General features: G+C 40.3%; 3 protein-coding genes across 7 annotated transcripts; 2 read left to right on the forward strand and 1 right to left on the reverse strand.

Annotated features, from left to right (window-relative positions):
- The first annotated feature begins 4344 nt into the window (after nt 1-4344).
- CASS4 (Cas scaffold protein family member 4) lies at nt 4345-19557 on the forward strand. The gene is made up of 7 exons (XM_030462938.1): nt 4345-4450; nt 10920-11348; nt 13141-13245; nt 14220-14369; nt 15849-17183; nt 18004-18063; nt 18748-19557. The coding sequence occupies exons 1-7, from the start codon at nt 4439-4441 to the stop codon at nt 19159-19161; spliced, it is 2505 nt and encodes an 834-aa protein (XP_030318798.1). The 5' UTR covers nt 4345-4438; the 3' UTR covers nt 19162-19557.
- A 1084-nt stretch (nt 19558-20641) lies between these two features.
- On the forward strand, nt 20642-45742 carry RTF2 (replication termination factor 2). Of its 2 annotated transcripts, none has more exons than XM_030462813.1 (9): nt 20642-20767; nt 21505-21599; nt 21689-21782; nt 22471-22610; nt 23492-23570; nt 39503-39616; nt 42667-42721; nt 42800-42892; nt 44605-45742. In XM_030462813.1, exons 1-9 carry the CDS (start codon nt 20699-20701, stop codon nt 44796-44798), a joined length of 933 nt encoding a protein of 310 aa, XP_030318673.1. In that variant the 5' UTR covers nt 20642-20698; the 3' UTR covers nt 44799-45742. The 2 variants fall into 2 exon arrangements, with proteins under 2 accessions (XP_030318673.1, XP_030318672.1); XM_030462812.1 differs by having other exon boundaries at nt 20653-20767; nt 44602-45742.
- LOC103532125 (beta-1,3-galactosyl-O-glycosyl-glycoprotein beta-1,6-N-acetylglucosaminyltransferase 7) lies at nt 27951-35557 on the reverse strand. Of its 4 annotated transcripts, XM_030462810.1 has the most exons (7): nt 35490-35531; nt 35113-35228; nt 32848-32975; nt 31604-31687; nt 30468-31498; nt 29910-30005; nt 28912-29138 (listed from the first exon to the last, which is right to left on the reverse strand). In XM_030462810.1, the coding sequence occupies exons 5-7, from the start codon at nt 31441-31443 to the stop codon at nt 28912-28914; spliced, it is 1299 nt and encodes a 432-aa protein (XP_030318670.1). In that variant the 5' UTR covers nt 31444-31498; nt 31604-31687; nt 32848-32975; nt 35113-35228; nt 35490-35531. The 4 variants fall into 4 exon arrangements, with proteins under 4 accessions (XP_030318669.1, XP_030318671.1, XP_030318670.1 ...); XM_030462809.1 differs by having other exon boundaries at nt 27951-29138; nt 35113-35513; XM_030462811.1 differs by having other exon boundaries at nt 28474-29138; nt 32839-32975; nt 35113-35557.
- Nucleotides 45743-56750: the final 11008 nt, after the last annotated feature.

Genomic DNA, 56750 nt, shown 5'->3' on the forward strand with positions numbered 1-56750 from the left:
GTCCTAATGTTTTGTATCTTTCAGTCTTTAGCACTCCTTGGCAGTTAGCAACTGGCACATGGCTCAAGAAAAAAATCTTTCCTAAAAGGCCATTTCTGAGATCCAGCGTGTTTGCCACTCATTGAAACAGTTTTCAAACTTTCAACTGAAGAGGGGGTACAACTCTGGGATCAATATTAATTGTCAGGATTCAGGGGCACCTCTTTCCACCAGAGCTGTCCCATGAGACTGAATCCCAGAGACCACTGAAGTGGAATAACAGAGAAGTAATTAAGATAATTGTAGTTCAGGTTAGGAAGTTTGTGTGGCTGTCAAGGACCCTTCAAACGTGGTACAGGAAAACTGCTCTCCTCACTGTGCAGAACAGGAGCCAAAACCTTGGCTTGTGTGTGTGTTTAAGCCTTGGTGCAGCCAGGAGGGGTCTCGCACACAGCATTCACCCTCAGGTATGAATGGTAACACAGGGTATTACCTCTCACAAACAAAGCCCCTTTATAACAAAAATTGTATTGATGCTGTAACAGTTGAGACCACTTTGGAAGTTGTGAAAAAATGTTGGTTTCAAAATCCTGGACTGTTACGTTCTGGTGGTCTTATTTCTATCCAGTGTTGTGCAGCCCCATGTGGTGTGTAGTATTCTTGTAGCTGTTACGTTTCTAAAAGAGGAAATAGAGGAACGTGTAGCAAAACAGAAGGGTTGGACTTGTGAGTGTGGTTAATTGCGACAAGCTGGTGACAGAGATCAAGGAAAATTCCACATGCAGACAGAGTATTTTCTCACTGTTAGATGCTAATGTTTTATTTTGCACTCTGTTCTTTTTAGTCTTACCTGTTGCCACAGAAATTATTTGCCAGGATAATCTTTTTTACAAATTCCTGAATGCTTCTAGGGGTAGATTTGTCAGATGTGCTTTCTTGTGATGCAGTTCTTAACACACAGTGACTGCAAAGCTGAAATTTTCATCATGCTGTAATTATCTTGTTGCTCAAAGTGACACCGCAGGTGAATGACAACAATATGACAACAATGGATAAAAACATAGGAATTGACAGAGCTGCAAAGGTATGTCTTTTTTTTTTATTTAATACAGCATATAAACAAAAGGGTTCTAGAGTAGGGTTTGGTGTTTGAATTCAGGATGATGCTTGGTGGTGTTGGAAATGTTCAGTATTCTCATGGACAGAGAGCTCTTTACAGTGTTCACATGTACCTGCTGTCTCCTGGCTCTTTTGGTTGTTACAAAACTATAAACTGAAAGAAATATCTTCTTTGGGAGGACTGTGAGTAAAGTAGGATTTTCAAATAGCAAATACCTGTGAATAAACACATTGGTGAAATAATAAATGGAAAAATTCAAAGTTAAACCTGTCTTACTGCTCTGCTAACATTTGAGACATGGTGATGTCAACAGAGACTTTCAGTGACAATTCAAGTGACCTGTTGCATGATAGAAAATTACCCTACATTATACACAGAACAGAAAACATTTTGAAACACTATTTGTTACTTTCAAAGACTGGAATTAGTTTATTAGGGGTTTTACATTTATTTATGTATTCATATTGCATTCGGAATTTTTTTATTCGTGTGCACAGATAAAGCCTCAGCTGTAAGGGTCTTGATTCAAAGTCAGTATCTTGATTTTGCTACTGTCTGCAAGGCTAATAAGCAGCTTAATGGAATTTTTCTTTATGATTATGATCTCAGTGTTTACTGTAAATAAACTGCTTCCTGGAAAATTGATAAAAAATATGGTGGGGGGAAAAAAGCTTAGTACTAGCTTGATGAGTCCTTTTTTAATTCATAATCTTCCAAGAAGGCATGCAAATAGAAGAGGACTAGTTTCATTGTAAGTCATCAGGAACTGATGCAGGACATGAGTCACTTCTATACAAAGAAGAGAGTCTCTATTTCTAGGAATGATATTTTCAGTTTTCTTAAATGGATTGCCAGTAGCTAAATAAATGTAATAGTTCTGTTCTGCTGTGAAATCTTAAGACAAAGTCACAGCATGACCAGACAAATTCAGCAGAGTAACAACTGAAAATGTCAAATTTATTTCTGCTATCTATTTTACAAACTGTTTATAAGGTTCCTACTACCCTTGCAGTACTGTTTGTTTTAATGTTTGAATGCTGTACTTGGTACAGAAATACTATTGCTGCCTCAACTATTCTACGTTCACAAGGAAAACCATTTCTGAAAATTAATTCAGTATATAAATACTGAATACAGAAGAGAATACAGATAAATTATGTTATTTCTTTCCTGTTGCATCTACATCTGTGACACAGTCTGCACAGGAAACGTTGCAGCTCTTGATGCAATTTAAAACACAGCCTGACGGGCTGCGCTTGGGAAATACTTCTTGTACTGTTTGACAACATTGTGCTGTTGCCAAGGGAAAATTAGGAGTGTTTTTTAAACACGTTAAGTTTATCTGAAATTTGTCTCCCCTTCCACAATGCCCAGTTGTCCACAAACAACTGTGTGAGGAACCTGAGATGTGTTTCTGGAAGCTCCTCTGCACCCACAGCCCTGTGACTCCGGGGTGTCTGCTGTCACCCCCATCACAAACACCTGGGAGAAAATAGGATTTGCCAGAGCTAATATAATGAGCAAGGGGTTACTTACAGCCAAGAGGCAATACTGGAGAGAATGGTGAAGTCTCCATTTTCCTGGGCTTCACACAGTAAATTTGGGGCTGTTCTCAGGGATGCAGTCAGGTGGCAGTGCCTCGATGCCCAGCTTTCCTAGGGAAGTAGCTCAGCAATGGACAGAGCAGTCTCAACCCAAGGAATTATCTCCTCGTTTATTGCCAGTTAACACAAGCTTCTAATCCCTGATTTGAGTGATGGAGAAAGAATAAATGAACAACTAAGCAAGCACTTAAATTAACGCCTTTACCCCCCCTCTCCTACTTTCAACTTGACAGATTTTTGAGCAGGGTACACCTTGCCCACTCTGGTTCCTTCAAGGAGGTGATGGTGGCACAAGAGGTTGGGGCTGAGGGAAGAGGTCTCTGGCTGCTGCTCTGGGGTTATTGCCCTTTCCACTCCCCTGTGCCTCTGTCCCTCCCCTGGTGTGGGACACACATGTCCTGGGGGGAACCCTGCCCTGGAGTGGGAGACCCACGGTCTGCAGAGGGTTTCCCTGCCCCAGTGTGGGAGTGATTCCATGTGGGATGAATTCAAGGGAACATATAATTGCATTTGAAAGTAGATTTGTGGCCACAAGTTGTGGCTTTGTTACTTTTAGATCATTTCAAGTGCTGGTAGCACCTGAAAAATCCCAGGGTAGTAAGTTGTCTCTGTGTGGACTGTCAAACTAGTAAAACTGCTGCTTGTAATAGTGGGGGAAAAACCAACAGTGTCAAAGGAATTAAAATGAGCTGCTCCATGCCAGAATTCTTTCTCATTTGGTCCATTAGCTGCTTGTCTGCTCCTTGTACCAGCCCAGAGGTTTAGATTTTGTTAAGAAAGAATTTTCTATTCAAAATGCATCACTTTCCCAGTTACACAATTACACAAGTGGGCTTGGGAATGATTATCTATTTTCATCTTGAAGTTATCATGGAAAGAGGAAGGAAGAGACCAGAGAAAAGGCACCAAGTACAGAGACAAAACCAGTAAGGTTGCGAACCCCACTCTTCAGGAGCACAAAGCTGGGAAAGCAGTGTGTGTGTAAGCATAACCTGGGCAGCTGTTGCTGAGCAAATAGCAACTATGAATATTTTAAAATAACAGTATTATTTAATAATATTAAAGATTTAAAAAAAAATTAACAAGGAAACAAACTCCTTCATCTGCAGCTAATGCTCAGCTTTCCTACTCAGGTTTTCTGCCTCTGAACAGTGAGATCCTTGCAGGGATTTTTGTAACTAAAAAAGAGATCTGTCCAGTTACCTAGAAACCTGACTGTAAACATTTCTAAGAATATCAAACTCCTTTCAAGTATAAAAAAAAATTAAAAAATAAAGAAAAAACAAATCAGTAGTGAAAAATGATACTTCAAGATAGACAAAAATGCTTCAAAATCCAACCCTCCCTTTCTGGTTCATCCCCACTGACCCTTGTTGTCCTGTTTAGATGCAGTTGCAAAGCAGAAAAAGCTTTTCCTTGGGGTCTCTTCAGGAGGGACATCTGTGTGTCCTGCACCAGGCCCTCATTAGCATCAGCAGCTGCAGCCCAATTGCACCCTGCAGATAATTTTGCTACGTAATGAGCTCCCTTCCTTTGCAATAGCTGCTTTCCTCTGGGGCTCCCAGCAAATGCAGCAGGAGGGGGAAGGAGGTTGGGCATTTGCTCTTCAGGCTTCCAGCCAGAGCCAGGAATCCTCCTGCCTTATCCACCCACCCAAACTTGGAGAGAAAGGGCTGGGGGAGATTGTGTCCTCCTCTTTAGGTGATGGAGTAACAGGGAACTAGGAGACAACAAAATGAAGGTCAATGTAAGTACTGGATTGTTTTATTTCTGCTGCAGTTAATTTATTTGCCTATCTAGTTTGCAGGGGAAGTGTGTAGAGTGTCTGCATCTGTCAGGATTGCTTTTCAGAGGGTGCTGTTGATCTTGTTTGCATGTTACTAACAGAGGATGTGGTCTTAATTTTTGAAATACAATCTAGGTTGAGCTGAAAAACTGCTTTATCAAAACCAGCAGGATGGTTAAAAAGGAGTAAGGGTTTGTATTGTGTGTATTCAGTAATTATTTGCCTTTTTAGATAGGTTGCTATGAATGACTGTCTGGCCCTTTTTTTCTGTATTTTCTTGGAAATAATGAGCTTAAATGATTAATGTTTGCATTATGCCTTATCTCAAAATAGATTACCCACTAGTTTTTTTTAACAGTGGTTACTAGGAAATGAGTAATGCAAATGTTGTACTACTTGAGCCACCTTTGATGAAGAAAATGTCAAGTAGTTGTAATATGTGTTGCATGGGCCAGGGAAAGTCTGCACTCTGGGATAACAATTGACTGTCCTGCAGTGCTCTGTGCAGGGATACCTCATGCTCAGAAGGGGGAAGGAGTGGTGGCAATGTTCATTTTTAGGAAATGCTGCCCTTCTGGGAGGAGGGAGGAATAAGTGGATGGAACAAATCCATTTCATAGCTAATGTTTTTTCCCAGACTTCCAGCACAGCACAGACACTTAGCATTACCTTGCTTTGTGCTAACCAGGGTTTCTTTGGCTGTGAAATGAAGTTAATCTTTCAGCTTGACATTACAGCTGAGCCCTGGCAGCTGAGACCCAGGGCAGGGTCTGTGTGGTCACCATGTGCCCAGTGCTAATGATAGGGAAGGGGCAACCCACAGCAGCTGCTCTGTGGGAGCAGTGATGCGTGGCTCTGCTCAGAGAAATCCATCCCCTTCTTTTCACAGAGAAAAGTTAACATTTCAGCTTTGCCCAAAAGGGTGGTCTTAAAGAATTAATACTTTGGGGCAGGTAACTGTGATGAGAGAGGAGGAAGTGAGAGCCTTTGGGAGTTGTGGTGTTGCTGCTGATTCATTATGAATCAGAGCACACCCACCCTGAGTCTCTCTGTCTCCTGGGTGCTGTCACTGCTGCCATGTCCAGGGAACAGACAGGGACTCTCCCCAGGCCAGATGGGATGGCTGCAGGGGTGGCATCCTGTCATGCCACAAGGAAGGGTATCCCATGGTCCCTGTGTATGAAAAATTTGCAGTTTTCTTCTGATGACCCATCCTAGGAGTATCTTGCCCATTTCCTGGGCAAGCAGAGGGAGGAGAGCAAGGATCCTGCTCTATAGCATCACTGTGAAGCAACTATTGCATCAAGGCAGGAGGAGAAAACTCCTGCTCATCAGAACTTTCTGTATCTTTAAAGCCATGCTTAGAAATAAGTGTTGTGGTAAAATGTAACTAAGATGCTAAAAGCTTTATAAATACCAAAAAAAAAAAAAAAAAAAAAAGGCAATTTGGATCACATGGGCATAGTGGATAGTAGGAGCAACCAAAACCCAGACATCCAGACATACACAGGTTTTTAAATATCAGGAAGTGACAGTTTATTTTTTCTTTAACTTGGCCATAAAACCACATATGCAAAAATGCTATGAATGGGAATGAAATCCTGATCACCCTGGAAGCAGCAGAGATTTTCTGTTGGTTTTAACCCAGTTAGAATTTTGTTAACTACCTCTGGGAAAAATTAACAGGACTGGCCTGGAATTCCCACCCCTGCAGCACTGGGAAATGAAGCTGCACAATTTCTAAGTGGTTCTGCCTGAAGCTGAAAAACTGGTTGTTATTTATTTTATCAAAAACTGGCTTGATAGTTCAGAATTCAAAACCTGATGGATTAACACCTGGTACCCCTCTCTAAAAATCAGTTAACCCTTTGCATAGGCAATGAAAGCAAGTCCTGACATCCATTGCTCGTGTATGCTTGCAGAAGATCTGAAACTTCTGTATCACCAAAACATGTATTTTTCAAAATATGCACACAAAACCAATAAATACAGCAGAAGAACCTTCTGCAAGTCACAGAACACATTGCACATCAAGTGGGGTGAGCAAACCCCAGAGCTAGAAGGAATGCACATGCACACAGGTGAAAGATGTGAGTGTTTAACTCTTTTTCCTTCTGTGTATGTTGACCATGTAAACTCTTTACAATGAACTGAACTGGGCAAAGAATAAACTGACTCAACTTGATCTACCATTTAAAAGGGAATTCTCTGGGAAGTGTGTTCCCAGCTAAGCAGGCGATGGAGAATGTTTATTTCTTCAGCTTTATTAGAAGGTGAAGAGATTAACTGGAAACAGTTCTGTAAACATGGCAGAGGTGTCACTGATGCCTGGACATAACTGTTTAGCAAACACAGCCCACTGCCTTTCCTTCTATTTTTTCCTTCTCCTCATTCTAAATCCCATTCTCCTGCAGTAAATGTGCTTAGAGATTTTTTTTTTTTAATCTGTAAATGAAGTTGAGAAATAGTTGTCTTCATCCACAAAGACTCACATGATTAAAACAGTTTTTCTAAGATTATTTAAATACAGTTTTAAGAAGCAAATTTTAAACAACATCATTATAATGCTGTGAAGTACAAGAATACCTACATATCATATGGAATGATATGTAAGGAGTAAGGAACTGGAGTTTCCAAATAGAAACTGAGTGGGAAGAGTAGAGTACAGAAATTATTTTGGCATGCTTGCAGACAAGATAATTTTGTAATTGTGAAGCATTTTTCTAGCAATACTTGCATTTAGGAGGGTGGGCTTTTTCTGTTGCATAGCAGTATAGATTGAGCATGGGGATTGGAATAGGAGGGGGATCGGGAGACTTTAGTTATAGTGGGCTTTTTGCCTTGGCACACGTGTATATTGGATCTATCACAGAGCACAGATAACAGTCTGAGCACTCCCATCTTAAGGTTATAGAATTTCATATTATAGAATTGTACTATTATCAGCTTTCCTGAGCTGAAATTCAAATTTTCCCTCTCTCCACTAATAACCATGAATTTAACAGCTTTCATGCTGAAGGCTCCCAAGGGCTGTTAGGTTTGGTAATGGAAGTATTGTTGGATAAGGTTCCACAGGCTATAAAGATGTAAAAAGTCTGATTTATCTTAACAATCCTGTGAAAGGAGACACATGTCCAGCTATAAGAGAACTTTCTTTACACACCCAAGTTAACTGAAACTCTGTTACCAGAGGTCTTGTACTCTAAATCCATTCCCTGCGGCTGGCTCAAGCTATGTGAGTAATTTGCATTGCTCTAAGGAGGTCATGGACTCTGAGGAGGGAGAACAGCATCTCAGGAAGTGGTTACAGAGGATGTAACCTCTGTTTTCTAGGTCTGTGCTTTGTCATTATCCTGGTCAAATCTGCTCGGTGAAAGAAGAGTAACAGCACTGACTGCAGAGGTGTTCTCTCATGGGTGATAAACTGGCTTTTAAGATGTTCTTTGTCTGGGGAGACTTTTTTTTCCAGGACTGCTGACAGGGAAGAAGCAACAAATGTCAAAGAAGGAAAAAAACCTTCTCTCCTCTGTGTTGCTTTAGTGTTTATTACATGTTGGTTATTGTAAGGATACATTAATGAGATTGTATAAAAACTCTGCACAGCTGGCCCTAGATGGCATCTTGTGGCTGACAGTGTTGGACAGCCAGCTTCCTCTCCTCTGCTAAGACAGAAAAAATGTAGATCCCTTTGGCCCCAAAGCACAGCATCCTCCTAGCCAGGCAGCCCCTAAGGTCTCTGCGATCCTGGGAATGCAGTCCTTGTTTATAGCTAATGGCAGGTCAGAGATGCTTCTGCTTACATGAGAGAGAGAGAGGCTGCCACAGTGATCCCTTACATATGTCCCAGGCAGCTGAAAGTGTAGATAGTGCCTCATTTCTGACAAATAACTCCATGTTAGATGAGCCAGAGCCTGTACTGCAAATAACCTGACTCCAAGGAACTGGAGATAGACTTGGTATCTCTGCTGGGGGATCAAACACTCGACTGCCATAAACCTCCTGCTCGAGTGATGTTGCTGTGCACTGATGCAAGATTGGAACTAAGAGTGGGTGGAATTGTTCTCCAGCTCTGTTGTACAAACCATGTGTCCTGAAACTTGACACTTAATTTAGCACTGCCTTAGAGGGAAGAACCTTTGCTCTTTTTCTTTCTTTTTCCTCTTTTTTTTCTGCCTCTGCTGTTTGAGAGCTCCACTGACCTGCAGAGGTCTGACAGTCTTTCAGTTCATTCATGTTCAGTAGTCTGGAGCTTGGGGCCTGTCCCTAACTCTTCTCTATTTAAAGTTTTAATTTATTTTTTTTTCTGTTCCAGCCCTACAGATCACATATGATATAATCTATAAACAGATTTGTTGTTCTAGCTGGGTCAAGTTTTCTAGTGTCCTATATTTTTTTTTAATACCCTACTTGGCCTGTAGGTGAAATTATTTCGAAGTTTTCAGGATATTTGTGTTGCCTAGAGATGTCAGCCCACGTGTCCTAGTTTGAGCTCCACAAATTGAAGATCAGCTTTCAGAATCTGAACCACTTTGCAGACCAGCTCTACCAATATCTAGGAAAAGAGATGAGAGAAGAGCTGGAATTATTTCTCCTGCTAATACCTACTCCAGTCACGTTTTATTGAAGTATCACTGGTGGGAAGAGGATCTCCTCACTCCACATAACTTAGGTTGCAGAAACTTTTACTCATCAAATTCTGACCTAGTGAAAACCAATATATTCATTCTAAACCAAACGAGATTTGAAATTGTACTTACATAGTTTTGTACATTAACTAAGGAAATAGGTACAATAATGTGTTTAGTATGCTGTTTCCATAAGAAAGAATTAGCTGGGGAAATGTCAGCATTTGGATGCTTTTTAAAACCACACTCTGAACTAATTTTTCCTGTTATTTGCATTGGTGCAAACTGGGAAGGACAGTCTTGTTGTGTAAGGCAGTAGGCAGGGGATTAGATTCTGAGTTCAGGCTTCCTGGCTCTGCCACCCGGTCCCTGCATCCGCCTGGATAAGGCTCTTCACATCTCAATTGCCACTGTGCAAAAGAGGGAGAGTATCCCTCTGCCCATCCTCTGAAGCAGAGGGTTTGTCTTTCAGTGCAGCACCCAGCAAGGAGTCAAGTGTTAAGCCAAATCTGGAAGTGTTATTCAATAGTGGGAAAACTTGGTTGCTTTTATTTATTTTTTTTTACAATGGCAACACCCCGTGAAGCCCAAGTCCTCCCTGGGATGTACCCTGTGGTGGGATTCCTGGAGGTCTGACTTCAGCACAGGTGGTTCAGAGCATTTGGCATTGTTTAAATAGAATGTGGACTCCCATGTTCAAAGCAAGATGACTGTTTTAACCAGGCTAGGACATAAGGTAAATGGGACTGTTGTCCATCCCTGGCAGCTGCTGAGGGACAAGCCCACATATCATAAAGAGGCTTTTGTTCACGGCCACCCTGAGGAAGAACTGAGTGCTCTAACAGTGAGCTACTTTCATCAGCTGAGCTGACAAATTGGTTTTCTTCTGCTGCAACTTCAAGCCAGCTGTTGTTTTACAGCAAATGCTCTGGACAAAAATACAAGGCATCACATTTCCTATTTGGGTGCTATCTCTGTGGACATTACTTGCACTTTCTGATAAGAAACTAAAGCTGAAACATAGCTCATGCCCCACTGTTGGAGAAGCAGTTGGTCTCGTTTTAAAGCTGAAGGCAAATGGTATCTTATACTGAAAAATATTCTGTCCAGAGCTCTACCTTCTGCACAAATGCCTCAGGTGAATATAGCTACCTGCTTCTACTATTTGGCATGCTTTTAGCTGTCATCTTCTAATGAGTAAGCAGATACCCAAAATAAATCCACTAAAAATAAAGTGTGGTGATCTACAGACTTATGATTGCCAGAAATTTATGGGCTTCAGCTGAGACAGGGCTGCCCTGTGGTAAAGAACTTGTGAAATATGAATTTTTGCTAACTCACAAATTCTCTGTGACCTTAGGAAAGTCACTTTCTTCCTTGGTTTCCAGTCTGAAAAAAAAAAATACATTAAGAGCACTTTATGAAGGTGCTGTAAGATATTCTGGAGACAGAAGTATTCAGATGCAGGTGATGTCTGTGTGATGGAGAGAAACACAGACACTGTTTGGGGTGTGCTTATCTGAAGATAAGCTCACGAATGCACTGACCTGCCATGAGGAGTTACCAGCCAGCAGGGCTGTTTGTCTGGTGTCACTCTGTGCATCAGATTTTTCCCTGAGTTAATGTGGCACAGAAGTAATGAGCCTGGGGTGCTCTGGATCAGCAGACTCCAGCTTTGCACTCTAGGGTGGAACTGATGACCTTGAGTAAGGTTGAAATGAGAGTGAGTATAAACATCAGGCTGGAAACTGATCATCACTTTTGTTGGCGTAGCTGCATTCTGGGTGTGTTTTTTCTCTCTCCAGAACACCTTGGCCAAGGCTCTGTACGACAACAAGGCTGAGTGCTCGGATGAGCTGGCATTCCGTAAAGGAGACATCCTGACAGTCCTGGACCAAAATGTCATTGGCAGTGAGGGGTGGTGGAAATGTTCCCTGCATGGCAGGCAGGGTCTGGCCCCTGCAAACCGCCTCCAGCTCCTCACCACCTCTCAGGCTGCCCCTCTGCCTCCTTCCACCCGTGGGGACTCTGGAGGGTCACCAGCAGGCCAACAAAACATCTACCAGGTTCCCTCCATCCCCAAGCCTACGGTGTCATCATCTACCTATGAGAAGATGGAGGGGTGGGTTAAATCCCCAGCAAGGATCTGTACCCTACCTGCCCAAGGAATATACCAAGTACCAGCCTTGGCTGCACAGCTGCTCAGTGAAAGGACCCAAAGCTCCACGCACCAGGTAAGAATATAAAAGCTGTAACAGTTAACAAATGTTGTTAAAGTAATCATTAGGAGTGGGAAAATAATCAAGGCTATTGGCCTGAGTATTTCAATGAGATTGGCAGCAAAGCCATTCAAAGAAATGGTGTTCAGGAAACTCCCATCAATTCTGCTACAGTTCATGTGAGAAGTGCTCATCTAGGCAACCAGTCAGGGTCTCTATATTCTGTATTCCCTCACTCTTTTTGACAGTTTAAAGCAGCAGTAAAATAGGGCAGGAAGTAAAGAATATGCCATTTGTTTGGAAAATTCTGTAAATTGTTTGCAAACCTACCCCAAAGTTAAACTACAGGACGCAGAACTTCCTTCTCTGATGGTCTAGAGCACGTGTCCATGCAGAGTTCTGTGGGCATCTGCTGTTTCTGGTACCTCAGCAAACTCAGAGTGCTGCTGCCTCCCTCTTCTGCTGCTCAGGGATGTCACCACACTAGCACAAAGTGGCAGCACCTCCTTTAGACATGCTGCAGGACATGGACTTTGGCTATTCCTGTCTGTCATTTCATGAGTGAACGTATCTAAGCCTTTTTTACTCTAACAGACAAGAGAAAGGGGGAGGGGGAAAAAAAAATGGGGCAAAAATGTGAAAATGTTCTAGCCTGCTTTTATTGTTTACTTATCATTAGAAGTTCAGATTTGCCTGAGCTGCTTCTTGCCCAACATCACAGCTGCTGCCACAGCAACTGCCCAGAGCCACACACAGATGCAGGGGGTGAGCAGTCTGAGGGCAGAACAGTCCCCAGTGCTCCCCACTGCCCCGTGCAGATCCCGTGAGACAACTGGCAAAGTTCCTGGCATACTCAGCTGTCAGCTGAGCAGGTGGGTAAAGCCACTGTAAGTCTTTGAGGGAGCTGATTTAAAGCAACAAACCAAAACAAAATCCCTCAAAGCCTGTGTGCTTTCACCCTATGGAAAAGCCTTATCACTTCTTTATTTGTTGCCCAATACACAGAGCACCTTCTGGCTTTACTGCTACTGAAAGTACTTGGAAATAATTTTTCCTCAAAGAGGCAGTAAAATATGATATTCAACATAATTTCTTTTTGCTCTGTAATAAGATCTGTCCAGCTGAAAACAGACATGGGTTAAGGATGACTTTCTTGGTATCACTTATTTATCCAGGCTAAACCCATGCTGAATGAACAAAACTCTTGTTTTAAGAGTTGATTTTTAAAAAGTCCTTTCCTAACATTGAGATTCTGGCATCCTAACTAGTTGCTTAACCAGCTGCTTTTAAAATTATGTTTATTCCTTCCACGTGAGTCAGTTGTTCATAACTACAGAATAATGTATCTCAGCCTGTACCTTTTTGCTGCTCTTCCTCCTGCTAAATATGGCTTGACCTAATGGCTGTGTGAGTCTGAAGAAGCAGAAATTCCCCCACTTTCTTTTCTTAGTGGTTCTGCTTTTGAGTAGTCTAAAGATTGAAGTGATAACTGAAGCTGGATTTTCTCCAAATCTTTTCCACCCCTTGTTAGTAAGACAAATCATTTTGATTTGCACGTGCCAATACTTATCTGAAATTAAGCAGAAATGCTGTCAAAGGAGAATTATGGGGAAATTGCACCATGTCAGCTTGTAAGGTCAGCTCTTGTCTATCTTGTCTAACTGTGAAAAGCTGAAAGGTTTTTGATCACTTAAGAGTGATTTCTCTGATGGTGACCTATTCAGCTGAGTTTTCAACGATGTCCTGAACTTACAGCTCACTGCAGCTTTCTCATTGAATGTTTCTTTGTTTTGTTTTCCCCTAAAAGCACCTGCTCACTCTCCCAAGAGCATGTCGAGCTTCAGTCCCAAATATCAGGAGTGAAGTGTATGATGTTCCATCCACCCAGCACCTGGAATCCTTCCTCACACAGGTGAGTTCTGCCTCAGTCCCTCCCAGTGCAGCTGGGACACTGTGGGACCTTAAAGTAGCTATTAAGGTAAACTCCAATGTTTCCTTGCTTGCTTTTTGTAAAATTGGGAAGAAAATGATGTATTTTAGGGAAGTTCAAAACCTAAAATGGTTATTTTTTTTACTTTGGTAGACATTTAGATAAATCTGTCTTAAATTTGGTGTGTTTCTAATAAACACTTTCAGTTTTGCCATTACTGAGCTCTAGGGCACAAGTGAACTCTCAGCTGCAGTGTCAGCCTTTCTGCCTTGGCTCATCCGTCAAGAAATGTGCTTTGTCTTTGTGTCATTTGGTTGGGAAGGTCTCTGTGCTTACAGAAGAGTCACCAGTGCATGTATGAAAAGGAACTAAATGTCACCCACACAACCAGCCTCCTGGGCAAGCAAATGCAAGGGATTAGATCACGTAACCACGATGCACTCAGAGGAAGGGCAGCATGTTGGTTTCATCTGCCTCTGAAATGTCCTGTTATATGATCTTGCTGATACTGTGCTTGGGGACAGTGAATGTCACCACATTTCCACTACATGTCACTGCAGGCTGTGTGGATCACCAGGATGGGGCAGACACCAGGCCCCAGCCCCAACCCATCACCTGCCACCCAAAGGTCTGTGTAGGATCTGGGCATGTCCATGGACTCTCCTCATGTACCTTGTGCCTCCCTGGCAGTGCAGGATGGAGCCTGCTCTAATTAGTTTATAATGAAGTGATCTTGGTTTATAAATTAACCTCTTATCCACTTGTTCTCAATGGGATGATCCCTCCGCAGACCCAAAGCCAGATGTGTTGGTGGTGCCCACCACCCTCCCAGTGGGTTGAGTTTGACCCTCACTGTCCAAGTGAGGAGCTACACAGTGTCTGAGCTTTGATTCCACTGAAGTCTTCAAGGACCTCTAAAAAAAGATTCAAGTAAACTTTTTTTCCTCTTTGACCAGAGTGGTGCCACCCCACCCACTGCACGGAAGGGCTCTGTGCTGGCCGAATCCACCGAGTGTTTCCAGGAGGATCAGAAGCAGCTTTACAACATTCCATCCAGCCCAGAAAAGGCAGGAGGTGTCACTCAGAAAGACACAGCAGGGAGCAATGTAAGAATCCTTGGACACAAGAATAATCACTTCTTACTATGGTGCTGAACCTCCCTTGATGTTGGGGGGGATAAGATCACATCTTCAGCTGGGGGGGTGGTCAGACTTCCTACCTCTTCCCCACTGTTTGACAAATACCAGGCTTGAAGAAAGGGCTGAACTGAAATTTTGTAACCAAAAAAAAAAAAAAAAAAAAAAAGCCTTCATGAATATTCTTATTTGTTGAGTACTGAATATTTGGGGTTTCTTAAACCATTTTAGGACCCAAGAGAATTTTGACAAGTTCCTTAGCACATATACCCAGGGCTGAGGTGTGGGATCTCAGGGCAAAGCATCCCAGCACACAAAATCTGAGGCGTCCTGGTTTTTTGGATTTAAAGAGAATTGTTATAGGCTGACAGCTACCCCACATCTGGACAAGGCAGCCTTGCACAGAGCCTGTTCAGCAGGGACAGTAGGACCAGTGCTCCGTGAAGCATTCCTGACATCCTCATGTCTGACAGCAATCATACCCACCAGCTGGGAGCAGATCTCTGCTCAGAGACACAGTTTATCAGTGCTTCCAAAATCAAATTTTCTTAGAATCTTTTGTTCTTGGGAATTCTGGTAGATTCTGGCTTTGGTCTGCAACACCTCTGTCTGGGCTCCCCTTCTCATACACATTTTTCTGCAGATGGGGAAGCCTGACCTGGCCAGTTCTTCTGAACATTTTATGACATGGTGATACCTCCAGTTGTTTCTTGTTGCTGCACACTCCTGTAGCTCCTTGCACTCCCTCAAGCTTGTGCTTTGTGATTTTTGAGGCATTCAGTACAATATATCTCCAAGTGCCTGTTAATATCAGTCTGGATTTTCATACACAAGAAGTGGTCTTGCATTAGCTTTTTCCAGTGTGTAGACAACAGCTGCGTTTTCAAGGCATTGGGAAAGATCTGCATCTGTCTTAGCAAACCTGAATCATGTAAAAAATTGAACACTTGCAATTAGCTGAGAGTGGTCAGTTGAGTCTGTTTATGGTTTGGGTTTTTTTGTTTGGTTTTTTTGTCAGGGTATGCATACAAATGTGGGTAGTAATACTGGAAAATCAGTGCTTTCTTACACAGAAACTAATAAAATCTTAAACTCCTCCATTCTTTAAAACTCTTTAGTGTTATCTACTACTAAACTGGCATTTCACTTGGTTTGTAGGCATTTCAGAAAGCTACCCACCCTCATGAAATTTCCCACCCTAAAGGAGTCAGGGGAGTGCTCACAGATATCACTAGCTGGGGACATTGCTGTATTATTTAATCACCCGTGCTCAAAATATTTTAATTTTCATATGTGCAGCTCTTTGCATTTTAGAAAATAGAATTTCTGGGCTTTTTTTGTGGTGCAGTTCCATTGACATTACATTTCTCAGTCACTCTGAGAAATCAGTTTTGGTTCTTATTTCTTGCATAAACCACTGCTTATTAAATCCCGTGTGCTCTGTTGCAGTTATATGATGTTCCTCCCAAAAGAGAAACTGATGCTTCAGAAAATGAATCTCAGAAAAAGTTCTGGAGCCATTACAAAACCTTGCCAAATCCTCGGAAGTCAGATTGGATTTATGATGTTCCGGTGTCACCTGAAAAAACAGGATTAAAACAAAAACCTTCTGGCCGTACCCGGGAGAACCAGGCACTGTATGATATACCCCCAGCCAGGTACAAGCCACTAATAACAAATACTGAACCCAAAGCTGTAAATCCACCATTATATGATATTCCACCAACCCAAAGGAAATTAACACTCCCAGATATCCGCCTTTATGATGTTCCATCCTCACGGGACGTGCTCCTTTTGCCCCAAAATGGTAGCAGTGATGTAACCCCAAATCTCCTGGCTCCAAAGGCTGAGAATCAGATCTCTGAAGAGAATGTTTATGATATTCCAAAAGGTTTGCCCACCCCCTGGCAGTCCAAGAAAGAGATGGAAAAAGCCAGTGAAAGTTCTGGGGACCAAGGATACATCACTCCTCCACAGCTCTTGAGAGATGCCAAACTAGAACAAGACAGATTATCTGTGTCCAGTGTGGATAGCAGAGGCAGCACGCTCTCTACATCTTTAAACTCTTCTGCTGACTCTACTTCTATGTCATCAGCAGAAGAGCCTGCCAAAGAAATTAAATTGGACCTGGATGTGGCAATAGAGACACTGACCAGTCTGCAGCACAGTGTATCCAGCTCGGTTGCAAGTTTAATGATCTTTGTGAGCAGTAAATGGAGATTACAGGAGCACCTTGAGAAAAGCATTGAAGAAATCCGGAGAGCAGTTGATCACATAAAAGTATCCCTGGGAGAATTCTTGGCCTTTGCTCAAGTTGTGAAGGTAAATGCTTCTTACCTGACTGATAACAACCTTCAGACCAGAATTAAAAAACAGCTTGAAATTCTTATGAACTCGTTCAAAATCTTAACAGAAACAAGAGAAGCTCTGAACAGCTGCAGCTGGGCACTAGAGGCTTTGGTCCTGAAGAAACCTCAGAACAACCCAGATGATCTCGACCGCTTTGTCATGGTAGCCCGCACAGTTCCAGATGATATCAAGAGGTTTGTGTCCATTATCATTGCTAATGGAAAGCTGCTCTTCAGGAAAAATGAGAAGGAACAAGACATAAAGCCATCAAAAGTCAGCCCAGAATACAAAATAGCAAAACAATCCACAGCACCGAGAAGGATAGAGACAGATTCACTTCAAAGAAATACTCCTGATAAACTCAGCCAAATTTGGGTCTCCTCTGAGAAATCAAATGAAAATCCCACTGATGACTGTGAATATGTGCAGCTCCAGGTGAGTATAACTGCATTTTGCTACCTGTGTTTTTGAACACTTGCAGATATTAAGCTATTACCATTATTTTATCTTTGCAATAGGACCCAATTCAGCACGCACTAAGTTTCCAAACTTTATGTGATTTCAAGATTTTGTTGGAGTGCTGGATGGCACATGTAGGATGATCAGTAATTGTATCTAATAAAGAGAACTGGCATTTCAGAACTTACCTAGCAGGCAGCCAGCATTGAGAAAAAAAAATTATAGCTTGCCAGTTCAAATTCATTTGAGAGACTTCTTCTAGCTGGGGGCTAGCAATCTGTTTCCTCTCTTTGGAGCTGTACTTCTCTTCTTGTCAGTACATTTTTGTTTGTTTGACAAACAAAATCAAACAAAATTTCTTGTATAATCATACAAGAAATGTTAACTTTCTAACTGGAGGTGTAGGGGAAAGCATTGATTTCATAGAAGATTTGAGTAACAAATTAAACCCTGTGAATTATCAGATTTATTAGAGTAGTTTCAGGAGTTTGCTAGAATCATTCTCCTTAGAATTACTGAAATGTCTCCTAAGAATATCAGTCTTTTGGTTTCCCAAAGAAATTCTGGCTTGTCTTTAGAATTTAGAAAATGTTGTATTTTGGTGGTGGTTTTGATCTCAAATTTTTAGTAGGAAAAGAATTATAGTTACTTATAATAAATGTATCATTGTTCTCCTTAACATGAAAGCTTCAGAGCATGGAGTTATTTCCCCCTGAAATAAGAGAAAACCACACTTCTATTTAAATATATTTTATGTAAGCCTTTTCAACTTTGCTTTTATTTTGATTTGTGACAGGCACAGAAAATCAGTTCAGTTAAAGAAGTAGCAAAGAAGAGTGCAGATTCAAAACCAAAGGTATTTCTGATTTTGAAAATTATTACTGATGAAGACTTCTAGTCCCTGAGTACTGTGCTGGCTAAAATTCAAAATAATTTGCATTGGACACACATCTATATATAGATATTTATTTTCTCATAGTTCATTTTTCCAGAATTTCTTAGAATTAATGCTGAAAACCCATGCAAAACACTTCTTTTTCTCAAGTCAAATAAACCACTCTAGTTTCAAGACATACTATTAATTTGCTTGCCTTTGTGTATCATTTGGGATAAGGCAGTCAGAGTCAGTATTTCAGATATCATGCACTGACAAGGACTCTCTTGTTATTGTACATTTTAAATCAGTCATAACCCTCATGAAGTCAGCATCATTAAAGATAAAGTCTGAATGTTTTGTGTTGAAATGATTGATGTTTAGCTACAGCACTTTGTGTTATTCATTATTAAAACCATAGTTCAGTGAATTTAGTTTAGAGAAAAGAGGCAGCTGGGAGAAAGTACCACTTTGAAGTCCAGTCCTTTGTGGAAAGAGAAATGGTGTAAAGGACTCCTGGGCTTGGGCAATTTGGTGATTATTAACTATTAACTAACCAAATCTCCCTGTAAGTGGAGAATGGTGGAGAATATACAGTAGAGCAAATAAAGAAACAATCAGTGTGCCCCCAAACTGAGTCTATTTATTTTTTTAACCCATTTCCAGGTTTTTCCACCTGCAAAAAAGACTGTCATTCCAAGCCAGCAGGACTCTGCCAAGAAAATTGCTCTGCCAGAACACTGCAAGCTGTGTTTCAGTGCACTTCACAAGGCAATCAGTGTGTTCACCAGCAGCCTGAGCAGCAACCAGCCACCTGAAATCTTCATATCCCACAGCAAATTGATCATTATGGTGGGACAAAAGTTAGTGGATTCCCTCTGCCAGGAAACTCAGGAAAGAGATGCTCGGAATGATGTTCTGCACAGCAGCAGCCGCTTCTGCAGCCTCTTGAAGAACCTGGCACTTGCCACCAAAAATGCTGCAATACAATATCCAAACCCAGACGCCTTAAGGGAGCTGCAGGATCAAACTGAGGAGCTGTCCAAGTACACGCAGCAGTTTAGAGGAATGATGGAATGAAAACACAAATTCTTCATTATTGTTTCTCCTGCAGAACGTGGTAGCCGAGGGGGTAAACACAGCTCAGTGACACCAACCCTGTCACCTCCCAAAACCCCTGCCAGGTAGCTCCCTGGCTTTAGCAGGTGAGGATCCATGCAACAGCAGATGCAGAAAAAGATCTGAAAATTGGATTTGAACTTTCTTCTTCGTTTTTCAGATTCTGCCTAGGAATGTTGTAACCTTAGTAGCTGGGCAAGGAATGTTCAGTGTGTATTAGAGCAAAATTATTTTGTTATCTGGCTGGTTTCTTATTTTTTAATTTCTACATAGGTCAGATAATAGAGATAATATTATTTTTTTCCTATCTGGGTATGTAAAGTCTCTCTTTAAATGTAGCTGCACAATGTTCTGTACCATCATCAGGTCTTTCTTGAGGACTTCACTCAAAATTTGTTATTACAATTTTATTTTTTTAAACAGCTGCAAAGCTGATCTTTTGTTTTCAGTATGTGAATGTGATAAAATGTATTACAGGGCAAAATCTGCCAGGTACTACAGATATGAGTGGGAAACCTTCCAGCCTGTGTGTGAACACAGAGGCAAAAACTGACTTGGAGTTCATGGCTCCTGATGGACCTGGGGAGAGCACTCCTGGGTCACCCTCTGTCACAACCTGAGACTTTTCAGGACATTTCTCCAACAGAATCAGAATATATCTGAGTTTCTAAAGATGCAGAAGCTCTGGCCAGCTCTTGCTCCAAAAGGTGATGCTGGATACCCACAGAGGGGCCATGGACATCCCGAGCTGAGCTCCTCAGCTTGGTCCCTTCACCTGATCTGAAATGCAACGCTGGAGCCATTGTAACCCGGGGTATCCCCTCTGTATGCCTTGTCTGACTTGTGGTTTTACCTAATTAATTTATTTTAAAGTTTTTTTTTAACCGAAACTTCCAAGCCTGGCCTCTCTCAGCACCATCACCCCCGTGTCTCTGAGCCCGGACAGGACCAGCGGTGCCGGTGCTGGGGGTGCGGCCGTGGGACCCCGCACCCTCTCCCGCTTCATTATCCCTGGGCGCTCCGCATCTTCCAGACCGTTCTATGAACGTCCACGCGTGTCAATAAGTAATATTCCAATATTCCCCCGCTCGGGCTGGGGCTGTGCGGGCGCTATGAAACGCACGCCGGGAGCCTCCGTGCCCTCCCGCCGCAGCAGCCCCGGACATAACGCGGGTGGTTTGGGGTTTGGTTTTTTTGGGGGGGGAGGGGCACAGTTTTTACACAAAAAAGAGGGAAATCGGCTCCGCGGCTGCGGGTCGCGCTGCGGGACAGAGGCGGCCGCCGGGCGGGGTCGCTGCGGAGCCTCCTCCCGTCCCGTCCCGTCCCGCGGCCCCCGCCCCATGGAGTCACCCGCCCCGCCCCTCCAGGTAGCTCCGCCCCCAGCGGGGCGGTTGCTATGGAAACGTGACGATGTTATCAGTGCGCGCCGGAAGTCATTCTCTCTCCCGGAAGAAGTGTGCGGGGAGCGGACCCGGAAGCGCAGCGGTGTGGGGGGAAGATGGGGTGCGATGGCGGCACCATCCCCAAGCGGCACGAACTGGTCAAGGGGCCCCGCAAAGTCGAGAAGGTTGGAGGGGAAGGGGCGAGGGAGGGGGGTAGCGCGGCCGGGGGCTGCCGGGCTGTCGGTGTCAGCCCAGGCCGCTGGCCGGGAGGGGAGAGGCTCCGAAGAGGCCTGGGCAGCTCTGCCCGTCCGGGGAGCGGCTGTGGCGGGGCCTGGGGCTGGCAGGGGCAGGGGAGCGCAGCGCTGGGCCGGGCTGAGGGTGCCGCCTCGGGGTGGTTGGGGCTGTGGCGCTGGTGGTGCGGGTCCCTTTGTCTTCTGGAGGCGTTTTGGACAATAAAGCGGTGTGTGGAACGCGGGGGGGTTAGAAGCCTCCTTCAGCCGGGGGTGTGGTGTCTGCAGAAACGCCTTTGGGAGGTGAATAGTGAGACCATTGGTGGCACTGTGTGTGGCCGTGTCTGCATTCTGTGTGCTTACATTAGGAACTCTCACGGGCTTTCTTTTTAGGATGTTTTAAAATTCAATTAACAGCCTGACGTCCCCAGGCTTGCTGGTTTGCTTGTTTCTCACAGGGAGAGGAATGGGTACACGTTCAGTAGAGGCAGAGCCTTGAATCTGTCCATAAAATGTTTTAATTAAGTTTTTTTGTGAAGTTGCTTTCAGTGTGGAAAGTAGGTTTGGTGTGGTAAGGTACCTGGGGATCTGATTATTCAAGCTTCCAGTATTACTTGATTTCATGTTTAAGTTACTTGCAAACTTTAAAGCTGTTTTAAAATCACAATATATGTTTTTTATTTTTTCTTAAGGTTGACAAAAACGCTGAGCTGGTGGCAAGGTGGCACTACTGTGCTCTGAGCCAGGAGAAGCTTCGTCGGCCAATTGTAGCCTGTGAGCTAGGCAGGTAGGGAGGTGTCTGTAAAACTGCTGCATTAAAAGTCACTGGCTTACAAATAAAAGAATGTTATGACTGCTAAAAATTGTGTGTTGCAGGTTGTACAATAAAGATGCTGTCATTGAGTTTTTGCTGGACAAGTCAGCTGATAAAACTCCCATGGAAGCTGCAGCCCATATCAAGAGCATTAAGGTAAAAAGGTTGTGTCTGGTGAGGCCACACCTTGAGTCCTGTGTCCAGTTCTGGGCCCCTCAGTTCAGGAAGGAGATTGAGGTGCTGGAGCAGGTCCAAAGGAGGCAACTAGGCTGGTGAAGGGACTCGAGCACAGACCCTATGAGGAGAGGCTGAGGGAGCTGGGGGTGTTGAGGCTGGAGAAGAGGAGGCTCAGGGGAGACCTCATCACTCTCTACAACTCCCTGAAAGGAGGTTGGAGCCAGGGGGGGGTTGGGCTCTTTTGCCAAACGACTTTCAACAAGACAAGAGGGCAGGGTCTTAAGTTGTGCCAGGGGAAGTTTAGGTTGGAGATTAGAAAGAATTTCTTTACGGAGAGAGTGATCAAGCATTGGAATGGGCTGCCCAGGGAAGTAGTGGATTCTCCATCCCTGGAGATATTTAAAAAGAGACTGGATGTGGCACTCAGTGCCATGGTCTAGCAACCGCAACGGTGGTTCAAGGGTTGGACTCGATGATCTCTGAGGTCCCTTCCAACCCAGCCAATTCTATGATTCTATGATCTTAAAGTGTGCTACAGAACTTCCATGTGTTTATGTTCTCACTGCATACTGAAAGTCTTAAAAATAGTAAAGCATAATGAAAAAACTCTTTGGGGAATGTGGTCATGGTCATCAAACTGCTTCAGGCTCCCATTTTTATTTTGCAGAATGTAACAGAACTAAACCTGACGGATAACCCAGCTTGGAGTGGTGATAAAGAGAGCATAAAAGGTGACAAGTATGATGACATCCAGTCTGCATGCTTTATATGCCCTGTTGTGGGACTGGAAATGAATGGAAGACACAGGTCAGTAAATTTCTGGATTTTGGTTTTATAAGCAAGCAGTGAGTGTGCTAAAGTGGTTATAGAGCAGGAAAAAATGTTTGAATTGATGGTGTTGTGACTCAGGTGCTTGCTCAAACCTTTGTGGGGAAGATTTGTCCTGTCAGAAGGGAGGAAGGGAGGGTGTTGTTTATGCAACTACTAAGTATCCTTTTGTATCACCTTCTAGAGGAAAGATAAAAACCCTTTCCAAATCAATTTATTTGTATATTAAAGGATTAGAGGTCAATGTTTGGAGAGAAAAAGTGAGTAGAAGTTGTTTGGGGAATAATTCTTGAGAGATTGGTAATGGCTCCACAAAGTCAGGCAGGAATCTCCTGTGTGGGCAGGAGAGATGTGAGAGGACAGACCCTGTGTGGGGTCACTCACAGCAGCTTGGTGGAGAACTGGAGTCAGAGTGAGTAGAACCAGTGAGCTTGGTGGAAGGGGGAACCATTCAAGCAGTGTAGCTGTGTAGTAAAATAGACTGTGGTGATGATTCCAGACAAGCCCATCTATATAAACATCCTGAGAGCATCTGGTTAGCTAAGATCCCTTGGAGAGAGTGTCAGAAACCCACAGTGAGCTGTACCCAGAATGAAAAAAAAAAAAAAAAAAAAAAGTGTGTTTTGGTTTAATGTACCAAATATTTTTTGAGTCCTAGACTGTGTAAATTGATAAGTACCTACTCAAAGGTAGTGATGCCTTGATTAGCTGAAAGGATATGTAAACAGAAAGTTAGCTGTGTCCTGCTTGCCTGTTGAAGTATTGCTGCTGAAGTATTGTTTCTGTGTTAAATCAGCACTGCAGGTGTGTCTTTTAGACTCAGGGTTTCTTAAAAATGGTTGTATGGCTTTTCTTTGAAGGTTTTGCTTCCTGAGAAACTGTGGCTGTGTGTTCTCTGAACGTGCTCTCAGAGAAGTCAAAACAGAAGTTTGTCACAAGGTGAGTTTTTCTTCAGCTCCAGTAGCAGTGGTGTTGCACACAACCTCTGCAGGCCAATATATAGATACAGGTACATACATAGCTTAAAAAATGAGTATTTTTGTTCTCAAAGTTTGGTTTTACAGCAGCTGCTTTAGAAATATTTTTTTTATCAAATGTTTGGTTTTCATTTTGGTTTGAAAAAGGATGATTAGTTTTGGTTTGAGGTTTTGTTTGGTTGGATTTTTACTGGAAATCATGTAGCTTGTATTTTATCAGCTCCCTCTCTTTAAATTAATGACATTTTGTGGCTGTGATTGGTCTCTGTATTTTTAAAGCACACTTGCTGTTGTCTTTTTTTGGGGGGGTGATTTTTAGCTCTTCATAGAATTTTCAGCAATTACATGAATTATTGTGGAAAATATTGTCTGCATTTCATGGTTTGAGCTGGTTTGAGCTGGTTTGATCTCTTTATATTGGTTTCTTTGTAGTTAGGGGCAATGATAGAAGTTGCAAATGCTCTTTTTGTATCACTGCTTTTATTAGTGAGATCTGTGGTGATGGTTACCAGGTTTAGGCATAATAATTTTCAGAAAACACCCTGTTATTTGATAAAGCATCCAATGTATCTGTGCTAAACAAGACCTGTGAATGAAAAACTTTCAGTAAGTTGTTGCAGGTGTTGTGGAATATTAAGTTTAGCATCATATTGCAGCTTTCAGTGCTGATTTTGTTCTAGAATGCTTTCCTGTTAGCAGAAGCTAATTTTTTAATCAAGTTTTTTGTTTGCATGGAAATTTTTGTTGATAGATGGATTTAACTTAATTAGTATATGCAGGAATGAGATATTTTGTCCATGGTTTGGCCAGTCTGATAATCTTATGAAACCTAAATGGATCCCACAGGTTTTCTGGATTTTTTAAATCATCAGTATTTATTATACTTGCATGCAACTGTTTCTGCATATATGTAAACTCTTCACAGTGTTCAGAAGGATACTGCTAGAAATTATGAAGTGAATATAGTGTAATCTAGGCTGCCATCTTTTCATTACTGGATTTTGGTGCATGAAGATAAAGGCAGTAACCATCTGGGAGAACATTGTAATCCATGTTTCCTTGGTTATTGTAGTCTACTTTTTCCTGGTTTGAAATCAGAGGTAAATTTTGGGTATATACTGATAATGTTCTGTATTTAGAATCAAGAAGGGAGCCAGAACTTTTCTAAATAGGATGATGAAGGACTGGTTGCCATGCTTTCTGGTAGCTAACAGTTTGTTTACATCCAGAGCAGTAATTAGGAGTATTCCCCCAGCACTTTCTGTCTGTATGCAGTAATGGGGCACACAGTAACATGAACTAGACCTAACAAAGAAGGAAAGAAAATGAAGTGTTTTGTATTGTACGTATGCTAGGATTAGAACTTTTTAATAAGTAGAATTTCATTAATTTTATTAATAAGTAAAATCCTGATACATGAGGTGCTCTTTCAGAACACAAAATTGTGCCCTACAGAATGTTTGAATGATGTGGATTGTCATACATGTGCTTTTTCTGCTGCTAACTGCTCTGTTTTAAGAATTCTAATATGTTTTTTCAAGTGAAATCCAACCTATGGATTCATGTGGGCCATTGCATTTCTTTTCATGGCCTTGTCACCTTCTGTCTGCCAGCGTGTGCCTGCATGCTGGTCCCTGTGCAGAGACATTGGTACATGACTCCAGAGAGTGGCATGATGAGAGCAGCTCAGAAAGAATAATCCTGTATTTGCTTTTTTATGCTGCATATCCAGTCTCTCTTCTAAGCTGTCAGAACCTCTGTCTGCACTTATTTTGGGATAAGGTTTCTAATACTGATACAAACTGGAGATGTGTCAGTGTGGGAGCTGGGTAATGGTTCACTTGCCCACTGCTGTGAAATTCAAGAGAACTCTTTCAAAACGTGCTGTTCTTGTCTATTAGTTTTGCTTCTGAGCCTACAGAGCAGTCTTGGTAGTCTGCTAAATTGTAAACAGCAACAATTTCCCAAAGGATTTTGGCAAACAGGTTCTGTAATGAAACAATGAAAACATTCATCAGAGAATACCAATATCCAGCAGCCCAAGCAGCAGTCCTCACCTTCATGCTTATGTGCATTAAATTAGATTATCTGAGCTAGATAATGAACGTGTGTTTACGTGTGCCATGATGCACATCCCAAACCATTGTGCTTCATGAAACATTGGGAAATTGCTTTCATGTGCACAGAGCAGAGGTTGGCTTTGGTGCCTTGTTTCAAAGTCTGCTGTTTGACTAAAATGATGCTTTTAGAAATGATGGAATGAAAGAATTACCTAGCAGCGTATGGTATCTATTTAAACTCTCTTTAGAGGAGTTAAAGGAACCATTTCCAATCTTTGATCTTGACTTTCTGGTCTGAAAAGTTACTGTTGGTATGGCAGTATGCTGGAGGTGGTTTGGAGTCAGGGTGTTGGCTACTGAAGCTGTGGTGGGATTTCTGGGAGTCTCAGTAGTCACTCTGGAAGTGAAGGACAAAATTACAATTGAAAATGTAATTTCTTGTTTCACTTGAGAACTTATTTTGCAATTGTTTTCAGAGTAAACAGACTGTAATACACACTTGAAATAGTACCCTAACTATTACAGTCTGTGCCATATGAAACACTTAATCAAATGTTTAACTTAGATAGAGGTGTTTAATGTGTGCCTCAGGCTTTTGGAAACAGAATTTCTGCACACATCTTTCTGATATGGAGTTAATGGATGTGCAGTGTGTTAGCACAGAGTTTCCTTGAGCAAGGACACAGTGACACTAAATGCTCTTGGATCAACAGGCACCAAAAGTTATTAAGCCTTTGTTGCTGAGGTGTAAACATTGTGATGATCTGTTCATCACACAATAACACATACAGAACTTACTGAGGGCTTTTTATGTATGGTTAAAGGTACTCAGCTTTCACTATTTAGTTGCTTAAATTTATACTATTAATGTAAAAAAATCTTCCAAGAATATAATGTGATCATGGTCATTCAGAATAATGAGTAGAGTACTGTTTCTTGATGATTGAGAATGGAGTAGTTTACTTAGGAATTTTCTGAGGGTCTTGTATGTGTAGAACTTTGTTTAAAATACAAAATTCTTCAAGGAAGGAGGATCTTGCTCCAGTGCTTTTCTTGGATTGACATGGGTAAAGTCATGCCTACATTATATTTTAAGAGGAGATCTTTTCTTTCCCCTGTTTGACTGGTTCAGTTTCTGCAAAACAAGCCCAAGTTAAAACCACCTTGCTGTTGAACTGATCCTTTTAATGCAATTCAGAAGTCAGACACAGTTGTTGTGTGATGGTGACAGAAGGTGAAAGGCAGGTAGATGAGATGCAATGAGGGTAACAAGGAATGTCCCATTCATGTTTTAAAAGACAACAAGGAGTGGATAAGTGCTGCCAGTGTCCTGCAGGGGACTGGCTGTGGTTTCAAGGTAAATTAATTATGAATATTCTTATGATTAATATATGCCAGAGAGCCATTAGCTCCAGTAATGGTTTTGAGAGGGACTCTCAACAAGCTCTGTGTGAAGATACTGCATGGCACTTTTTTCCTCTTAATTTTGCCTCCATGAAAAAGCATCTCCAGCAATATTTAGCCACATGTCCTGGATTATAAATGAAACTGAGCACAGGCCTTTGGGTTGAGTTTGTAAGTTTCTGTAAATAAATAGGGACCAGATGGTCTTCCTTTAGGTTAAAGTTCATTGGAAATAAATTATGTTTCCAAGAAACTTGTGTGGGAAAATAAGCAATACAGTTCCTGGAACCAGGGAATAAGTTTGTAATAAGAAACTTTCATGTTCTATTGTTGAGTCATTTGTTGATTCATTTGATGTTTTGGTTTTGGTTTGGTTTTTTGGGTTTTTTTTTTTTTTGGAAAAAAATGCCACTTAATCTGTCATCTTTTTTTGTAAAAACTTGCACATATTGAGGCTTGTATCAAAATTGCTCCTAGATATTTATTTATAATTTTTAGTTTCTGAGCAAGTGAGCTTGTAAGTAACAATGTATTTTATTAGTTCCCATTGGAGTTCATGCAAAATAATTGGGAGTTTATTTGGATTTACTGGAATGAAACCTTCATCTGCATTCTTGCCAAAATATTTCTAAAGGAGGACAAAGAGTTTGAGATTAATTCTCACAATTCATGTTTTTCCTAAAGATCTTTTGAGACAGGGTGTAGTGTTTTAATCCCATGGTAGAGCTATTGAATCCAGGACCATCAACTTTATCCTTTCTGTTTCCTCATATTCCCCCCAGCCTTTAGTTGGCACAAGCAGAAGGATTAATTTTTCCCCCCGAAGAGGAAAGAAAACTCTTGTCTAGAAAGCTCCTTGTGGGTTTTTTTTTTGTTTGTTTGTTTGGTTGGGTTTTTTTTAATTCCTATTCCCTGGTTTTGCCTGTATTGTGTGTTGAAAGCCATTTCCTTACCATAGAACAGCAAGTACTGCATTTGCTCTGCAGAGGGTTTGGGAAATGAGATGCTTGCCCTGGTTGCTGCTAGGAATTATCTCCAATTGCTTCCCATTAGTGTAAGGTTCAGGGAATCTGTTTCCTTCCATCAGATACACTGAGATTGAAAGATGGATTTTACCTCCTTTTCCCTTTGTTCCCTGGCCTCAAATTTCTCATGTCTCCTTGCCCTGAACTCCTGCAGAGACTCAGAAAAAAGCAATTTAAAGGTAAACTCCACTGCTGTTATTGGCACATGGAGCCTTTTCATTAGGAACAAAGGCTGAGTAGTGCAGGAGTGATGTTGCCATGCTACACAATGAAATTAGAGATGTGTCTGGCAGTGGAGAGAGGAGGGGGGAAAAAAGTGAAATGGACTGTGTATGAAACTGGTTGTCACTTGCTTATCTGCAATCTCTGTATTTTCAGCATTGAATTCATTAGTCAAAATAATCTGTTACAGAATTGACAATACAATAGATGTGACTTTAACTCATGCTCTTCATATTTAGTCTTTGTTCAGTTATTGTAGCAATTTTATTATTTTCATGCCAGTTAGTCCTTTTTTTTTGGCTGCAGACACGAGGACTATATATATATTTTTTTCCAGTTAAATAATTCACTCACAAGTGTTATGATCTCCCCCCTTGAATCAGGAAATTATAGATTTAGATACATCGTTTTCCTGGAGGATTAACCCATTAGCAAACGTTGCCCTATACTGTAATAAATAAAAAGTTGTTTATTTCACTATTACAGTATTGTGCTTACCCCTTAAGCTGCAACGCACAGAGTGAAGTCTACAGCTAAAAATGTTAATAGTTTCTGCCAGTGTTCTGAGCACTTGTTTTGATGTTTGTTAAGCTCAAACATTCAGCTTCATGTTGAAATAGCTCTCCTCCTGAAAACGCCAGTGATCTTCGATTGGGACTTGTGCCTGGTGCAATACTTGGAGCCTGTAACGTCTCTCTAGGCAATCCATGACCAGTGGATATGTTGCAGGCTCAAATTTGTTGGCAAACAAATGAGGTGACTCAATAATCCACTGCAAATCCCCCAGTCCGTAAACACAAATGTCTCTGATGTAATGACCTGCAAAGACAAATTGAAGGTAGCTGAGGGCAGCAGAAAGCTGAACAGAATGATTAAAAAAAAGTGTTGAGCTCTGTAGTGTTAGGAACAAAAATACCTTTTGATTTCATGTTGAGCATCACTGAAATATATCTGGAGGATAATGCTAGATTTTAAACATAGAGGCAAGGGTTTTGTTTTGTATTTTGCAGAAATGGATATGTGTTAACCTCCAGCTGCTCACTGACATGTTGCTCAGCTTAATATTTGTCTTCTAGTTGGGGAGGCTGAAGTTCTGATCTGCTTCTCTTTAGTACCTCTTAATCATACAGCACTTCACTGTGCTCAGTTTATACAGCTAAATATTTCAAATTTTTCTGTATTCTTTCCACATGGTCAGCACTAACCTCCTTTCTTATTACTGTTCAGATTGAAGAGATGTAACAGGATTTAATGAAAATATGTGACAAACACACTTGTTGTCAAGTAAAACCCCTACTCTTTCTTTACTGAAAACTGATCAGTCAAGTTAATGCGTTTGCAGCTGGAGGTTAAAAGAAAGTTGTCAGTACATGGATACTGTGACCACCTTTGCAACAGAACAGAGGCTACTGAGATTGAATGCAGTGGAGTAATTTGGTAGGACAGCTTGCTGTTTTATTTAATACTTTCAAAACAAAGTATATATGACCATTATGCACACTTCTTAGCTATTTTAAAGTGTAATACACAGTCTGCAGTGAATGCTAGTCAGCCAGTCATGTTTGAGTTCATGATCAAACATCACATTACCTTTGCAGCCTTTGTGTATGGTTCCTTCTTGATCCTTCCACTTAATGGCTCTAATGTTTCCTTCCCAGTCTGCGTTGGGTGTAGCCCCTGGAGCATCTTTAAAAACATAAAGCTCTGATAAGTTTACTTTCTATTTATTGCAGAGAAAAATTTCACTGCCAAATGCTTTTTAAATGTAGACACATTAAGTATTTATTTACAGGTATTTGCATCGTAAAAGCAGACAACATTCTTGGCTTTATTGCGTTTTTGTTCCTTGAGAGCATGAACTTCTACGTAGCAAAAAAATTTACTTTTTTAATCAACTTTTTCCTAGCCTTGCAGCTCATGCCCTGCACCATCAGTAGTGCTTTCCTGGAAATAAGCTTTGCCAGGAGATGTGACTGGCTACAGAAAAGGGCTACATCATGGCTGAAGTAATGGCCACATTTATGCAATGTAACTCCAGTAAGTGGTGGTGTTAAGCTCTGAACTGGAGCTCACTAGCTCTCTGTGTTGGACACCTCAGAATGCTGTTGGTCCAGGAGTTATTCCCAGTAGAAATAACATACATCTTACCAGTCAAACGATTCAGTGTGACCCAGTAGTGTTCATCCGGGCTGTACGTGTCTCTTGACCATTCAAGTAAATCTTTTGCACGTGCATCAGTCAATGTAAACTCTACAAATTCTTTAGTGAGTATGTAATAGGCACTACCAAAATATATTGTCAAATTATGTGGAGGTTTAGCTTTTATATTCTTGGTTGGATACACATACGACACTCCAGAACGTACATATTCTCTGTAACTAACCTGTGTTCTGTGTTTCATGTGAAGTGGCTGGACTATCCCAGGGGTCATATTTTTACCATTCCATTTACTTTTGATGTATCTTATAATGTCTCTGTTTGTTTTAATGGGATAATCTTGACCACATAAATTAATAACGTAATTCCACTGAATTTTGGAATTAACTAGATCTCTCATGCAATTAATATCAGCTTGTAATCTTGAAAATCCTGCATAAACAACATTTTCTCTTTTTGAGGAAATGAAAATATTTTCAAAGCAATTGACAATGTTTTGTACAGCAGCCTTATAATCTTTTGGTGACTTTTCATCCACATGTATGCAGTAAATATTCTGAGGCATATATATAGCTCTTAGGAGCTTTACAAACATTTCCAGCTCCTTGTGAATTGTGATAATGTATGCCAATGAGAAATTTCCTTCTTCATCTGACAGTGGTTTTGTAATAAAATGCAAGGTCTTCAAAAGCATGGAGCAGTTGCATGAAGTCTGAATGCAGCTGAGTGTTTTAGGTTGGTGGATATTCTGACAGAAGCTTCCAATTTTAAAGGCAGCATTTTTCCCCACAAAAAGAGCTGAACAAAGTTCATCTGGGTAAAACCCACACTCTGCTATATTTGCATTAAATTTTTGTGCATTTGGCTCTTCAGAAAGTGTATCTTTTAGGTAGATGAAAGTGTAGATGAACATGCAGACAGCAATGCACACTAAAAATCCTGATTTTGTTGCATCAAGCGGGTTCATCTTTTATTTTCCAGACACTGTCTTCTCATTGTAGTGTGATAAAGCTTCAGACTATCTGAAAGGAGAAGTGAGATAAAGAGATGGAGAGAACCTTTCTGACTTCAATAGATGACATGATAGTAAAGCATTTCTAAGTGTTGAGATTACTCCTTCCACTTACCAGGAGGGACTGTGTGTGCCCATGATCATGCTGCAATGTACTCAGCCATGGAAATGGTACTTGCAGAGCCATGAAACAGTCTGCCTAGAACAAAGAAAATTATCCAAAGAACCCCAAAAGTGCATTATTATTTGAGCAAGGGTGTGCCTAACCCAGCAGATAAAAGTTTCTTCTACTTTGAGGCACTGTGTGCCAGTGGGTGAATCCAGTGCTCCCAGTAGGTTGGTCAAGGTCTAGCTTTGGAATAAGGAAGATGCATGAGCACTGTGATCTGAAAAAAAGCTGCTACTGAGATTTCCTTAGAGCCTGGGAAACTAAGTCCTGCTGGAGGACCAGAATTCAGTAAATTAAATAAGCAGAAAATTTATTAAATAAACAAAGGAAGAAACAAAAACATAAGCCACAAAATACACGCACTGGGTTTTATCCTTATAAAGTCAGCTAAAGTTTCTGACTCTGATATTTTTTATTTTTTTTCCCCTCCTCTTTGACATCTTTGTATTAGTGCTTTGGAAAATAAAGCATGAGGACAACACTCACTTCTTATTTTTAGCATGTGTGCATATCCTGAGATAAGCACACATATTGCCAGCATTAGTATTTGGAGACAGCTGTGTTACTTAACATTGGCAGAGGAGTTTTTAGTTTAATTTTTTTTCATATGTATACCTTGTTGAAATGCCAGAAGAATAAGAGTGCAGCAGTCTTACAGCAATTACATAAAGTCTTTGAAGCATTTGTCATAGAACTTCCTAGAGAAAATTCCAGGTTTGGGGGAAGGGTCCTACTGACATTAAGGTTAATAGTTAAGAAAGATTAATTTCAAAGAGAATTACTTTTGTCTTCATTCAATTAATTTGTTTTAACACTGTTGATATTTCACCTGTAAATATTTCATGCTTTGTAGCTGTCACCACCACAATGTATTTGTTACAATGTAGTATCAGAGAACAAGCATATTTTTATAAAGGCAGTTTCTTTATAGAAATGCTGTTGTGGTTAAACAGCTCTGCACTACCATTAGAAAAGTGAAAAATCCTTATTTTTAATGAAAACACAGTAAATATCTGTCTTAGAAGCTCAAAAATAAAGACAACATTGTAGTTCAAGCAGAAACAAGGCATAAAATTCAAAAAGCATTAAAAATACCGAATTTGTCCAAGAGAATGAATCCTCTGTAATGTTGCAATTTTACAGTCTCATTAGGCTGTTGGGAAAGAATGTATTTATCTTACTGTCCTTACTGGTATGCACTGGATTTCATGCTGGAAGAATGCCTCTGTTCTGCTCAGCATTCCAGAAAGTGGAGTTGTGTGTTAGGTGGAGCGTTCATCCATTTTGCTTCTCTGTTCTGTCAGCAGCGCTCTTCCCTCTGCAGTGAGTTGCACAGCCCAAAGAAAAACATTAGGAAGTGGAGTCCCAGAAGATAATTTTATCTTCATAACTCCTGAGTGATAAGTGTACTGGGTAAACAAGCATGATGTGAGCCTGTCATCCATTTGAACAAAAAACTTCAGCAAATTGAATCTACGCCAGCTTCTCAATATTGCGTGGAAAGCAGGAGAAGAGAACAGCACTGAGAGGTGAAAGGCAGGATTTTCACAGTAAAACTGAAACACCACTGCTGGGCTGTGCTACCAGCTGACTCCAGAGCTGAGAATAGATTTGCATAAGGGCCATTATGTCCCCAAGAGCAGAAGTTAGGGAGAGGATGGAGTGTCTGTTAGGGAAGCATTGATTTTTGTGGACTTGAAGTTGGAAAAACTGTTTTTATTTGAAGTGAATAATTACAGGAGGAGCATTGAGGTTGCTCAAAAATAATAAATGTGTGGTACAGTCTCTATAGTATATCACAGGAAAGGTTCATTCTGGACATGCAAATTGCTCAGAAAACACTGGGCATTATAGAAAGATTTGGGACTGTGTACAGTGTAGAACATCTGTGCAGAATGAGTGTGCTTGTCAGTTGTTCTTTTTTTCATTGATGCATCTTTGTGGACAGGTTGCAAAGGATAGTTCCCTAGAGAACCTGTTTGTTACATACACTTAAATTTTTATTACCCTTCTAATAACAACAGCCTGAAACATCCCTGGGAGCAAAGTGTTTACTATGGATTTTTCCTATTGAACTGTGTGGAATCTAGAGGCTGTATTTTATATGGCAGCATAAAAGTAAGAAAAGATAATTCATTCTTCAGCATTAATGTGTTTCTGGGGAATGATTAAATGATGAAGCTGTGCCTATGATAACAGAATTTGACATTCAGCCTCAAGTTGTATTATGGAATAAAAGCATTGTCTTTCTGCTAGTGCTTTACCAGATTTAGAGCTACAATTGCAGCTGTTCCATTGCATATCAAATTTGCCACTGATGAGAATCCTCTCACCCCTATCCTCTTGTTTGCTGTCAAGGACTATGCTACCATATTTCTCTCTACCCTTGAAGAGCAAGGTGTCCTACTGCTGAGAAGGTTCACTGTTCCAGCATAACCCAGTCTATGTCTGTCTTGCCTTTTACTTTTATTATGCAAGAGTGCTATTATTGTTATTTATTGTTACCAGAATGTCTTTCTGAAACAGCCTATTCTGTGTTATAACTCCTCTAAATCTGAAGGATAAGCCACCTTTATTTTTAAATGTGCAGAGAGTAGTGTTTGACATTCTTAAAAAAAAAAAAAAGGCAATACAGTCTGTGGGGGGTTGGGGTTTTCAAGCACCTTTGTAGCTGCTTTTATGAATATTGCTTAGCAGAAATTAGTTGTGGTAAGCCTAAGCTCCTCCATTTCAATTAAAAAGGTGAACTCAAGAGAAAAATGGAATTATGTTTTTGCCTGAAAATAAGCCTGTGAAATACCATCTCAGTTCATCAAGACTCCATCACTGGAGTGCACTTCATAGTAACAAATCATTGTACAGTTCACTGTTCATTCTTACCACAGGATTTTAGGTGGCATCGTTCTGTGTGACGCATCGAGTAAAAGAAAATGTATTTTCATCAAACCCAGCTAATACTGCCTTAGAAATTTTAAATCAGTTCTTACTTAAAAATACTGTCTGTATTTACTGATAAATATTGAACTGTTTTATGAAGGTTTGCCTGTTTATATCTGCTCGTTTTATTCTGTTTTCCTGTTTGCTTTTCTCTTTACATGGTGTATTTGACCTCATAACAAGTTAAATACTATGAAAGCTATTTAAACCATTAAGTTATAGGGCTCTAAACAATTAAGCTGCTTGCAACAAAGCATAACAGTATTCATAAGTAATGAGTTTTTTATGATACAAACAACACTAGCAGTGACCTCTGCTCTATTCTGCATCTATGACAAAGTAAAAACCAAACCAAAACAAGAATTGTTATTCTAAATGCAGACTTGAGCATTTTTTAAAGTGAAATGGTCTTTCAGAAGGGAAAATATTTATCGCTTTACAAAAATTAAAACATGTTGTGTTCTAATAAAGGAAAAGCAAAAACCTGAAGTCCTACAATCAAATTTATTCAGCCTTACCTTGTACAAAATTAGCCAGGAGACGGCAGCATAATAAAAATAAATTGAGAGTCCCATTGTCCTTCAGCAGAATTCAGACAGCATTCTTCATTCTGTCGCAGGGGCAGAGAGCTCCCCTAAGTGAAAGGGGTTAAACATTAACATGAATGTTTTCATTTAAGGCTTCATCTGGTTTCCCGCATTGCTTAACATATTTATTCTGCAGTAATGCTCTTTAGCTTCAGCAATGTCCTCTGCTTCACAGTAACGAGAGAAAACGTCAGCTTCTCCTCATTTCTAGGGCTACCCTTTTTTTTTGAGATGGCCTTTAAAGGGCTGAAATCAGACTTTGAAATCTGTCAGTACATTGCTGGAGATTATAAATAGTATTGCTGTACCTCTGAGGCTTTAACCTCTGCACTGCTAACGGAGCATGCTGGATGATGAGAACTGGAAAGGAAACCAGCCCTCTCCTCCTCCTCCTCCTCCCCCTCCTCCCGCTGGGTTTAACTGTTTGCCTCCTGAAACTTTCCAGCTTCCAGCAAATAGGTACAGCAGAGAATCACCCCTGGGCATTTCTAGTAGCTGGAAGGTTAAAAGATAATAAATATATCCTTCTGAAGCTGAATGTTTGCCTCGTTTCAACTTCTTTAAAGGTTTTAAAAATTGAAACGTGAGCAGCTTCACTTTAGTGGAGTTGGGAAGCTTTGGGGTTCTGGGAGCGAGGAAGGAGGTTGGTGTATTTTGGACATATTCAACTAAAAATAGCCTGTTGGTCAGAAATAAACAGAAAACCTCAAAGTAAATTAAGGCAGGGCTGCAGGTACAGCAGATACAAAATTATCATTGACTTTAAGGGAAGCTCTGAAAATAGAAGCTTCTGCTTGGACAGTAATTTTGTAGTAGGTGCTACAGCTCCTGAGTGAAAGTTACATTTTATGAATCAGGATGTAGAATTCCCCCTCTTCCCAGGTTATCCCTCTGTGCCCTGTTCTATGTCCAAGTAGGGTGGTGATTTCAGAAATCGAGTTCATCAAACCCAGCACTGCTGGACTTCTAATGAATAAACCTTCAGAAAAGTATCTCTTAAAACGTGGTTTTAGTGAACTGTTGCAAGAGTCAGGAGATACAGGAGCTTGTGTGGTTGGTGAATGAACCATGGTCTGGTCCTTGGTTACCAGGGTGTCTGCTCAGTCCTCTTTCTGAATACTGCCCTGTTTAAAGAGGGACAGTCAAATCCTGGCCATAAATATTCATTAATCTGATGAGATTTTTTTTTGGAAAATATTCCTCTCTATGCATTTTCCTGTAATTGTCATATTTGGGAAGACTGCAGGAGTTAGCTTACTATTTTTAATTTGAGAAAGAGGTTTTGGGTTTCTTATAAGACATTAAAACTGTAAGGTTGATACAAGCATTTCTATGAAAACATATTTGTACTATATTAAGACTTGTCAAGGATGGAAATATATCTTAGACGCTGTTAAAAAATAATATCACTCTCTCAGAAGTGGTTTACAGCAAGAATTCAGCACAATTATTGCTTTATGTAGCTGAAACTTAAGAAACTCTAAACTTCAGAATTCATAAAATCATCTTAGACAAACATTTCATTATTGCTACAAAACCTCCTGTATTCTGTAAGAAAGATAAGAAGCTATTCTACTATAAATGGAAAGTTAAAGTGTCTTCATTATTTGAAAATGTAATTTAACTATTTCTTTTACTAGTTTAAGTAAGTTTTACTTAAGTTTTAAGTTTTACATTTATGCCAAAGCTAGTTTGTGTTTTTACAGCCCATAATACCATCACAGTTCTGGGTTGTTTTTTGTGGTGAGCTTTTGTAAAGTTGATTTTTTGTGTGTATATTTATGCTTGTATATACACATGGGATAAATAGGGTACATAAGATTAAAAGTATCAGATTTTGAAGATTTGTTGATTGTATCTGCACACAATTTTAATAACTCTTTGAGTTCCGTGTTTTCCAGATGAGAATGTGGATTTGCTTTCTTTTCCAAAATGCAACATTTACAGAAATTAGAAGAAACTTTTACTTGGAGGAAATTTCCACTTTTTTTTGCATACTTATCCGAATTTTTTTTTTTAATTTATTGCATAAATTGCTTGTTAAATCAGTGGCCAGTAGGAGGATGCTGGCCTTGATTTTCCAGACTTCTCAGTCTCAAGTGTATGAGATCATACCAAGCTGGTATTTCTAACAGTAACTCATTGAGAAGCAATGGAAAAATTTGGGCTACTCACCCATTTCTTGTGTGTAACTTACTATTCTCCTTGACTTATTTAATATGCATCTCTATAACCCTTGCTTCTCCTTAATAATCTCTCTGACCACTTGTGTGTAGATTCTTTTTTTTGAACTATGTTCAACCAGCTGAGCAGACTGGAGTCCAAGTACTGTCCATACGTTCTTTCATGTGTTTGATTCCTGCCACAAATACATGAGTAACCTTTATAACCTTTGTTATAAAGGTTTGTAACCTTTATAAACCTTTGTTTAGAAATCAGAAAAATAATGGCAGAGGGTAGATTATAAACTAATATTGCAGACTAACAGAAAGCTTCTAGATTTAACAAAATTTTAAAAATAATAATAAAAATAATAAATTAAAATTTAAAAAAAAAAAAAAAGAAAATTGAGATCTTAAAAAATAAAACATCATAGTCAATGTGCTGGCTTCATCAAATTATTGGAAATGTGTGCAATGAAATGTGTGTCTTCACAGAAAAGAAATAAGGAATTCCAGGAAGCCCATTATGTGCATTATCCAGATTAAATTATGAATGTTCTTTGAAATTTGGTAGCCTTTAAGAAATCAGATGAAGTACAATGAGATGGCAGGTCTGGGCTAATGAGTGATGCTGCTTTTATACACTCTTTTCATCCCCAAAGTAATTTATAAAATAATAATAATTAGAAACAAACAAACAGAACAGGGTTTCCTGTCTAGCTGTTGGGAAGAAAAATTCCTGGTGCTGTCTGTTGTACTGTTCCTATCAGCTGCAGTTTCTTTTATTACAAAGACAAATTGTAGAACTGTTAAGGTCCACTTTGGTCCCCTGTACAACTGAGGACTGCTAGACTCCTTTGAGGTGAAATTAAGACACAAATGAGGTCAAATGTCACTTTTCATCCAGAAAGGCTCTTTATTCATCCACCAAGTGGGGGGGTAGAGGGGAAGAAGAGAGAGCAGGAAAACAAAGTAGGAAAGAAAGAGGGGAATAGATAGCAAATCACCCCCACGATCCAGCAGTGTCCTGTTGGTCAGATCCATGGTGAGGAAGCTTCCAAGTATGGTGGTGAATGTCCATCATTTATAGTCCATGTCTCCTCCTTTTCCAGGAAAGCTTCTGCAGAGTCATTTAATTTCTGGGAACTGTTCTGCATTGCTCAGCCCCCTGTGCTGTGTGTGCCCAGTGCTGTCACTGAGGGGTCTTGGTGGTAAAGACCCCATGGCCAGGCTGGTGGTTGGGCACAGTCTAACCAAGTTCCTGCCATCCTGGTGCTTTGGAGATGTTTTTGCAGCAAGCAGTGCTTTGCAAGGAAGAAAGTGCTCCCCAGGGGCTGGGTCAGAGCAGAGTAAAGGTCTCAGTGTTTCTTTGTGGTTACCAATGTTCTGGCACACAACCCATACACAGATTTTTACAAAAATCCCCTATACTGGTGATGTTTGAGACAAATTAATTAATGGCCACTCAGGAGAGCAGAATGGCATAATGGTTAGGTGTCAATCAAATGGGTTTATAACTCAATAATTAGAAAGTACATTAAGTGTTTTGGGGTTTAGCTGTGGGGTTCAGAAAATTGAGTAGTTTCCAGATTCTAGTCACTGTACATTTTATACCAGTAAAACAAGGAACTCATGAAAAGAAAATATGCAGTGGGATCTTTTCTTTAAAGAAAAACCAGAATTAATTAAGAGTTCTATTCAGAATGGACTGATAGGGGAATAAACATGCCATTTCCATAGCCCTACAATATGGAATAGGTTTGTGAAGAAGACCAAAATATTTTCATATTTCTAAAATTCTTTTATAATTTGCTGTGCAGATTAGTACATAAGCTGCTTTTTAAGTACAATTATCAGAAGTTCACAACTCCCTAGTAAGATGAGTATTTATTCTCCTTTTGAGGAGTGGAGGGGTGCTCTTAGTCAGTATTATTTTGCTCAGTGGTGAAAACTGAAAATTTCCCTTTTATATTTTAGGTGAAAAGATGTATTAAACTGTAATAAAAGTGAAAGAACTATGGGAAAAGAGACAGGGATAATGGGAAGGGTTAGAGATCTCTTTGGAGAGCTTAGACACAGTATTAAATCTAAAAAAAAATCAACAACAGAAAGATCTTGAAAAGAATACTAGTTTTGTCTTTTTTTTTTTTTTCTTAAAGTGTGGTGTTCCCTTTCAAGAGGAAGATGTCATTATCCTTAATGGTAATAAAGAAGATGTGGAAGTATTGAAGAAAAGAATGGAGGATAGAAGACTTAAAAGCAAATTAGAAAAGGTAATTTTTTATACATAATTTAAAACAAAATTGGAAGTGTTCTTGTCTGTAATGCAGTCTCTCAGGTGCTGATCTTCATGCAGACTGGAGGATTTACTCAGCTGTGTTGCCATTCAGTGCTACTTTTAAAAGCAGTGAGACTGCATACATATTTTGCTAATAGCATATTGAAACTCTGTGTAATTAAACTCTCTTTTCAGTACCAGGCAGTACACAGTGCTCTGAAAATCACAGAATTGAATGCTATAGGTAAAATGGGCAATGTGCCAGCTTTCTTGAAACAAAGACTTTGCATTAGTTAATCCTGGCAATGAGCAAAATCTTCTCTGTATTTCATGTGGTAGTTCCTGGTTTATTGTGATGATACAGGTTATTAGTTTTGTGATCTCCAAATTTCCTCTACTGGCCACAGTCAGCAGTGCAATACTGCAACATGCAGATTCCTGCTATGATTCTCTAAGACCACTGTTTGGAAATTTTACCATGTTCTGTCATTCTTGCAGTCTTGAGAGATTACTGCTGATGTTTTCTATAATTATTTTAAATTTGAATGTGTAAAATGCCATGGAAATAAAGCACTTTTACTGTGTACTCTACTGTATAAACTATTACTCTGTAAAGTAGTAGTTGTTCTGTGATACTCTACTGCCAAATGACATTTCTGCACATGGGACTCCTTTCAGCATTGCTCTTTTTTCTGAACTGACATTGCTGTTCCAGAGGATAACAAAGCAAGTAAAAACTTTACTGTTGACTGCCAGAGTGCAGACAGCTTTAGTTGAATCTCAAGAGCATGAATCATCATTATCTGACACTTCCAGCAACTGGGACTTAAGATGGAGGTTGAGCATCTTATTAATGTGCTTGACTTTGCCTGTCCATAGGATTAGATGGCATACAAATGTTTCCCTAGATTGTTTTGAAATGAATACTTGTTTGCCCTACCAGTGAGCATATGATTCCTTCTCTTCACAGGCTGTTTATTCATCTCTGTCAGTACAATGTCACTTAGCCTGAGCAGCTTACAGCAAAAGGATGCTATAGCCCCTCAAAATCCTGCTGTTCTGGTTTCTCCCTCTGTAGCCTCAGCACTTAGTGTATAGAGCAGAGAACCAGAGTTCTTGTGGTGTAAGAACAATGTCTTAAATCTCAGTGTTTCTTCAGATGGTGAGGGGCAGATACTTTTTTTTCAATGCTTTGTAATTAAATGTTTAAAGAATTTTAAAGATAATATACAAATAGCATATTGCAGATTGCAGTAGATGAGTAAGCAGCCCCCACAGTAGTGGTCGTTTGCATTGCAAATTTGCAGTTTTCTTTAGGAAAGTCTATAGCTTTGGTTTGAATAATCTGAAATAGTCTGAAAGCTGTTGCTGTCCCCAGTGTCTGTGCAATAAGGTACTGAAGTGTGCTGAGCAGTTCTGTCTCTTGGAGTGTCAGCACAGCTGCTCATGGTGGCAGAGAAAAGGAAATCATGCTTCAGTCTTTAAGAGACCTCCAGTGCCTTAGGTGAATATACAAATATTTTTAATTTGTTTAGCCAAGACTTACATTCAAGGCAGGTACAGTATTTGCAGATATCTCAGCAGACCTCTTGCATTTCAACCTCAAATTCTGAGGGGTTTTATGCTATCCTGCCTTGCCTTGATGCACCAGCTGGAACTGTACTGGTTTTGCTATCAGTGGCACCCTAATCCCAGATCTGTGAGTCCCAATATCAGAAGACATTGTCTGGTTTGGTGTCTGTTGGCACTGCTCTTCAGATCTCATCCTCAGTTCCTGCTTTCAGCTAGGGGAGCAGTCTAAATGGACCTGCTGCATTTGGAGCTGGAAGCACAAACTCCTCCTTACACCCCTGAGATAAAACTTAAGGAAGATGCAGCTAGCAGTAGGATAGAAATTATTCCAGCTCAGCAATGCCATATGTGCCCATGATGAAATATGTGTGATATGTATACTCTTAATGCATGATATGGATGCATACATGTATTTACAAACATCTCATAATTCAGATAATGGATGCTAACTTTTCTTTGTAAATCCACCCGTAACAGTGAAGGTGGAAGCACCTTTCCACCCTTCCAAAAAAAGAAGTTTTTTCCTGGATAGTGAAGGGGACACCCAATAGAGCCATGTCTGCTTTTAGAATGGTAACTCTCTCGCACCATCTTCTGGCTGAGCTTTGCAGCAACATGCCATACAACATTCCTTTTCCTCAAGCATTTATCATATGCTTGACAGCATGGGTTCTTTTAATTTCTTATAGCACATTTAACTATATTTATTTTCATTAAATTTATGTAGCTTTCTTGAAATACATACACTGTCCCAAATGTATACACAGTTCTCTTTTGTGATAATAGTGCTAATGACTGTTCTAATACATCTTACCTTGTTCAGCTTGGCATTTACATAATCAAAGGCAGTAAAGGGATTCTTGTTGCTGTTGTTTGTTTTTTTGTGTTATTTAATCTGAACAAACATAAATTAACTTGGAAAGTCTGGTGCACAGATGCTTTTAAAAAATTTAGATTAAGTATTTGTGATTTTTTCTTCCCGAGTAATCCTGTAACAAAGGGCCCAGTTATTGAAAGTTACCCAGGCAGGGATTTGTTATTAACTAAATAAAATAAAGTGAATATGAGATGCAGGGTTATTCTCTCAATTTTCTTGAAAAATCTCTTCACTGATTACAGTTAACTGTGTCCTGTTGAATGCTGTGCAATTTACTCTTCTGCCTTGTGAGTTCAGAGTATCAGATTACCTTAAGGAAGATAACACATCCCCTACAAAGTATACAGAAAATACCTTATCCAGACAGTTTAGTTTTGGCCTGCATGATTTCCTTTAAGGTACCTTCAGTGTTACCAAAGTTATTGTTTTTCCATATAGAAATAATGCCAAAAACTGTGGAGCAGTATTGTGAAAGGAAGGGTTTCACTGTGTAGGACATTAAAACGTACCAAATGGAATTGTGTGTCTATCAAATACAAGTTGGGGATTGGATATCCTTCCAGTACACTACCACATCTCTGCTTATCTTGTTCCAGAAATCAAAGAAGTCTAAGCCTGCAGAATCAGCTCCCCGACAAGAGCCCACTGAAGGTAATGTCCCAGCTGCAAACCACACGAAGCCTTCTGAGCAGTGAAGCAGGTTCACGATTTCACTTTCTTCTTTCATAGATTCTCCAGGTCCCTCAAAGCCTAAGAATGAAAAAGACTGTATCAATACCAATTCTGGGGAAAAGAGGCAGATTATCTTCACCAAAAGTTCAGGTTGGTGTGTGATCCAATGTGAACAAATAATTCTGCTTTGAAAAACATTGTTTTGTAGCATAGATTTCAGAGGTGCTCAGAGGCATGTCTTCGTGGTGGACTTAAGAGTGCTCGAACAGTTAGACTTGATAATCTTAAGTCTTTTCCAACCAAAACAATTCTATGATGTTATTTTAGTTACAAATTTGCTGGGTGTCACTGGGAATGGTGGAATATAACTTCAGGATGTACTGATGTACCTACAGTAGTCATGCAGCTGTGAGTAAATTTGGCAGTCCTTTAATCCAAAGGATGGTGTCCTCTCTTAAAGTAATATATAACACATAAAGTCAGTCTGAGGGTTGAGGTGAAGTATTAAATCATGCACATTACCACCACAGAAAAAAAAATCAGTATAATTTGTTTGAAGAATTTACAAATAGTTCTGTGATGAACTGTAGACAAGCTATGTGAAAAGATGGGAGGATTTCCATTTGAAATGCATTACCTGCCCCCTGCTGTCTGTTTTTAATAAGAATTGACTTTTGAAAATGTTTAATTCCTCGTTATTATAATTCTTAGATGTTTAGGAAGCTAGTAATTCCAGCAGTGTTGGATGTATTTTTCTTTTCCAAGACTGTAAAGGAAAAAAGATGTCTTTAGAAATGTCAGGTCATTGGTTTGTGTGTCTGGCTGCAGCTACACTGATGTGCAAGAGAATGAGATGGAGGCAGTGCAGAAATCCATGAACAGGAGAATGCCAGTAGCATAGGAATTAATTTGTGAACATGGCACCCTAAGGTTTCTGGACTTGCCCTCTACATGTTCATTCTTTGAAATCCAGTGTTTGGTAATTCTTTCCAGGCAACTATTAGTGACATTAAGAGCAGCATTCCCCAAATAAAAGAAGGGTCTATGATGATTTAGGACTGCACATGTAATTCCTGTGACTAAATGCAGAAATCAATTAAATGCTTTTTCTGACAGGCTCCCTGATGGCTATTTACATCCTATTGTGTCTTAGTTAAACTAAGTATGTAGAGTTTCAGCAGACTTGTATGTATTCATTTCTTTGCACAAGAGACTTGGGATATCCTTTTAAAATACTGTCCTTCAACTTTGAAGAAGATTAAATAATTGCTAAGAAAGAGAGGTGGTTTTTTGTAGCATTAGGTTTAATACACAGAGAGAGATGGTATCAGAAACAGAGAGTTGGGCACTTTCCTATCCCAAATATAACATGATGCAGACAATTGGTATTGGTTATAAATGACTTTGCAAAGAATAAAGGGAGGAGATAAATTCCCTGAGGACAGTATGTCACAAGTTTAGCTTTTTTCATTTGATAGCAAATTTCCAAACAATAGTTTAGGGTGGTAGAATACTTTTGTGTTTCTTTCTTCAGACTATGGAGTTAAGAGCCATTTTTCACTTAGGGGACTGACTGTTGTCAGTACTGAATTACAATCCAAGGGATTTACACAAATAGGAAGGAATTCCTCCATCTTCAAGATTTCTAAATGAGTTTTGAGTGTAAGTTTTAAAAGCTAGAAAATGTTTGCTGTTAAGATGATGTTTGTTGCTTAGTATAATCATGGGATATATTTACAATAGCCCTGAAAAATGTATACACTTCATCCCTGTAGACAGTATTTTTTAATACTTTTTTGGTCTTTTAAAACACCGTTATCAGTGTTAAGCTGTTACACATTCTGTTCCTTGTTCTCTAGCAGATAATGGAAATTCATCTGTGCCAGGAAAAGTCAATAAGATCAATAAGGCTTCTTCTGCCACTGTGAAGAGATCCATTGCAGACAGCGAGGAGAAGTCTGAGGCATACAAATCTATTTTTACATCACACAGCTCAGCAAAACGTTCAAAGGAAGAGTGTTCCAATTGGGTTACTCACACAGCATATTATTTCTGAAACAATGATGAGCCTGATTGTAACATTCATTACTTCTTTCCTTCCCTTAGGCTTTTTCTGTACAACTCTGATACAGAACTTGTATTGTAATCTGATGTTATCTGGAATTACTCAGTTTGTAAGTTGTTTATAAACTTGTGTTATTTGCAGCTTTTGTTAAATAAGAAATAGATCACCAGAATCCATGTTTTATCAGCAGACTTCATTCTAAAATGATGGATTATTTGCACAATTTTTTTTCTTTTCTTCTCCCAGTTGGATGCTATCATTCTTTGCCACATTAGTGAGCGTCCTCAGTAGGAGGAGTGAGGGTTGAAGGATCTGCCTTCTATCCACTTCTGTTGATATTTGCTGCAACTGTATTTATAGTTTTCAACGTATTAGTGCAGAATATCAAACTTTTCAGAACTTTCTGATAGTAAAAAGAGCAATAAAGCTGTTGTTTTGTACTAACTAACTAGGCACTTGGTAGAATATATCAGTAGAACTAATATATCTTTCTTAAGGGTTCAGTTTGCAAGTAGTTTACCTTTTGATGGACTATATGAAAGCATAATCTTTGGACAACATTCTTCTTGTATATATTGTTGTAGCCTGTTTTTAATAACAGGATATTCCCTTGTAAGTCATAATCTATAAAGGTGAGCCTGTAATAGTAAGGCTCTTGTTTGGGTTTTTTTAAAGTTAGAAGCATCAGGTCTGAGCTTACTTTCCTCTGTCACAAGACCAGTATAAACTGGAACCAAAATAAGAGTTTCCTTAATTTTCTGTTGAAACAGTAAGGTTCTGAGTACACCTCTGCAATTTGTCATTCTATTTGACTGTTAATTGCTTTAAACAGAGATGCTAAACGTGGTGTGTTGCTCCATTTTGCTTTTATATTTATGCTTTTTATCCCTGTGACATTGATTTGAATAAAACTTGCTCTTTCCCTGTGACTGTAACACTTCATGTTCCATTGAACAGATACACAAGTGTTTATGTTGTCAGTGTTTGAACAGAATAACTTTTTTTAGGCTTTCCTCTGCCCCTTTTATTCTTAGCTTTTTTCCAGTCACAGGAATCATTTTAATGTTCCATAGCAGTGATGTAGTATTTAAATCCAGTAATATCTACATGAAATGACCAGAGGGAGGGATAGAAGCTTTACACCTTCCTCTCTTTTAAAATTAAAATATGCCTTTATGAACTTGGCACAAACTAACCAGAATAGAAATGCAGAATGCAGGAGGCTTTTAAAATCACTGCGTGGTGCTACATTATTACCTTTGTGTGTGAAAATTATTAATTATCCCCATAATATATTTTTTAAAGGGTCCCCATTTTTAATTGGCAATAGTTAATTGGAGATTCAAATGCTGTGTGTGTGTTTGCGTAGGTGGTCTCCATGATTCAAGTGTGTTGAATTAAACTGCTAGGATTTTATTATTTTTTTGATAGGTATAATTAAAAATTGGCTTGTTGTAGAATTTATATGGTGGTAAGCATTTTTTGTTTTCCAAAGATGTGAATGCATACATACATCACATCAAACACTTTGAGGTTTACTTGAGTTTCCAGGGAGTACTCAGCCACATTTTGTATGTGTGCGTAGTAATCAGCTTTATTCTCTCTGTTCTGTATTATTTTCTTCTTCATTATTAGCCTTTATTATTTGTTAGCTACAGATAATGAAACTGTTTCACTAAAAGATATACTGTAATCCTTTATTTGCAGCCTAATTCGGTTTTAACAGTATATGTTAGTCCTATTAGTATTTTATGGTGCATTTTTATTTTAGTTAAATCAGTTGAAAATCCTAAGGGGAATTAACTTAATGCTTCAGCTGTTACTTTTCTAAAGAATAGAAGAAAACATAATATGCTGCTTTGCTTCTCTTTTCCTGATGGTATGTTAGGCAAAGTCCAGCCTGCAGAGTTGGTAACAGGCTTTCCTGCTCATTGGAGCATAAGAGTTACTTCTTTTTTCCCATCTGATCCAGCTCATCTTTTAAAGTAAGTTCATGACTACACCATGATTTGCTTAATTCTTCATATATATGTTTGTGTGTGTATATATATAAAAGATACTTTATATATACTTAGGTTTATTATCTGGAATTGATAGATCGATGGTTAGGATTTTGTTTGGTAGTTCACCCATCTGACTTTGTAGATGGAGTTCTTAAAATGTTTATGGTTTATAGAAGTGTTGTCAGTGACTGATGAGGTCTTTTCCTTCCCTTTACAAAAAACAGCTGTGAAGGAATGTGATATATTGTGGGCATGTGATGCAATTCAGTGCCACAATTGACTTTTGTTATAGAGGAGCAAAAAACTGACACTTCTGTTGTTGGCAGTCTTGGTTAGGCAGTTGAGACTGGAATGTTGACTTGGCAAGTTTTAGTAGATTCAAGTGAATAGTTTGCTGGAGGATGTTTGCTTTGTTGTGGTTTGCTTTTTGTGGGGGAGGGCAATTTAATTTTCTTTTAATGTAGGTGAATTTGAATGTTGGTGAAAGTTGAAGACTGCAGAAGTCTTAGAATCTGAAACCTATATTTTTTGAGATGCCACATATGTCTCCCGGAGCATTGCATCCATGTGTCTCTGTTCTGGGGAGTTCACAGAACAGTTAGTTCTGTTTCCATGATGTTCAAGCCTTGGCATCTCTTCTGAAGAGCTTAAAAGGGATCCAATTAGTGTCAGTTGTATAACAGGAGGATTTTTTTATGATGTGGAACCTGCCCACTGGGAACTGGACTGAAATTCAGCAACTTCCTTCACATACCCCAGTAATCAAATGCTGGTAGTAAAACCTGGTGCAGATGTGCACTGGTGAAAAGGGACTGTGAAGCTGCACATCCCAATTTATGGTCCTGTGAGCAACCTTTCTGTCTGCACACTTTCTGGGCATTCCCTCCTTTTGACACCAGTACCTCTAAAGCCAAAAACCTGAGGGTTCCAGCTCAGCAGAGACCAGCCTGGTGTCAGTGTTCAGTACCACAGCTCAGCTCCACACAAGTCCAAACCAGAGGTGATATTTCACACCGTTTCTTGGGATATCCTGTGAAGTATCTCTTCCCCTTGTACCCTGATAATCCATAACTGCAGCTGTAGCCTCAGGCACTGTGGAGCAGAAGAGATGCGAGACTGCAGCTGACAAACTGACCTGCATGGCCTGTGCCATGCTCTGAGCTGTGAAGAGGAGCAGAGGTGCTGATTCTGCGGCTTTTTGTCTTCGTGGAGGACACTGAACCTTTCATGCCTTGAACCTTGCACGCCAGTCTCCTGGAGTTGACAAAGGTGGGTTTGGAGTAGATTCTTGGCTCCTGCATACTGGTGACTTCTTTCCTTTATTCCCTAACTTCCTGTACTTCCATTCTTTGCACATCTTCCTGACCTCACCATATTGCCAGTACCATCAGCAGCTTCCAAGGGTTCATTGTGCTGGTGGGCAGTGGCCAAGCTCTGCTGCCCATCCCTCTGCTAGGGTGTTGCTGTTTAAGGTCTTGTCTCTCCAGACTTTTTTTCCCTTCAAGGAGGTTTATCTCTGTGAATCTTAGTTGAAATTAAACATTGGTTTATGATGTTGCTGATATAAATGAGGGTGTAGCAGCCCTAAATTTTGAGAAAATTATGCTAAAATCCTTCAGAAAAGCAGCAGCATCCCCCAACAGCCATCAGGAAAGCAGAGTTGAAGATGAGGAATGCATACTAAAAAGACTGGGATTTAGTGATATCCTGTTGATAAAACTCTGTAGTTAGTCAATAGTAAGGTTTAAAGAACAGAGTTAATTCTGAAAGCAAAGTTTGATTTCCCAAGACAATTTTTTTAGAAGAAATCATAGAAGTATCTTCTCTTCAATGGAAATAAAGCATGAGAGGTGTACAGTGAGAAAATGAATGTGGTTTGCAAAGGTGGTTGGGAGATTTATTGGATCTCAGAACCTCTCTGCTTTGGTCTCCAACTTCATACCACGATATCATCACATGCTTGTCAAATTCACAAAAAAAAAAAAAAAAAAAAAAAAACTTAGTATTTCCTTTAAAACATAAGGCTTGATAGATTTAAATATTTCTTATTAATGTCCTATTCTTAGCTAAACTGAAAGAACACAATTGTCTTCAAGTGTCCTCTCTTACTTGCTTTGCAGCCTAGATGCCAGTTGCAGTTGGTGTATTTTGCTCTGAATTCAGAACTCTGGTGACCCTGCCAAATAGTTTCTTCGTTGCATTTGAAAATAAGAGGGCTGTTTATACATTACAATCCACAGAGGGTCTAAAATCAGTATGTCCTAAGATGAATACAAATCGTAGACAGAAAGTGTTTTGTTGGAAGGCTTCACAAAATATGGAACTGATTACTGCTAGACAGTGCAGATTTCCTTCTGTAAGATGGAACGGATATAATTCCTTCCTGACAGCTAGATATTATAATTGAGTTGGGGGGTTTTTTTTCAGTGTTTTAAACTTCACCAACCTTCAGAATGAGCAAGAGGGATGGAATCCTAATCCATCTGCAGCTGATGGGAATTCTGTCTGCAAACCAGGATTTTACCCTAAATATCTACCCAACTGCCCAGTTACTGTGGAAGTGCTGCTAACCATTTCAAAGCTGTGGTTTTGTCAAGTATTTAACTTCATGAGGATTGAAATATCCCTTACAGGTCAGTGACAGAATTCAATTCTCAAATTGACCACAGATCTTTTTTGGGCAAAAATAAGGATTTCATTCACTACGACATCGAATAAAATAAAAATAATTTTTTCTTTTAAAAATGTTGCCCTACCAGCCCTTGGTAACAAATCTATCAATACTCAACCTTTGGGTAGTATTTGTGACACCTCTAAGAGGTTTTCACAGAAGGGTGTAAGTTGGTGAAACGCAACCTCTTCCCCTTGTAGAAGCATTCTCTGTCAGACCACACCACTACTTTTTTTTCACTCTTGTTTTCCCCTTCATTTTCCTCTTTAATTTCTGCTGCCTACAAAAATCAGACCGTGCTGGATGCTCTGGTTTTGCAGCCCTGTTTGCACTTTGGGGCTGCTGTACATTTGTTTGGCAGCCAGGCAGGCTGCCTCTCCTGCCTGAACTTTCTCCATCTTTCAGGCTATTTCCTGAATTGGGGGCAGCTTTAGTCAGGACAGGCTCTTACTCTTAGCTTGTAACTGTAGAGGTTTTTTTTTTGCTCTTTGTGTAGCAGCTTTTAAGGAGCAGAGTCTTATCCACAGTGGAGAACATCACAGTATTAGATCTCTTCATTGGTAAGAAGGTGCTTGCTTCTCTCTTCTGTGATCTTGGGTGTCTGTCCTATCTTTCACTCCTTTCTTTCTCATGTAAGTTATTTCCTCACCCTGTGAGGATGTCTTGATGAATTATGTTTGGAGGACAGATGTCCATGCTTTATGATCGAGTGTGATTTGTAAACAGGAGACAAGGAATGATTTCCCATGGGCTGGCAAATGCCTCAAATAGAAACAATTTGACGGTGTCTCTTTTCCTACCCGTCACGATTGTCCCATTTTATGCCATGAGTCTCCTCTTGTTTTAATTAAAGGTAATTCTGAGGAATCACTTAGTCTCCACTCCCTGGCGATAAGTGGGTTTTGCTGTATTAGCATTGGAAGGGCCGCATTGAACGGGATGGGTGCAGCCTTCTTCAACTTGCCTACAAAGCTAGAGAAATGCAAAGCAGCTTGTTGCTCAATTATGCTGACTTTAGCAACCGGGTAGGACAAATTAAAAAAAGAAAAAGAGAATATCTAGTCTCAGCCTGGGTATTTAATGGGTCCCAAAATGTGCTGAACTCTTCAGTCTAAATGGGCTCTTTAGTGTGGTGTCAAATAAGTTAAAAAGCAAGAGAGCTTTACAAAGCTTCCTTCATTGTTTAAACTTGTTTAACTCATGTTAAGGCTAATGTACATTTATTCAGACCGACAAAGTGCTGAATTTACACAACAGGGATAGTAATAATTAGGTCAGATACTTTTTTAATGGCAATGGGGGGTGGGGGGGGTGGGAACACTTGAGTCTTTTATGCTTATGAATGGAAATTATTATTAGCACTGGCTGAGCCACACCGCAGAACCTGCAGATACTCTTCTCACCCCTCAACCCTTCCCCTTCCACATCCAGGCCTGAGAGTACCAGCTCCCAGCTCCCACCCCCCAGTCCGAGCAGCAGCTGCCAGGCAGGCTTTGGGTTATATGTTACTAATGTCAACACGATATTCCTACTGTGATTACACGTATTTTTAGTGAGTCCATAACTGTCCTTTGAAGCTGGCTCTCCCCTTCCCTGCTGGGATCTGATTGAGACCAATAAATTGCACTAACAAAAATGCAAACCCAGTCATTAAAACTGCCTTGGCTGTCCAGGCTTATGAAGTCGAGCTCTAATATTTCGTGGTGTCTCCTTAAGACTACCTGGTCTTTATATATTTCTTGTAAATGTTTCCCTTAGCTATTAACATCTCCATGGCTCAGAGATGAGATGTCTGTATCTTGCACCTTTCTCAGAGATACTCGATTGTGTTAAGTCCTAGGACGGAATCCCGGGTTAGTTATTCCATGGAGCTGATCCAACACAGCAGGATTTTTCTTCTCTAAAGACGTTTTTTTTCTTGGCTTTCCCAATATTTGAACAAGGACTCTTGTTTAATTCAGCGACACAGAACCTCCTTGCATTTGAATCGTGGTCAGCAGCGGGCATGCTGGGCTGGTTCGATCTCTTAAGCTGTAGCCATTTACTTCCCCATTGAGATGTAAGCTGCTCATAGCTCATTTGGTTTGCATGTTTCCACTCTTTAAGGAATCATTAAACAGTCTCAAACAGACCCGTCCGACTGGCTGCAGCGGCTGCCGCCAGCTGCGGGGGGCAAGGGCAGCGCCACAACCATCCTCACACTCCCTTGTTTAGAAAGCGCAGGACAGAGCTGGAATTTGACTGAATGGCTGAAGTTTTAGTGTCGCCTCTAACAGCGGAATTCCCTGAGAGCGGGCACCTCTAGATGTACAGGAGGGAGCAGCATCCAGAGCAGCGAGAGAGCAGAGGAATATTCTGGGGGAAAACGCGTCTGCTCCGGGCTGGCACTGCAGTGCCTCAGGGCACTAAATTTCTGCTATGTTAAGATTTTTTTTTTTTATTATTTTTTTTTTCCCCTCAGCTTTGGCTTTTCACCCAAAATACCGCAGCGACAAACCCCGAGCTGCACCTGACCCCATCATCCATCGGGTGGCACCAGCAGCTCAGCCCAGAGGGGACCGGGAGCTGCGGGAGGAGCAGCGCAGGGAGAGCCCAGCCCTGGCTCACGGCTTCCCAAAGCTGAACTTCTCCCAGCGTCCCAAACCCCAAAGCTCAGCTTCTCTTCTAAACGCTCTTCTTCTCTCCCTCCGCTGCCCAAAGTTTCTGAAACTCCCTGCGCTGTAAGTCACCTCAATTTTTCAAGCGTAATAAACGGCCCTGGATAATAACAGCGTTGGGAAAGCTTTCCCCTCGGTCACCGACAAAAGAGCTGCTGGGTATGGTCGGGGTAGAGCAGGGGTTTGCTGTAGTGTCTGCCCTGAAGAATCCCTGGTCGCATGATAAATCTGGTGTCTCTATTGTGCTTCCCTTCTTTCTCGGGTGTATTCATACACCTGTAGTTTGTCAGCACTTGATATGAGGAAACATGGTAATTAGAATGGATAAATACAAATCCTAATAAATAGATGGACTGCAAAAAGGGGGAAAACCTCTCAATAGAGAAAAGGCAGTGGAGAAACTGTGCCTGTCATTTAATAGTGTCGCTCTCAAGTGAAAACAGCAGGATTTTTTTAGTGTTTTGACACTGATTTATCAAATAGAGTTGGTCAGAAAACAGGGTTTGTTCCACAGAAAATTCCAGTGCTTTGGAGCTTGTTTACATTCCAGATGAGAATAAAAAGTGCAAAGTACTCCCCAAAGTAATGTTCTGTAAAATATTTATGTAGGATAGCTGAGTTGGGCCCATTGCAGGAGTTGTTTCAGCTGCACTCACGTAGTTCCAGGTACTCTTACAATTAACACTGAGTGTATCTAAAACTTGGAATAAAATATTTGCTCTTGTCACCCCCTAAAAACGCTGTAAATATCTGCATTTGGGTGATTAAAATCCTATTCTCTGGCAGGTGTATTACACAGAAATGTTTTCAGTAGCTCTCCTTGCACTGTTTATTATGCCACATTTGAGTTGGAGAGATCTCCAAGTCAAGTTGCCCATAGTTGGAATTTTAAAAACAAAAGAAGGAAAGAAAAACTTGTCTTCTATTTTAGGGTCTTGCAGTACTGGAAATGCAAATACTGCAGAGTGAATATTTAACTAGTGCATGAGAATCTTAAAAAAAAAAAAAGTGTGAAGCAAATGCAATGCAGCAGTCTATTTGCCTTGTTCAACTCGAGCAGCATTAAGACATTAAAAATAGATTTACAGATTTCATAATGTGATTGCAACATTCACACAGGTTGGGATTTTTAATTTAACTTTGAACTGGATAATGCAGATTGCATGGAGACCAGAATGGACTGTATTCTAATGGGAGAATTTGCCTTATGCAGGATTAACATATCAAAGGCAGAGAAGGATTTTTTTGAGAAGATGGCACAATTATCTGGCTTGCTTGCAAGATTGACATCCTACTCAAGCCATTGGCATCAGCATATGGTTTCAGACCATTTCAGGCTGTTGGGCACGAGGGAGGCACCTGCTCTGCTTTTATCATGTTCCTTTGTGTTGACCACATGTGATACAAGGAGTCATGGTGCACTTTGGTACATTTTGCTTGTGTCTTCCCTTGGCTTTAGAGGTCAGAGCAAAAAGCCTTCTGCTAAGCAGTGGCACAGCTCAGGCCTGGAAAGATTGTGCTCCAGCAGTGTGCCAGTGTGCTGGAAGTCATGCTGCTGCTGAAAGCAGATTGCATGTTTGCTGGGGTTGCCCATACCTTCAGTTCCCATCCTTGGAAGTTGTTCTGTGTTCACTCAAATGAATTTGCATCTGGAAGCAATGCTTGCTGGGAACCCTCTCATATTTGCTTACATGTTATCAGTCTGCTTTGGAAATGGGCTTTGGCTGTGTGACTTTAGCAGGAAAGTAGGAGTGTGTGTCTCATGGAGGTGAGGAGCTTTTGCAGCTCTGGTAGGTGTTGCACAGTCGGAGCAGTTCCAGCTCAAACATTGAGAAGTTTGCAGAATTTACTGTAACCAGGAGAAGCTGGGCTGTGTCTGTGAGAGATTCCAGCAATCAGCACTGAGTAGCTTTAAAAAAATATATTAAAATTGAGCAAAGTCAGTGTTTTGGCACTGTTGTCTCTGTGAGTTAGTAGATGTCATCCTCTTGTTTCTTCCTTAACTGCTGCCATCATGCTCCAAGTCAGGTGCAGTTGTGATAATGTTGGTTTGAATGCTGATCCAAATAATACTGCTAGAAAGCAATGAAAGGCAGGCAGGTATTCAGAGTATTTGTATCACTAAGATAGTTGCAGAACAGATTTTGGAAGTACAGTGGAAAAGGTGACAGCAGAAAGGAGGTAGACCTGTCCTTAGGAGCAAATGCCAGTGTGATGGAGGGACAGAACACGTTTCTGTCAGTTTTCCTCTTCACTGGATCCTTCTCTTGGGGATACACTTGTCAGTGCAGCTGTGTCAAAGGTGGACCACTTCTCCACTGCCAAACAACCAGAGTAATTCAATTATTTGCTGTTGCACTCCAGAAGGATCACACTACCACTGCTGGTACTTAGAGAGGCAGAACACAAGTCTGAGCCCCCTGCACAGGCGGATAAGGTGCTGTGTCTGTCACACACTATGTTGTACGCAAACATATGGACAACAGGTGGAATTATCTCCCAAGAAGGTGTATTCTTTGGCCCAGCCCTGATAGGTTGTTAGCAGTATGTCTGACTGTGAAAACCCCCTCTGAGATCTCTCTCTTTGATAGAAGGTTCTCCTCAACAGCTGAACTCTCACTATCTCCTCAGCATTTTCCTCGTAGCAGTGGAAGCAGTGTCTGCAAGTATCAATAGCCCCAGATCCCTCTGCACAAGGGCATTGCAACCCTGCACTGCTTTGGTGAGCTTAGTGTGCTTTTCTGGGATGGTGGCATTCTGTGATCACAAGATTACCCTTGTTCTCCAATAGTGTCAGAAAACGCTCCATATGAAAGCAACTGAGTGATGGCATGAACAAAAGGAATTATGAAAACCATATAATTTTGTCTGAGAACTCTGATACCTTCTGGGAAGTGTCGTATAATACCCAGCATGAAATACCCCATCAAACATGGACACCACAGACATGGAGCAATGTTGAGCAATAAGTTTGACCAGAGCACCGATTATTGATTTCAAAACACCCCAGTGCTGTGAGGCCACAACAGTCAGAGGCAAAATTGGAGTAGTCAGAGAGAATCAAAGCAGTGCAGACATGCTGCTTGCATGATGACTGTTGAAGATCACTTAATGCAGATATGCAGCAGCTGCAACAATTTTCCTGCAGAGACATGCCTTTAATTTAAGTATAGGCATCACAGGGGAAGGAATGCTGTCTGAAAGTAGTAGTGAGACTTCTGCATCTGGGGCAAGAATTCATCTTGAATCCCATCAAAAGTGGAGGAGTGAGCAGCTTCAGTGTGGTGACTTGGGTTGAGGATTGTCTATGAAGTGGCTGCTCCCATACATCTTTAGAAATGAAAAATGAGGTCATTTGTTAGTTTGCATTGCTGCTGTCACTGTGATAGTTGTCCTGAGGATAAGGATGCTGTGATTTGCCGGAGCACTAATTAAGCTGTTGCTTTTACACTTGGCCTTTTTTTAATCTACAGTGCTGTTTTCCAGCCATCTCTACCAGCCTCTGGGGATTCCTGGACCATCTCCAAGTGACCTGTGCATGATAACAAAATAATATAAATTTTATTCACTGCATAGTCATCTCTAGCATCTACTGGAAAGTGTCTGGAGATCACCAACATTGAACATTCTGAGAACTGGCGTTAGTAGTCAGTCAGATGCACTAAACCCAGTAAATACCTATTTGTTTATTCCAGGTGAAGTAGGAACAATCGTTGTCTGAAGGGCACAGGCAGTGCTCCAGTGTGGCAATTTTTAACAGTGAAATGTGAGGTTTTGGTACCACAGCAAAATTGTCAAGAAAGAGATTATGCCACAGAATTTATCCAAAATCTCACTTTGACACTGAGTTTTTACATGACTTCTTTGCCTTTTTTCTTCTAAACCAGAAAACCATCCACTTAAGGAATCTGATCTGTCTTCCCATGGTATTGACTAAGGCTGAGTGTCCACCAGTATGTTGGGTAAAATTAATTATAATATTTACAACTAAAACTTGATGAGTTTATCTGTTTGTCTTTAGAATTACACTGTATTTAATGTCAGATTTTGATTTCTGAAATTAATTTATTTAGCACAAAGAAACAAGTGCTTGAGAAATAGATTCATTTTTCTCTGTACACCTTCAGGTCCAAGATTTGGAGATTATTGAAACTATTTTCACTGATTTACCTCGGAGCATTCCTGTAGGTTTTTTTTTAAACCTCTGACAATGTTTCATCATCATGTATTGCAATAGTTTGCAATGACTTTTTCTCCTTTTGGGCAAATATTAAATATGAATTTATAAAACAGTTGCATGAAGATTGCAGAACTGTGCTTCAAAATGTAAGTGATGTTGCTGTGATCTTACTTGCCTTGAGATTGCAGGCAAACAACACCCCATTGATATCATTAAACTTCCCATAGCAAGCCTAGATGATATATTGAGCTCCAGTGTGTTTTTATTAAGCTTCTCTTAAATTATTTTCAAAGGATAAAAACCCAGGCTTAGCTGGCTACAGAGTTTAATGGAGCCAAACTCGTACCCATACTCTTTAAAGAACATGGTGTAACCTTTTTTTGCTAAACAATCTGTTCCTCTGCTCTTACTGAGTTTTACCCAATATTCAAA

The sequence above is a fragment of the Calypte anna genome, chromosome 20, assembly GCF_003957555.1.
Source record: "Calypte anna isolate BGI_N300 chromosome 20, bCalAnn1_v1.p, whole genome shotgun sequence".
Classification (NCBI taxonomy): Eukaryota; Metazoa; Chordata; class Aves; order Apodiformes; family Trochilidae; genus Calypte; species Calypte anna.

What these genes read in the sequence shown, in the direction of transcription:
- CASS4 (XM_030462938.1), top strand. An exon ending in GTGAATATGTGCAGCTCCAG is followed by an intron (nt 17,184 to 18,003) that starts GTGAGTATAACT and finishes GATTTGTGACAG; the next exon opens with GCACAGAAAATCAGTTCAGT. An exon ending in GTGCAGATTCAAAACCAAAG is followed by an intron (nt 18,064 to 18,747) that starts GTATTTCTGATT and finishes ACCCATTTCCAG; the next exon opens with GTTTTTCCACCTGCAAAAAA.
- RTF2 (XM_030462812.1), top strand. Translation starts at nt 20,699, where the DNA reads ATGGGGTGCGATGGCGGCACCATCCCCAAGCGGCACGAACTGGTCAAG. An exon ending in GTAGCCTGTGAGCTAGGCAG is followed by an intron (nt 21,600 to 21,688) that starts GTAGGGAGGTGT and finishes TGTGTGTTGCAG; the next exon opens with GTTGTACAATAAAGATGCTG. An exon ending in TATCTTCACCAAAAGTTCAG is followed by an intron (nt 42,893 to 44,601) that starts GTTGGTGTGTGA and finishes CTTGTTCTCTAG; the next exon opens with CAGATAATGGAAATTCATCT.
- LOC103532125 (XM_030462809.1), bottom strand. Translation starts at nt 31,443, where the DNA reads ATGAACCCGCTTGATGCAACAAAATCAGGATTTTTAGTGTGCATTGCT. An exon ending in CACACTGAATCGTTTGACTG is followed by an intron (nt 30,006 to 30,467) that starts GTAAGATGTATG and finishes ATGTTTTTAAAG; the next exon opens with ATGCTCCAGGGGCTACACCC. An exon ending in CATACACAAAGGCTGCAAAG is followed by an intron (nt 29,139 to 29,909) that starts GTAATGTGATGT and finishes TTGTCTTTGCAG; the next exon opens with GTCATTACATCAGAGACATT.